General features: G+C 33.6%; 3 protein-coding genes across 3 annotated transcripts in view; 1 reads left to right on the top strand and 2 right to left on the bottom strand.

Moving 5' to 3' along the window:
* Positions 1-2,099: 2,099 nt before the first annotated feature.
* LOC133186633 (RNA-binding protein 33-like) lies at positions 2,100-5,354 on the top strand. The gene is made up of 2 exons (XM_061321867.1): positions 2,100-2,194; positions 3,298-5,354. The coding sequence occupies exons 1-2, from the start codon at positions 2,140-2,142 to the stop codon at positions 4,662-4,664; spliced, it is 1,422 nt and encodes a 473-aa protein (XP_061177851.1). The 5' UTR covers positions 2,100-2,139; the 3' UTR covers positions 4,665-5,354.
* A 10,231-nt stretch (positions 5,355-15,585) lies between these two features.
* LOC133187118 (aprataxin-like) lies at positions 15,586-25,462 on the bottom strand. The gene is made up of 6 exons (XM_061322476.1): positions 25,296-25,462; positions 22,258-22,376; positions 20,292-20,345; positions 18,978-19,081; positions 18,570-18,651; positions 15,586-17,712 (listed from the first exon to the last, which is right to left on the bottom strand). The coding sequence occupies exons 1-6, from the start codon at positions 25,458-25,460 to the stop codon at positions 17,631-17,633; spliced, it is 606 nt and encodes a 201-aa protein (XP_061178460.1). The 5' UTR covers positions 25,461-25,462; the 3' UTR covers positions 15,586-17,630.
* A 35,348-nt stretch (positions 25,463-60,810) lies between these two features.
* The window catches only part of LOC133186992 (heat shock 70 kDa protein 12A-like), a 1,035-nt gene continuing 897 nt past the window's right edge, over positions 60,811-60,948 (bottom strand). The window contains exon 1 of the mRNA XM_061322369.1: positions 60,811-60,948. This exon is cut by the window's right edge and continues 897 nt beyond it. Coding sequence (XP_061178353.1) covers positions 60,811-60,948 — 138 coding nt within the window.

Here is a 60,948-nt window from a genome sequence, read left to right as displayed (position 1 = left end):
TAACAGTAATTTAAATAACATGTATATGATACAAAACTTACCATACTTGCATTGCAATGCAAAAAAATCTATAAAAAGAAAAAATAACAAAAAAAAAAAAAAAAAAACAACAACAAAACAAAACAAAAAAAAAAAAAACAAACAAAACAAACAAACAAACAAAATCAAAAACAAATAAGAAAACGAGTCATGGATAAAAAGAAATTAGTTAAAAACAAACATATAAACAAATGGGCAGGTCAAATTATCAAAAATAATAAAATAAATAAATAAAAATGAAACAGCATTAACAAGGTTTCAATAAAGATGAAAAGAATGTAATCAATGATGCTTTCTATTTTGTTTTTTTTTTGTTTGTATGTTGTTTAACGTCCCCCTCGAGAATTTTTCACTCATATGGAGACGCCACCACTTGCCGGTGGAGAGCTGCAAATTTTGTCCTATACTCGGCACTTACGGCCATTGAGCAGTGAGGGATCTTTTTCGTGCCAGCACCTACTGCGATACGGGACCTCGGTTTATACGGTCTCATCCGAAGGACCGGTCTCCACGTCCCGCAGTGGGATTCGAACCTGCGACGTAAGGATCAACTCCTTACTTCGCGACTCTAGAGCAGACGCTCTAACCACTGCGCCACGCGGGCGACCTTTCTATTTTGTGATACACTTTTTATCATTCATTTATAACTTAAGGAGGCTGGGGGGTCAACAAATTAACCATCAGATATAACTTATTTTTTTAGATAAGATATCTTAAGCTTTCAACTATCATTTGGCAAAGAAAAAATTCATACATTTTAGTTTTAAAATTTGATCATTTTTGTATATCTTTATATGGAGCTCTTCTTCTAAAGGAGATCAATATAGTCTAAAAATGGCCACGACCACCCAGCCCTCTTAATTTAACACGTGAGGAATACGTCATTAATGGCATCAAAGTTTCAAAAAAGATGGTCTAAAGGCTATACAAGTCTCGCCTTCGTATTTGTATACATGTGTAATTAGCATATAATCCTTCATTTGCGCAAGTTACCTTTGCTTTTTTAGAAATTAATTCCATCGGCGAATTATATAATTCAGTTGCTGAGTGCCCATCAAGATAATCTTAATTACGGAACAATGAATAATTATTAAGATGTCGTCTCCATTGGAATAAAATTACAAAACTGAATCAGCTGCAGTGGAAAAAGAATACTACATTATCTTATCAATATTATTATTGTATATAATAGTTGCATGAAGACCTAGCGAAAAAAAGTGATATTCAAATTGCACGATATGTTTTTACAAACTTTTCAGTTAACATGCTTAACTTTTCAATTGTATCACGAATAAATATAAATTAATAAAATAAAATAAATAAAGAGATAGAGGAGTAAATAAGAAAAAAAGAACAGCTAGAGAAAAGAAATCATGAAATATATCTCCTTTTTGAGGAGAAGGTTTTTAGAATCCGTATCAAATCCCTCTGATAATATTATCAACAAAATATGCTTAATACATCATATGTATGTACTTTAATATAGTAGGGTCATATGTATATACAGAAGCTGACGCAGAAGCCAACAATTAATGTAGGGAAAAATATTATATAGGGTATAGTTGGTGTTCTTTTTCCTATAAATTTCACCAAAATATATTTTATTGAGTTTTAGTTGACGTTGTTTACTTATGGTTCATATGTATATGAGCTAATGGCCGTTTGTTTATCTGTGGTTGACAAGCGAAATATCGTCATATATGCAAACTAAAGGTCCTTGCCTTTCTCTAATACAAGAAAATAATTTTCAGCTTATAAGACTTGAATTAATTAATCTCAGTTGAAATAATTAACTGTGATAAGCTTACGTCACGGTGTCTTTGGAATTTAAATTCATATTGCACGCTATGATGATTTTCTAGTATAAAAAGGAGAAACTTGCAATTGCTCGGGCAATCGTGATTGTGCCTTCTGGTAAGATAAAATCTCAACAAATTGGAATGTTCGAATAGACAAATATTTTTTTTTCAAGATTGCAATTGGATTATCATGAATTTGATTTTTTTATTCATCGAGGTGTTAAATGTTTTTTAAAGGAGTACAGTTGTATTTCAGAGAAAATTACATTGGGATATTCACTATATTTCAGAAACCCTGATCATGATGGGCAGCACGAGAAGTGCCGTGCTGGGGGGCATTCTTGCCAGTTGTATTGGTAAGTACACAATTCTTAATTTATCATTTTTAACCCCCCCCCCCCCCCCGAAAAAAAGAAGAAGAAAAATCAGGTATAATTTGTATTTTTTATGTATGATTAGATGTTAAGAAATACCATGCTTACATTCTTAACTAAATACTAAATTTCCTAAATTACTAAAAGAATACCATTGAATAATGAAATAGAATAATATTGAATAAATACAACTAATTTAGTGCATTGTAAACTGTGGTATGGTTTTTTTCCGTTTATTTACATATTGTTAATCATAATTTGGCGATGAAAATTATCAGTGGGTGTACATGTATGTTTGTTATTATAATTTCAAATACACATGTGTTTCACGGAGGGAGCAAAATGCAATAAGTATATCAAGCAATCAAACATGGAATGCAATAGTTGGTATAAAAAATGATTTTATTTTTACATTCTCCTGACAGTGTCGAATGTTGTCTTAAATAAAAATAAAAACTTTTGAAAATTGAAATTATCATGATATTAATTATAACCATTTGATCTTGATACAAAATGTCATCAAAATAAATTACATAATGCTTATATGACAATCTATTTCTGAAAAACAATGTTAGTATGCTAGACTATGTCTTCGTCTGACATGCAATAAATATTAAAAGGAAATTCATTATCATAAATAAAGTCTACATTGTAGTCCTCCTTAACATATAAAAAAAACCTTATTATACATTCTGTGCACGTCGTGAACTATCGAAAAACTAGACACGAAATGCAACTCGATGTTCTTATGTGTGGTGTTTTCAAGCATATCTTTAAATTGAGGTGAAAGAATACTGTGAAAGCAATAATTTTCGTGGGAGTTTAATTTTCGTTGTTTTCAAGGTATGAAGAGACCCATGAATTTAAGTCAATCACGAAATGCATTTTTTCACATATACTTCTACTCAATTTTTCTTTATCCACGAAATCAAATCCCCACCAACCAATATATTTTCCTCAAACCTCGAAAATTTGACCCTTCGAAAATATGTGATTTTACAGTACTTACATATGTGTAATTGTACCTATATACCTTAAATAGTCTTTTTTATTATAAACATATACACATACTTCTTATATTTCAGTGACAATATTTGGATTTACTACATCTTCTCCGGAGATTCAAAATCAACGACGCAATGTTCTTACAAATTTCATGAGAGCTGTACCAAAGAAAGAGGTTCCTTTTGACATGTCTGGACCATCCATATCACAACTAACACAAGCCCATTTCGAACCATATCTAAAAGAAGCGTCCAAAAATGTAAAATCCGCTGATCCTGCTTATAATAAAGTGCATCAAAACCAGCACCCGAATGCTGTATATGAACCTGATCCAGCTGGCTCAAATATCCTGTACCAGAATGAGATTCCTATGGTTGAACCACCATTCCAGCCTGAGGTGAATATGGGACAATATCAACAGAATCCTGCAGGTCAGCTTCATGGGGGAGGCAATGCTGTGGATCCTCAATACCCACCAGAAATGAATCCGCAATATCCAACAGAACCTCCAGCCCAGTTTCCAGAGGTTGCTCAGACAAACATCCAGGGAGGTAATGCCATGGAACCACAAGTAACTCCAACTTATCCAGCTGTCAATGCCGTGGAACCACAATACCCACCAGAAGTGAATCCGCAATATCCACAAGAACCTCCGGTGCAAGCAATTAACAGTCATGGTGGAATTCCAGTGGATCCGACCACTCAGCCAGAGATTACTCCTGGATATCAACCTGATCCTCTAGGCCAGCAACAGGTGGATCCCCACCAGAATGTTCCAGGTGCTAATGTCATGCCTGAGGTACCACTTAATATGCAGGAACCACCAAATCGTCCCCCATCAGTAGTTCATTCAGTGGTTCATTCAGAACCACCTGCTGCACCATTTCAAGTAAAGCTCCAAGTATCGTCATTCACACAAGAATCAACTATTAACCCTTTCGATCAAAGAGGACAACAGCAAATCGATCAAACGTTAATTTCAGAAGTAAATCCTGCTGGTCCAGGAACAAATGGACAGTCACCAGCTTATCCAGGAACCAATGCTGAACCAGCAATGGGGAATGCAAATTTAGTTACCAGTCTCTCTAGTGGTGGAGCTGTGTCTCCGGCAGTCGGTGCTGGAACAGTACTTGAGCCAGTTCCAGAGCCAAGTCCAGAACCATTACCTGTATCAACAATGCCACCTAAGCCCTTAACAAGAGCTGAAAAAAGGCGGCTAAAAAAGCTGCAACGTAAAAAAGAACGTGAAGCCAGAAGACAGAAAAAATTAGCAGCCAGAAAGGCCAAAAAGCTCAAGGAGCAGCAAAGACGACTGGCCAAACAAAAGGCAAAGAAACTCAAAGAACAACAGAGACGATTAGCTAGGCAAAAAAAGGCTCAAGGACGCAGACGATCGAAAAATCCCAGAAGATCAAAATCAAGAAAGACCCAAACAAAGCAAGTGTAATGAAATAACGTACAATGCTAATATACAGACGGGATTTCATTAAATGGGCTTTTTTCTCAGTTCAAGGCATTGCGTGTAAAAATTTACAACTTTGCGGCGTTTGGAAAATAAAGACGGGCGATGCATGGGAGGAAATAGAAATCCTGAAATTGACGAAAAAACCTTTATCTCTTACTTAGCTTTTAATGTCGATTTGTTTAGGTAGACATTAAACAAAGATACTGCTGTTTTCCTTCAAAATTAAAATAAAAATATCAGTAGAAGTACCATGAGAATTCTCCTAGAAGTTCTAAAAAATGATTTTTTGTAATTGTTCTCCTCATTGATGTTGCCAAATGACCATTTTATATCATCCTCGAAATCATGACCAAATGTCCTTTTATAACTACTTTATCAAATAATTTATTATCATATCAAATAACCAGATTTGGTTATAATAATATTTTCTTTTACAGAAACCAAGTTCATGTATAACGTATTATTGCTATGCAAATGTTACACCAAAAGCGTGGTATATTTTTGTTATACTCGTAATGAGAAATAACTTTCAAAATCATAATATCTTGTAGAAAGAATATATTTTTAAGTAGTACATGCAATATTCTGATATATGTATTTTATTCTCCGTGCTGTATTTTTCCTGTTATGAATTAATGTACTGTTTGTGTTGAATAAATTAATTTATAATTAGGAATGGCTTGCTTGTCATTTTATCACGAAACCATTACTAGGGAATGAAGAGATACGGCAGAATGACCCCAAATTAACACATGTCATGTGTTTGTCTTATAAAAACTAAACACGCCTTAAATTTACAATTACGACTGAAAATTATAATTAATGCATTTATCTGATTTTGAGTGTCTCTGTCGTTAACATAAGTCATGTGTTGGTATTTTAAACTCCAAAATATATTTGCTTATCCCAAGAGGGTTCATTCAATTCAAAAATAGAACAGGTGCAGCGGTTCTTGGAAATAAATTGGATTAAAAATATATTTTATACAGATTTTCTTTCGCTACATTTTTTTCTAAGAATATACATACTCAGTCTGATTTGAAATTGACAAAAAATAGCAGGTCTGAGAAACTACCATCCTGCAGATAATAGTGTAGTAATGCTTTTCTGTTGGTACGTATCAAATATTTTTAGAAAGGACAAGAATTAATTTTATACTTTACTTACTTTTATATATAAAAATATATATTATCACAACGAGAAAAGGGAGCTCTTTATAATTCAAACCTTGTCAAGGTGATTTGATTTGCAATGATTTGAGGAACGGGTGTTTTTTTTTTTTTTTTTTTTTTTTTTTTTTTTGGTTCTTCCCCAGACAGATGTGTTAAAAATTCATCACATTGAATAAAAAGTACACAGGAATATTACTCATTGCTTTGGAGGGTTTTTGGGATGACAAACCATACATACTGTAGAAATATGCAAAACATGCCTCCTTTGTAAGGATTCTGCAGTAATCTTTTAATTGCTGGAAACACAATCGATTGTAATACGCTTATTCATCATACGTTAATCAAATATACATTTTTTTTCTTAAGAATTTGTTATTGAAGCATTACTACTTTAAGAATTTTCCTCACAAAAATGTGAGGTACATCATCAGTCATTTGTGCAAAATTAAAGAGGACGGCATTTCCTTTATCTAACCCTACCGAAAATCACTTGAATATCTGAAATCAAAATTTTTGGTGTATATTTTTCTGAGATATTATGCACTTTAAAGATCACAAGATAATAAGAAAACTAAATGCTTTTATAAATAACGAAGAGAAGAAATTAAATGAGAAACTTAATTATCGTGTCACCAGACCTTATAATGTCCTACACAAGAATCTTTCACTCTTGTAGAGATGTCTCCTGCTTTCTGCTTTAGGTTAATTGCCAGAACTTTTTAACTTTGCATAGCGTTAGCAGTTAAAGCTCTAAATATCTATCAACACCTACTGTATCTTGCTTTTCAAGGTCTCGTCAGGAAAAAAACCCGTGACTTTCAATTTAAATGCACGGCTCTTGGCGATTAAACTGAAGCGCTAATAAACTGACAATACCTTGTATCGGGGTATGTTGAACGTGTGCAGGAAACGGGAATCGAACATGGATATCTCAATCACAATACAGACACCCTATCAGTCATCCACTATGACCGAAATATATTCAAAATACGATTCATGTGTCGCTTAAGGAACTGTGAGCAAGCTCACAAAAATGTAACTCACTGAATTTTTTTAATGTGTCCATAAGCATTTTCATTAAAGCGACCACGAACTTGTCAAAATGATCTTGCTTAAAAAATGACACATTCTCTAATCATAAGTAATATCTATCTGAAATACGATCTTCGACTGCATCTCCTGACATCAACCTACACTTTATCTTCCAGTGAGTTTGAATTTGCTGGAATTACCTAAGGTCAAGGTAACCTCAGCTCAAGTGAAATCTTTGTTTAAAATATTAACTTTAATATTTATGAGAGTTATGACCTAGACAAAATTTTATAATGATGAAATATATGGAGATAACGAACAGTATTCAAGCTCAAAAGTCCATTAAACATTACATAATAGATGCAGAGCAAACACGGACCTCCAAAACATCAGAAGTGGGATCAGGTGCCTTGGAGCAGTGAGCATCCCCTGCCGACCGGTCACACCTGCCTTGTGCTCCTTGTCATGATCGGGAAATAACGGAAAAATCCGACGACAATTCAGTGTGTAAATAATGGCCTAACAATTAGTATGAAAAACGTCAGTCAGCATTTGACTCAATGATAAATTGTATTTCCTGACAAGGTCATTGTATCGACCATAGAACTAACGAAATGATGACTTTATACAAGACAGCTGATATTCTTGTTTCATCAACTTGTTTGTCAATAATTTACCTCGTTTTAGAAATTATACATATGTAGAGCATGCTCTTGCGTATCGAATCAACTAAGAGATGTAAACCCCGTATACAGGACTGGTGATGAAGGTATATTGCTGCATAAGTATGGGAAGTTGACGATTGAAAAGTTAAAGTCATCATGTTTATCATACAGTTTGATTGTTAGATTACCATTAATGTCTTTTTCAAGTAAAATATCCAAATACGAAACAGATGTGTCAGACTCTGTACAGTAGTATCTTTTATCTCAAGCTCACCGGGATATATCGTATCGATATAAGAATGGAAATAACCATTGTTAATTGACAATACGTCGTCGACATATCTAAATGTCGCGTTAAAGGGCACAGCAAGTGTTTTCTTCTGATCACGTATAAGATTTTGGACAAATTATACTTTTTTTACTAGTGACCTTGAACTTAACGGAATGAATCTGGTCATACCCATGATACACCTTCAAGCAAACGTGATATTTGTGTGAAGTACGAAATTCCAAAGTTTTCCAGTTAGAAAATGACCGAACTTTTCTGCCAGTGGCCTTGAACTTGCTAAAGCGACCTCTGTCAAGATCATGACACACCCTTAAATCATAAGTAGTCTTTGTATAAAGTATCAACAGTCAAAGTAGCTTGTTGGTATAGAGCCTCGTAGTCGGAAGTTCGTAGGTTTAAGCCTCGGCCGGCCGCCACAAACCTAATAAGTTGACGCAGATAAGTAATTGTTCCTTCGCCAAGCGCTAGCGATCAGAACTTGAGTGAAAGTTGCGGGTCTTTCATATGAAACCTAAAAAACTTAGACCCGAAGTCGCGGGAGTAGTTAGCACGGTAAAGGATCCTCTATGCTTGATAAACCGGAGAGACGAATAAAAGTGTGAATTTAAAGCCCTTCACATCTGGTGACATCACATTTGAGTGAAATTACCTTGCAAGGGACTTTACTCCAATCCTCCTTCATTAAAGAATTGTAAACGGACACGAACTATAGATTTTTTTTCAGTCAGTGACCTTGAACTTGAAAAAATGTATTGGGTCAAGGTTATTATACACTCGCATGCAGCAATCTTTATGATAAGAATGAGTTTCTAATTATCTCCATTAAAAGATATTGTTAGGACAGGAAAAAAAAAATTCTTCTGAGAGTGACCTTGAATTTGATAAAATTACTTTGGGTAAACGTCATGACACAACTTAAGGTCAAAAGTATTATTTGAATGATGTATAAGTTCCAATATCTCTTCAAGAAAAAGTTATAGACGAGGCAAGAATTTTATACTTTTTCTATAAGTGAACTTGAACTCGCCGTAATGACCCTGGGCCAAGCCTTCATATCAGAAACGATCTTTACCCCAAGAACTTCCAATATTTTTGCATTACAATGTAATGGCTCTGACACGACATGGACGGACAGAGACAGACAAGGTGATTCCAATATACTCCCGATCTTTGTTTGCAGGAATATACAATGTAATAAACAAATGTTCTTTGGAAGAAAACTATTCCTGAAAATCTTGTTCAAATCAACACTAGACCATTCAATCAAAGTTCGTGATCAGGAAAGAAATGTTCTGGTGTTCGCAAATTATTTTCTTTCAATGTTCTTAAATACTATGTGAGTACTAAAGGCAATTCATTTTTCAGTATTTAGATGAATTATTTTCAATACAAATTGGCATTCAATAAATAAAATGCACACAATTGTCTACTAAATAATACTCAACAATTCCTGTATACATGCATATTGCTGTTAATGCACTTTGTGTTAAGCTTGAACTGCAAAAAAATTCACGGAGAATTGAATGATAAATACAGATTATATTGATAGGCGTGACTCCATATCTACACGCTTTATATGCAAATAAAGGTCATTGAATATCACAAATGTTATGATTGTATTTACTAAATAGCCACGATTTTTCATCATACCAACATTTAAATGACAACCGCTTTGTATTATTAACTATACTTTTATTTATATTGCAAGTCTCATATAAAATCTAAATCTTATTAAAAATCAAATACTACACCTTTATTGTATTTGCACAAAACTCTCTCTCTCTCTCTTTCATGACTGATGATAGGGATGATGAACTTCATGAGTGGAAAATAAAAACCACAGCCCTGTATTACAAACGTATTGATCAAGAACCCATTTACAAGCTTTTCGTTTTAATTTAAAAAAAAATTACATTTCTATCCGATTTTTCCACAATCACAGCAGATACTGTATACGTGAAGAAAAGAGAATACAGTCAGAAAACTAACCAAAAAGTTCGAGAACAGTGGTGTTTTGTCTAATTTATACATATTTTATACCAAAATTTTTTGTTGCAAAAAACAGGTCTCGATTGTTAGAACTTATATTTTACGTAAGAATCGCTGCTGTCTTATAGGGTCCGGGAACGCGTACCAGACCCAAGCTTATAATTTTGTAAACGCTGTCAAAAAGTTTTTTTTGCATTTAAATGTTTTTTTTCCATAATACATTTCAAATCTAAGTAAAATTTACAAACGAAGTACCTAAAACAGTTAATGTCATTTTCCACAGTAGTTATTAACGGTATTACACGGATAGAGGAAATATCTAGAAAAAACCGCAAAATTGATTGATCGATTGATTGTATGTTGTTTCATGTCCCGTTCGAGAATTTTTCACTCATATAGATATCCCACCATATACCGGTGAAGGGCTTCAAATTTAGACATTTACTCGGCACTCAGGGCCATTGAGCAGTGAGGGTTCTTTATCATACCAACGCCTACCGTGACACGGGGCCTCGGTTTTTAAGGTCTCATCCGAAGGACCCGCAACTTTCACTTCAAAGTGCCGAGTCCTTGGTGAAGGAACAGTTGTTACCTATTTTTTATCGACTTAAGTCAGTCGCGGCCGTGATTCGAACACAAGACCTTCCCATCACGGAGCGAGCGCTCTACCGACTGAGCTACTGTGACGGCTAAAAAACGCGAGAAATGTGTTTCTGAAAACGCCCGAAAAAGGGACGTCGTCCATCCTATTGGTCCTGAAGGCATCATGAAATTATGTGTTGATTTGGTCAAAATGCCATTAGACACCACAAAAATAATTGAATCAGGAAATAAAAGAAATATTTTCTTGTCCATTGATTTACAAGTTGCATTAACGGTTTTCAAAGGGTTTGTACTAATTGGGAGACTTGTGAGAAGTGCAAGTTAAGATTACTGTTATGAGATGAAAATATGAAATTTCGCATTCATGACGTTAATTATTATGAATATGGCCGTGCGCCTTGTATATACAAAGTATGCTAAACTGTTGTGTATTGCTATATATGATTTTTAAAAAAAATATTTTCTCTTCATGGTATATACGTATTAAAGCGAAAACGTACCGCAGAAACAGGAAAATTGACAAAAATAGAGTTTTTATATGATACATACGCGTGACCTTGACATGGACGATAAGAACGATACGGTATATCAAATATATATATATATATATATATATATATATATATATATATATATATATAATATATATATATATATAATTATATGACAATTTCTTGCACTTGTATTTTGCAGTTTTTCTTGCTTTACAGCGCATTTGAGTTTGTCAAAGCTTAGCTTTACTCATATTTTTCATAATTTTTTTTCGCTTTATCAAACACGTCTTAAAACGAATCACTTGATTTTGACTAATTAATATGTAACTTTAAAATTGATAAAACACTTTTTGCAGTGCTCTCAGTGTAAACGCTGCAAGAAGTGGAAGACCACTGTTTTGTGATGAAAATCATGACGTTATTGTGAATTTGTGCATCTAGAATACATACAAAATATTTATACTGATAACATTCGTAATTTTTTGTGAATTGTTCTTATTTTCTAATATTCACTCAATCGTGGTCTATTTTTAGTATATATTATCGCACACACTTGACAGTTTAATTTATGTAAAAAAAAAAAAACCAATTATAGCATGTAACCACGAACTTTTTGGACAGACCTTTTACATCAAGAATTGTAAAGCTCTTCTATCATGCTGTAAATTTCACAGATCTGTGCATTTATAACTTTTCTTGACGCCTACCATATACAACTCCAAATACTTCTAGAATGCAATACAACTTACAGAAATGCAGAGCTTGCATTTAAAATCTTTACAGTAACTAAACGTAAAAATTTATTAAATATGAAATTTTTTCTCAAATGATATGCATCATAATATTTTTTCTAAGCAAGCACCTTTATTATGCGGACTATATTTTAGTGAATTTCTTTAGTTTGGACAAAAGCGTGATATTCATACTTAAACTCTTTCTATATCCATTACAATTCTTTGAATTATAAATGTCCTTTTTCCATTGGTAATTAAGTAATATGCAGATATTATGATCTGCACTGCACGAAAATTTCATTTCCCTGAAGAATAAGGGTTGTGAAATGCCAGACACTGGTAGTAAATACTGCTTAATTTAAATCAGATAATTATAATAAAACACTAACTTCATCCTTAAATAGAGACACACAAGCCAAGACGAGACAATCATTACTGCTAATAAACTGCATATACAGTGAGAAGAAGATTTAAAAAAAAAAATAACAGTAATGCTTCCGTGAAAAAAAAAAAGAAAAGAAAAGAAAATAGTTACAAAGTTAAGTTAATTAAGTGAGTCAACCCTCTAAAATATACATATATATCATTCCTATAATTTACAAGTGATGTTTGCTAATTGTAAAATGTTGTTCAAATTTAAGAATATTAGATACGTGTAATAGTACTTCAATATGCTTATCTAGAACATGTATGTGATTCAATGATTTTTTTGTGTGTGAAATTAATCTTTAATTTTATTTACAAAAACAAAAGTGGCAAATTCATTTTTCTATTGAAAAATCAAACCTGTGACAAGTGAAATTCAGTATTTTTAAAACGAATATTTCAATTAGAGGCTAGTATGTACATTCATCCTGATTTTTATCCCTGAAAGTTGGCATGTAAACATTTTGTTCTAATCTCTTTTAAAAACTTTTAATGAAATCACTAAACCAGCATTGTTTAATAAATTAATTAAGAAAATTCCACAGAGTGTTCTGATTTTGAAGATTATATAAAATTTATGTTTGATTTTGAAGATTATATTTATGTGTGATTTTGAAGATTATATTTAATATGTTTGATTTTGAAGATTATATTTATGTCTGATTTTGAAGATTATATTTATCTTTAAATTTTTCATGTATAAAGTTCTTTGACAAAGATAATGTTATTAAAAATCACATTTCACAACCATCCCAAGGTATTCATTTTATTTTATTGGCAAACATCTAATTTACAATTGAAAGACAATTTTTTTCTACAGATTAAATTTCATATTAATGACTAGTCTGCACGTTATTTTAAATGATTTTTAAAAATTACAAAATGAAACGGGTTAGGTGTATGTAAATATATAGCTTCTTGCATAAAAATGTCAAAATCTACTTTATATTAAAAAGATGAAGAATTTCACGATATGATATTTATATATCTTAAAAGTCTGTACAGGTCCCTATAGAGCAAAGCGATTAAAAGATGCTAATCCTGTCAAATAATTTCGTCTATATTCTGCAGTTTAAGCAATAATCATTTTAAGCTATTCATATCAGTTCCATATCGTGCCCGTTCGCTTGTATTCATAACATATTATAAGTGAAAGAAAATATAGTGTCAAATGTTAATGAATGTACCAAAGATTGATTGAAAGTAATTCTAAAAAGGGTTTTAACCAGTTTAAGGCCCTTCAAACAGGAATAAACCGGCAAGAAACGTCTTTATGTGGCAAAAATGTTTAATAGCTAGTCTATTTCCTTAAAATCACGTAATAATTTATACATTGAAATAAAGTAATGTAAAGGCTACTAATTCTATATTCTATTGATCATGGTATTTTCCTTTACACGAAAAGTGTAACTGGAAAAAAAAGTTAATGGAAGAAGAATAAAATATCTTCGAATCATAGAGATTGAAACAAATTAACACACTTTTGACACCTGAACAGAGGCTCATTTTATAGTTTCTACCAAAGGATGACTTTCAAATCCCTTTAAAAGGTAAAATATACCTAAGGTATATAGCAAATGCATTTTCTTTAAAGATTTCTTCATACTGATTAAAAGTTAATGGCATTAAGTAATCACGACTAAATGCAATATTAGTGACCGGTTACTATAATAGACACTCTACCTAAAAAATATATACAGATGCTTTAAACGTACAAAGAACTAAGCACGCTAACTTTCGATTCCCGCCTACATTTTACACCCATTTAATTCAATACTAATGGCAATTTGGCCATAAAATCTTTGTTGAATGCAAAGAACAGTTTAATGGTAATTGACTGATAATTTTAATACCAGTGTTAAATAGTTATTTACCCCTAATTCCAGCTCTTTAAATAAGGGGGGTAGACGATATTTTTCATTGAAATCGGGCTTTAAAGCATCACCACATTTTAAAATATTCTTGGAAATGAATAAAGGTTCCTTAAATCTTTTCTTATGTTTAACTCATATAAAATTAAACATATATTATTAATAAAATACAATGTTTTAGTTGTAAACCCCTTTGAAATTGTTGAAAAAATAAGCATTTTTGTGGTTTTTTGTCTGTAAACATATGTTCCCCCCCCCCGTAAAACACAAAAAGCTTTGGTATGAAATTGTGAAATGACAGTCCATATTACCTGTAAAAAGGAATTTTTGTTTCACGGGGGGGGGGGATGTTTTAAAAATATTTCCGTTTTCCGTTGATTTCTATAGTGAAAAACACAAGTTTTACCAAAATTATAGAGTTATCTCTCTTTGTTTTCCCAAAGAAGTAATGTTTTATGAAAATTCATATAAATATCTATGTAGATATGAAAAATCATTCAAAAGTATTAACTTCTGAAAATTGACTTTGAGGTAGGCGGGAGAACAACATTATCGTTCGCAGTTCTTATCGGAGAACATACCAGTATTAGCCAAGTAGTTTTACCTATGTCTATTTGTTTGTCTGCTTGCAAGATCCCATAAATTCATAAGTAATTCAATAAATCTGTTTAAAAAGTGACTGAAACAATTTAATATTAATCATTTCATGTGCACTCATTAAAAGAAAAGTTGAAGCTTTTCAGACTTTCTCTTTTTTTTCACAAGTCATACAACAATCGTACAAGAGATGATTTCAAAGTGGATACCTTTTCTTGTTGCTGACATTATCCTTTCAATATGTCAAACTTTGTTAGACTAATAGAGGTAGTTACCGAGTAATTTTTCATATTAAAGAGACATAATGAGTAAAATCATGTGTTTCTTTTATGATATTTGAATAATAAATCGAAAATTTTATAACAAAATATTTGCAAAGTTTCAACAAACTAAACTACATTGTTAAATGTTAAGACAATCAACGACAGTGTCAGAAAGACAAAGATTGTATCCACCGCATTGTTTTTGTTGTCCACGGCAAGTCACGCAACTTTGTAAACATTTTATCTGGAGAGTGTCAAAGTAAGGAATATGTTCTGTTTGAAGATTGTATCAAATTCCACCGACATTTCACTCTTTGGGACTCGAAAAAATGGAAACTCTTCAATTTTTCTGCGCACATGTATAGTAAGAAAGAAGAAGCTAAACAATATTCTCCTCTTGGTCCATACACATTTTTCTTTTCCATAAAAGTATATTTTTTAGTTTTTGAAACCTGTAATTTTATGAAACCTTATACCTTCAAGAATTGGTCCATGCAGAATATACACTTTGATCAAGATCAAGATTGATTTTATTACAAAATTCAGACTTCTCTGATAGAAACATTTTATCTGTGAAAAAATATAAACAAAACATACTCGAACAATAAATTACATACACAATTCTATTCTACAAAATATTATTCCTTATAAACAAGAAGCAAAAAATTATAATAACAACAAATTGAGTTGCACTCATGTTTTTTTCAGTATACTTTTGAACAAATTACCATAAGAGAAGGTATTACTATAGGCAATGAAGGCAAACGTAAAGTTAAGTAAGATTTATTTTTTGTTGTTAGCGAACGAGGCCACGGCCTTAGGGCTGCCGGATGATAAACTGGCTAGCCCTAAAATCAATTATGCATTACATTAAACATTACATTGAACAAATTACCATAAGAGAAGGTATTATAAATCAAACCATCATTAACAGATGTTACAAAAGTAACCTTTCACAATTTATAGTGTCATATTATACAAAAGAGAACATACTATTCATATATTTGCTTAACACTTTTTTTTGACATAGTCTATGTTAGATAAGTACCATGTTTGATTAACACTATGCTTCTAAGGCTCCAACAAATACTTCACTTGTCCCTATTGATTGGAATAAAATGCTAGTATATATATGGCCACAAGAAATTAGATCCTAACATAAACTAGAAATCTGACCAGTCAGCAAGGGCCCCACCGAGGGGTAGAAATATAAGGGTGCAGATTAAGGGATGAGAATTTTACTTGATTACAAAAATTTAAAAAAATATAAAGAAGAATAAGCAACAGCATTTGCTAAATATCCAACAACATGTAAATAGTTTCCTTGTACTTACATAACACAGTAAAAAACATCATATCTATAATAACTCAATAAAATGTATATTTAAAGAAGAATGAAGCATGTGTTTTCTAAAATGCCAGCCTTCAGTGAACACAAATATCACCAAGGCTTGACCTTAAATTCAAAACAAACATCAGTTGCAGATAAAGGTGTTAATCAAACTTAAAGTGACAGAGAGATAACCCTCTAAAATTTTCTGCAAGCAGCAAGAAATTCAAACTTCAGGGGATTAATTATACTGCTCTCTCAACATTTTCTTCTAAGTTAACAATAAGAACTTTTTCAGCAATGATAGAATGAGGTTATTATCTGAATACCTGTTAAAATAAGTAGTATGCTTGAATTTACATAAGGCAGAAAAAAAGAAAGAAAGAAAGATATCTTTATCTATATCTTGTTTTTAGAATTCAATAAAATCATAACTCATTGTGTATTTTACCAAAATAAAGTATGAACATTATTTAAATCCACATTTCAGAGAATGTAAATATCATTCAGAATTGACCTTAATTTCAAAACAAACTTCATTTGCAGACAGAAGTGTTAATTAATCTCAATGTGGCAGATAAAGATAAATGCTTTGGATTTTCTTCAAGAGGAAAGTTAATTCATCCCAAGAGACTCATTGCAACCTTTCCTAGTTTACAATAAGAACATTCTCAGCAGTTATCTCTCTTTGCCCATTCACTCTTATATAAAGTTAAGGAATCTACCCCACCACCCCAGCTCCAAACCGGATGAAATAGAGAACCAAACTTAGCATCAAAATATGTCTTACTGCCTTTTCAACCAACATACAAAATTTGAAGTTAATTGGTCAACCCTAAAAAAAAGTTATTAGAAAAAAAACAGAAAATTTTTGGACGGAAGATTGACAGACGGACACACAGACAGACAGACAGACAAACAGAGTGATTACTATATGGCATCCGCAAATCCTTGCGGGGCCCTAATTATTGCTGTAAAAAAATTGATGTCATTATTTAACAGATTTAAAGGACAACATATATACTTATAGTGTCCAATTATCTCAAACAGAAGTAAGCATATTATATATGGCCATGGTTACAAAATACTCTTTAGATCTTCTGTGTCAAATTGAACACTATCAGGTTTTGCATCTCAAAGTCAATAACATTTACATGGTTACAGACATTTACATGGTTTTAGGTTTTAGATTGCTATATAGACAAACTGAAGGAAGTAGATCGTTTTGCTTGTACTGAGGACAATAAATAATCATTAACCTATGTAGATAGAAAAATGGAATTCAAAACAAAAATAAATTACAGTGACCAGCCAGCACAACCCTGGTTTGCAGATATTGGACATAAACGCACAAATTTAATGGTGTCATTTGTTCAACATTCCATCTCATGCATCAGGAATACTGTATAATGTTACTTCCAATCATCAAGCTGTTGTATAATATGAAGGGTTTCTCATGCTAGATGTGATTCAAGATTATCTGTCAGCTTTTCTTGTAACTGTGTTCTTTGATGTGTGTTTTCAGTGCTGGAATTGTTTTCATCTCTTTTTTACACACATGGCATCTAAAAAAAATCAAAAATACATTCTACTAGAAGCATGGAAAGTATATGTACATCTGGTGACATACGTTTTTTATTATATAATTTTTTAATAATTGAATAATATGATGGCTTTATTTTCTTCAAGGTCAGAATCATTTTGAAGCATCAAATTAGATGACATTCTGTTTTGGAACTTGAAAGATGAAATGTTGGGTTGGGGACAGTTGCTAAAAAATAGACAGTTTTCTGATAATACTGGTAACAAGTAAAGGATGGCCTTTTAGGAATGAGGTCTAAAATGCTGTTTTTTTAATTTTTATATTAACTTTTAATATTTTTTATGACATTATTTTGTATCTGTTAGTAACGTGCTACCCTGGGACTAGATATTAATGTGCATATATTTAATCAAAAGATGAATTAATCATATATATATATATATATTAAAAAACATGCAACATAATTTTATCATAAAGATAACAAGATAATATAGAAATGTTGGCTGGGTTGGGGGTAACATTGATTATGTAAGCCCCCAAGGGATGAAATATTGCCCAACATGGAGCAAAGGGCAATATTTTCATTCTGAGGGGGCTAATTTAAACAAATTTTCCTGAAAACCCTGTCAATAATTGTTTTGTCGTATGAAAATATACATAATATGACATATATGAACTGAATTACATGTACATGTGTGTAAACTAGACATAATGTTGGTATTTAATTATGGAAACTTATGAAACAACAATACATTGTACAATACTTAACAATTTATCATGATTCAACCTAAAACATTAAGTCCCTCTGAGAAGTTCTTGAATCACCTCTGACCATAATCAAGTCATTAATTGCTTCATCTTCCTACTATTGCACTATACCTGAGATCTTTCTTTAACAGTTCCTGTGAAGAGGCAACATCTTTAACAACCTTCCCATTCTTCTCAAGTTCTTTTATAATTTCTAAAATTTACAATAAACAAATAAATCTAGCTATTAAACCATTCTTTTTTTGTATTTTTGTTTATGTAAAGTCAAACCTTGTTATCTTGAATTCAATGGGAACAAAAAGAAACCTCAAGGTATTCAAGAATTCACAATATCTAGGTTCAAATACATTAAAAAAAGTTGTGGGATTTCCAAATCACTACAACATATCTATGGTAATCAAGCTATCAGTGTGTTCGAGATATCGAAGTTCAACCATAAACTTGTATCATACAGAAATGTTCAAACCATTATATACACGTATGTATGTTTGAAAAAGTATGGTATTTTAATATGAATACCTTCTGAGTCAACAAAATATTCTGTGGTGAAGGAATTCCAGTGTTTCTTGTTCTTCAGGCAGGGACTATCAAAATCTTGGCTGATCACATGCAAATGAAGCTGGCTAAGAGAAGTAAAGACTATAAATAATTTAAGAATTGGATTCCCTATTGTGGCCCCGCCCTACCCCCGGGGGTCATGATTTTAACAAATTAAAATCTACACTATCCCAGGATGCTTCCACATAAGTTTCAGCTTTTTTGGCCCAGTGGTTCTTGAGAATAAGATTTTTTAATGACCCCACCCTATTTTTGTCTTTTCTTAATTATCTCCCCTTGTAAGGGGACTTGGCCCTTCATTTTAACAATTTAAACTCCCTTTCATCCAAGGATACTTTATACTAAGTTTGGTTAAAATTGGCCCAGTGGTTCTTGAGAAGAAGTTGAAAATGTGAAAAGTTTACAGACGGACGGACGACGGACAACGGGTGATCAGAAAAGCTCACTTAAGCTTTCAGCTCAGGTGAGCTAAAAAAAAACGTCAAGAATTTACAAAAACATTGCATGGAGAATAAATGATCAAGAATAATTTCAGGATTTAGACAAAATTCACCCATTAAATATGAAAATAGTTTGTAAACAGCAGGCATTAATGTCATAGTCTCTTCACAGGTCATAGTACATGTATTGAATTACATTAAAATTCAGTATTTCACAATGAATATATTATAAAGATAATTTACATTTATCCCATGTTTACCCCTTTATCCCGTGGATATGACTCATTGGATAAATTTTTCATAATCCACAGTTAAGTGCAGTTGTGACGTCACAATGGTTTTTGCGTTAGCGTATTGAAGTAAAATAAAGTGGAGTCCTATATAAAACAGTGTAAAACATTGGTTGTGAAGTATTAAACAAGGGATAAAAAGAATCTCCCATGATTTGTAGTTGGTTATGACTTTTATCCAACTCGTTGTGTGTTTTTATCCCCTCGCCAAGGCTCGGGGATAAAAAACACACAACTCGTTGGATAAAAATCATATCCAACTACAAATCATGGGAGATCCTATATGTATATCACTAGTTCATATAAAATAATGATAAAGAGATTAAGACATATGAATATGTTTAATTTTTGAATTGATCATTATTAGTACCATAAAATTAATGCATTTCAAATACACTAACATATAAAAGAATACTCTGACAGTGACACATATTTCAGCTGTAGACCTGAAGCTCTCTGGGAGAGTAAATTCAGACAGACATGTCTGTCCTTATTTTTTGTTCCAGAGAGCTACAGTTCTGCTGCTAATTTATTTTATAACTTACCTCATACTTGGAACAGCATGGTATCCTAAACGAAACTTCAAATCTGCGTCTGACCTACAACCAATCAGTAATATAAATCATTATTTTTAGTATAACAGATAAAACTGGCAATTCACATCTGATTCAGTAATTTAGAAGATATTTTGGGTTTTTTTTTTTACAGTATCTATATTATACAAAATGCGGCTTTAACTTCATTTTCACAAATTCATAAAATCAGTAAATTACTATTATTACAAATAAAATTAGGTCTACCCAGCCTTTCTAACTGTTTGTATGTGTATGTTTAATTTGCTGAATGATCTGAAAGTGAGAACCTGGATACAGTGACAGTTTAATGCATTCATTTGTTGCAGCTGCGAATAAAACCTGCATATTCAATTCTGTATATTTCTGTAGACTTAGGAAATCAATTAACCGAAGTTTTGACCATTGCTGTATACACATGCTGTAATAATTCATAAATCAGAAAACATGGAACATCTTAAGATTACATATACAGTGGAAGGATATTACACAAACATTGCATAAGCTTGATATGTTCCTGTTAAACAAACGTCCTTGTTACTTAAACAAACTTTATTATTTCAGAGCTATTTCAGAATAGCAGTGACAACTGAAGTGCCCCTTCATGACATATCAGAGTATTTAAGTGCATGACAACACAGGATAAAGATAGAACATATTTTTAACATTCCAAGCTGCAAAAAAATCTGATAATGTCACATTTAAAAGAGTCCCCTCACATATCTGTTAAAGGTATTTACTCTTAAAGTTCGCACAATTTAGTAACATTTAAATGAATCAGATATTCCCTACATAATTGAAAAAAAATTAGGTTTTATTTTGATGAGTTCGTAATAAACTTTTTCCGCAATTTGTACAGGGGATTAGAATCTTTTTAAAATACATTCTTTAAAAATGGACATTGTTTCTTTTAACAATATACAAAATATCTGTTTCTTATAAGTAGCTCTAGAGAAGTTATGTCCTTAAGTTGTATCCAGTAAATACATATAGGATCTCCAATGGGCTTTCTTTGGATAAGATTTTTTATCCAACAAGTTAGGCATTTTTGTCCCCAAGCCTTGGCGAGGGGAATAAAACACACAATGAGGGAGATATTTTTTATCACATTTTACATCTAGCTATTTCATGTGTAACACTGTTTTATATATGTAAATCTACAATATCTGACAGTAAATTCATGCAAAAACCACTGTGATGTCACAACCATGCATGGATATGAAAAAGATATTCTTTGAGCTATATCCTGTGAACAAAGGAGTAAACGTGTGAAAAATATGGTTTATATAATTCATTTACAGCTTGAGTAGCAATAAATAGAATAATGATCCTTGGTTTAGACTCTTCTGTCACAAGTTTCATTGCAATTGGATAACAACTATAGGAGGAGTAGCCTTTTGAAAAAATTTCAAAGAAATTTCTATTATTTAGTCAACTCTGGCAAAATCGTATGTTGAAATAAAAAATTAATAAATAGAATAATGTATCTTAGAGTAATCTACATGTACTTGTGTACATCATGTCTTCCTAAAATTCTACCAAAAGTATACAATGAGTATGTTTTATAAGAAATTCACTGAAATTTATAATTTTTTTAGTAACCATGGCAACACCATTCATCAAAATCAATATGCAGGATTATGTATGTGAATGTAATCCATTTGTGTATTAGTTTTATTGAAATCAGACCAAACCTGTAAAGGAGTAGCACTTTGAAAAAAAAAAATCATAGAAATTCATATTTTAGTACCCATGGCAATACCATCCTTACATCCCCATAAACAATTGCTTTGTCAACCTATCATTTAAGTGAATCTCCCTTATATAACTTACCAAAGAAATTGTGTCCTCACAAACCAGTAAAATTTTGATTACCCATGAACATTGACAACCACAAATTAAAATGATATCGATTCCAGTATATCAATTTTAAACTCACTTTTCAGCCATTTCCTTTCCTTTCTCATGCATGTGCTTTAGCAGATCAATATTTTCTTTCTTTAAACTTTTCAAGTTAGGAATGTTTTCTTTTGGCATCACCAAAAAATGGTATTTTGCCTGTGAACAAAACAAAATTGGTATACATAAAGTGCAAAAATTTATGAAAAAGAAAGAATAAAAGCAAAAACTACAGAACAAGATATAAGCAGAGGTGATAGGAATTTTTCCTTTTTCAAACAATAATCAATTAATATACTTTTAGTTACTTGATAAAACAGAAATTCATCACTTATAATAAAATGAGTTGATAGGAAAATAAAACAAAAATACCCATTTCAACTAATCTCAACATTTTTTCATTTGCTTATTTTCAATAAAACTTAAATGTTAACTTTCACTCACATGCATTATATCCGATCAAAATATAATATTACATTACAAAGCCTTATATATAACATTACATGTTAGCAGGAATTAATCTAGGGCATAGTTACTACCAACATTCTGTATTTTTCCATAGGAGAAAGTTTCCCCTGAATATCCCATTTCCCATTTTTGATGAGTAAAAAATTCCCCTTACAGTAATAATAAGCTCAAATTTTTTTTCCTTGAAATAAACTGGAAAAATTAAAATAAAATTTTTTTTCGGAAGGTGTGAAATATGGCTTTACTTTATTTTTTTCACTCTAAATGGGCATGAAAATGCTAAAAATTCAATTGGGCTCCCCAGCAAGGCTTGCCCTGCACCCGCTGAGGGTTTGGAGTGGACCCCAGACCCCAGGCTGATATTCCCAATTTCTCCAGAAAGTGCAGCTTCCCCCAAAACCTAGTAGATTAATACCTGGTTAGTTAAATGACATGGTAACAAATTTTTGATTTAATAATAATAAAAGTGTCATTTTCATACTAATATTTAGCTGATCGAGGTTTGATGGCTGACGCAAAATTATTCTGAATCTCCCCTCTAATTTGGGCATTTCTGCATTAGACTGGGACTTTATACATTAACTTAATGGTTTTACCAGATTCATCAAAATTTTGAAAACCCCTCGTAAAATTTAAAAGCACAGGCCCACTACTTGAACAACAGAAGTTTTAATTTATATTTCGGAACAAGCCCTTGTTTTTAGATTCTCTATCCAGAGTTGTCATTCCAGCTATGCTTCCACATACACCTCAGACTGTCAAAGCTTGGTAATCTACACATAAATATTCTTGGAAAAATTGTAAATTGTTGAAAATTTTATTAAGAATTGTTTTCAATCAAATTATTCTAAAAAGGACTTATTTTAATTTACTCTCCCTTAACGGATTTAAATTATACAAGGTTTTAATTTTTACTCCATTAAATAGGCTCTTTAAATAAACAAGAAAATAAATCCTTTTAGAGGAGGATAGTTTTGAAATAGATGGTTTTCCATCAAGGTGCCAAAGCAAGTTATTTCCCATGGCTGCCATATTGTAGGTCAACATCCCCAGATCCCTTCATTATTCAACCAAGTTCAATTTGTCATACTGGGCACTTAGGTGAAGATAACACAGTTTTTCTTCTGAATATATGTTTGTTGAAGCTTCTTTTAATTCATAATTTTAATATTGTAAATATTTTTTCCTATATATTTTTGGCATAGATTTTTAAAATTGGTTGCTCAAAGAGGAAAATTCACTAGTTTGACCTACAAGATGGCGGCCAAGGGGAATAACACCGAGGAAAAATACGGCATAGGAAAACCATCTATAAATTATCATCTTAAGTTTTTTAAGAATTACAGTAATTTATTATGATTTCTACTTAATATTTTCACCGTTTAAAACTATCACAAGAATCACAGGGGCTTGCTCCCGGCGTGTAATAATTATTTATTAAAAAATCATACACGGTAATACTAAAACAACACAAGGGAGGACGCCATTTTGGACCCCTTCCTCGCTTCAACCTCTGTTTTCATTATAGTTTCCCGTATTTTACTGACTCATCGCCCTGGGTCTGTCAAGTAATGATTCTTCTAGGACATAATGCTTGAATTTTCCCCTTGGAGCCTCTACAATACACATTTCAGACTAATAATAATCCAAACTCGCTCTTTAGTTGATAGGGACAGAAAACGAAAACACATTCGAAAATCTCGGGGTTTTTCTATTAGTTAAAACAGCTGCTAATTATAAATTTGAAAAAACCGCATTCTAATTCCATATTCGAATGTAAAACAACAAGGTTACTTTCGTTTTCTGTCCTTATTAACTGTCCTAAAGAGCGCGTTTGGATTATTATTAGTCTGAAATGTTTATTGTAGACACTCCAAGGGGAAAATTCGAGCATTATGTCCTTGAAGAATCATTACTTGACAGACCCGAGGCGGTGAGTCAGTAAAATACGGGAAAATATAACGAAAACAGAGGTTGAAGCGAGGAAGGGGTCCAAAATGGCGTCCTCCCTTGTGTTGTTTTAGTATTACCGTCTATGATTTTTTAGTAAATAATTATTACATGCCAGGAGCAGGCCCCTGTGCAAAAATTGTGTAAAACGAGCTTTGACAGAGAGGTTGGGTTCAAAGAACAACTTCGGATAGATAGATAGATAGATAATATGTTGACGGTGCAACCGTTAGAGCGAGCGCAGATACCTTTCAGTTTTAATTTAGATCGGGCTCGTCAAACTGCACGTGACATTTGCTACGTCTAGACTCTGACGTCATATGACGTCGTATGTTTGCTGCATTATCAAAACGAAGTCTGAACAGTGCTAATTTTAATCAAGAACGTTAGATCTACTATTTGTCTGCTATATAGTCATTAAATCGAGGTGAGTTTATTTTTTGTCGAATTTTTGTTGCTACCGCGAGAACGTAGTTTGCGGCGAGATGCAATTCGCTAAGCATTATGGGACCACAGGTAACTGCGGAAAAAAATTCATTTGGATCAATGTGTAAAGTCCGAATTTTCTCTTCGCCCAGGCGTTGCTTTAAGAGCTCGCAGTGACGAGCGGCGCTTCGCGCCGCTCGCTATTAATGAGATTTTACATGGATGTGCACACACCTTGGGATATTTATCTTTAATAATTATCAGTTTGTCATCCTTGTAAACCTGTAGTTCTGGATCATGCATTGAAGAAAGAAGACCCGTCTTCCAAAATGGCACAGACTTTTTCGATGACACTTTGTTGCCATCTAAGTTTTCTTCCAACTTTCTTTTCGAAGTCATCGTGTTCACAGCGTGAGGTCGTCTACGGCATTCATTTCATACAGGAAACAAATCACGCTACATAGATTTACGAAATTGGTTGGCTGGAAATTATTTTCCCGAATTATTTAAAAGTGGCAGACACTAAATTCTGATCTAGCTCCAGTAGGCATATATGATGTACAACAATTATTTATGGAAAAATCGTATACTTACACCTAAAACGTATGGTGTAGGAATATGAATATCAGTTATTGTGTGTTTATATCAGAGACATATAAATAGAGAATATTGCACATAATTACATGCTAAAATCCAAATCATACATGTATGTCATATCAGCCCAAGTGGCTCCATATCAGCCCGAGGGCCGAGGGCTGATATGACATATGATATGGATTTCAGTATGTAGTATTCTATTTATCATATATTTAAAATACTTAACATGCGAGTTCACATAAAAATCATTGAAGAATGTTTCGTGCATGTTTATGACCTTTTTCTTTAAAATCTAATAAAGCAAATTTTAAGTCTTTAAAAACAAATTAAGTCCACAGATGTTAGTAAAGAATTATTTTACATGTATATTATATTTAAATAAAATCAAGTTAATTAACTTTAAAACTTTAAACAAACGTTACTTCCTGTTTGATATGGATTTTTGCCCGCCGGTCCGAAACGTAATATGGATTTTCGGACGCATCCTTGATATGGGGTATAGTGACGTCATCGGTATCGCACAGTGCAGAATCGCTGTGTTTACTACTAAGTATATGATAAAACCGGTTTTATTATCGGCCACAGTTCTGTGGCCGATAATAAATGCTATTTGTGGTTGTGTTAGAAAGTGATCATGGGTAAATGAGGTATTATTTCTTTTTTAGCTCGGTAAATTAATTCGATGATAACATGTATGAAAATTAGAGTAAAATATATTTTAAAAACTTACTCTAAATAAAAGTCTAAAATATTGTTATTATGTATTATTTCAATTTTCATTCTCCTTCAGATAATTATTAATTTTTGATTTCATAAAAAAGGTTTACAATAGGTACTCCCCGTCCTGGGAGAGTGTAAGATATGAACAAATCCTTAAGATTTTCCGAATAAAAATTACAGTCACTGTGGTAAAACTGATGAATAAAAAACGAAAATTTGCAAAACTACTAAAAAATAATTTTATATATGCTACAGCTGCGAATGAAACAAGGCTATTTTTTTCCCCACATTTCGCATTTCGCTTGTGTAAGTTTTCGTGTGATATCACAGTTGTTTTTCCCGTACTCGGAAAATGTAATCTTGAAGCGTTTTTACCACGATTATGTCTTGTTCAACTATGTCCTCTGTGAAATGTGTGATAATGAGATAAGCTTCACCTTACGATAATGCTCCAGTTGATTACTACGAGAAAGGACTTCAGTTCAATCGTAAATTTGTTTGACAGAAGTATAAGGGCAAAAATCTTTAAAAATACTAAAATTATATGAATGAAAGGAAGCTTGTGTTAACATAAATTCGTAAGAAGAAATGTTTATCTTCAGCCATTTGCCCAGTTTGACAAGTTTAAATTGGTTGAATAATAATGGAATTCGGGCTCGTATACTCCATTATGGCGACCAACGGGAAATAACTCTTGCCAAAATCATGACTATTGCTTCCGTAGCAAACTGACCCTCACAATCAACGTTCATATATATGTATATATAAATTTGAACCATAGTTTGATGTGATTTCTTTTGTTAAAAGTGTGGGTTATCTGTACATAACTAACACTTTTCTATGAACTCCGTCCATCAAGCCAGGACAAAAGAGCAAAGACCTAATATAAGTCACATTTTTTAAAACGATCAATCATCAGATCATCCGGACTATAGATACACCAAATTCAAGAGCAAAAAATAAATAAATAAATAGATTATTTTTTTATCTTTCTTTAAAAATTTTCTCATGGCCAGTCAGCCATTACCTTAGTATTGCAATTGGTATAGATATCGTTCGTATTTCTTACTAAATGATTTCAATACCGTTTTATTTATAACCAACCAAGAACATTTGGTATATAAAATTAAAAGCGTACATGTTGAATAATTGAGTTTCATTGCATCTTTTCTAAAAATACAAATTCCTTTATATTTTTATTTTTTTAAATCATTATAAAAAAGATGACCCTATATGTGCCAGTGCCACCATGCACGAAGAGCATAGGTAAAAAATAACAGGAAAATAAAGAAATTCAGTTTTTTAAAAAAAAATGTACAGATACTCGATGGTCATGGTCATAATGAAAAATCGGGAGCTAGGCTCCCTTGTTTCATTATGACCACGCCCATCGGGTATCTGCACATAACCAACAATATTACGTGGGGTAAATACTACATAAACTATATATTATACAAAGGTTTAAAGGAATATTTGAAGATCCATAGTAGTCTAGCATGCACTGTCTAAAAGTTTGTTTTTTTTTGGTTTTGTTTTGACATTCACAAAATTATATTAAATAAATATTGAGCTTTAATCTATAATTAAAATTGGATACCTGGCATTTACCCCCCTAGAAAAATCCTCAAAGACGACAATTAAAGTATTGCACGAGGAACATAAATCACCGTTTTTACTTACTGAAAGTGGGGCAATGCATTCAGATAAGGCGCTCAATTTATTTATCTTGACCCATAAAAATGCTATAAAGGAATAAGTTGATTAAAAATTGAGTAATAAGTTTTCAATTTATTTTAAATAAAAGAACTACATGGAAATACCATGTCCACTATCATGACTATGGAGGGTAATCGTGTTCAAAAATCCAGACTTGTAAGTTTGGAAATCCAGACTTGTAAGTTTGTAAATCCAAACTTGTAATCGTATCAGTTTCATAGTCTACATATGTAAGTAGGTAATTCAGACATCCTAGCATGTAGTTTCGAACATACAACTGTGTTGACTTTGAGTTTATACTATGAATGTGTGTAAACTTGGTTTTCCGGAATTTATATTTCCGTGCTCTAAATAAAACACAAAGACAATTAAAGTCTACATGATTATGAGAAATTATGGAGGGGCATCAGTGCCACATTTCCCCCTTTTTTTTCTAACTTCTTTTTCCAACTGAAATTAATTATCTAGATTTATTTCTTTTTTTATTCTAAATTTTCATTTGAATTTCTTATTTAATTTTAATAATTCTAACTTTTTGTTTATATGTTTTAAGTTTATTTTATCTTCTTAATCTTATTTTATTTGACGATGTGACATGAATCATTACCCGCTTATTCACGGCTTGCGCGGATCTAGAGGGGCTTCGGTTTTTAAGGTCTCAACCGAAAAATCGTTCGACTTTCAATGCCGAAGGAATAGTCATTACCAACACGTATGTTAAACGTCTTACATTTTGCCGGCCGGCACTAGGAACTTAGGACAAGCGAACTCTTACCTTCCCATGGCCCACGAAGCTAGAGCCCTAGGCTACTGTGATCATTGCCTCAGTTTATTAAGAACTAATGTAACTGCAATAATATCATATTATTAAAAAAAACAACAACCACTCAGTAGATGTTGATCCGTATCAATGTTTATCGAAAAGGGGGGGGGGTCCAAAAAATTGACAATGGAAAAATAAATAAACTGCCAAAACTCCTCCTTCGTGGGAGGCAATGTTTAGGATATCTTTCTTTAATTTTTCAGTAACTTTTTTTTCAACGCAAGAATTTGCTAGAGTTCGATGATACTGCATGATAAAAGGGGGGGGGGGGGGAGAGAGGGGGACATAGAGCCTATAAATGAATTTTCATATTAAAACAGCTGCAAAAGATTATTCTCCACACAAAAAAGTTGGGAGCCCAACCTTTCGCTCCCTCCTACTTCGGCCCTGAGATTTGTTAGTGAAAAAAATTTCTCTGTCCTACTGTAAAAAATAATGTGATAACAATATCAATTTAAAGATACCTGATATTTGTGTACCATAAGCGGGCAATCAAAAATGGCGGTCATATTTATCATATTTGAAACATCTTGCACCAGGGCCATAAAACTTAAACGAGTTCACTTTTGATCACAGTCTCACGTTTACCAAAGGAATTAATATATAGTATGTAGAAAAGAGAGACTGGGATCAAAAGTGAGCTCATCTAAGTTTTATGGCCCCGAACCAGGTCCGTAGGTAGCAAGTGGGGTGAGGGTGCCAGTATATACTATACCAATAAAAAAAGCAATTTCCGATTGTGCCCCCAAAATAATTTTGTCGGTAAATACATAAGAAATAAGGCAAATTTAACGTTGTGTCCTCTCAACAGGAATGTCTCGTTTTTTTTGTTTTTTTTTCGGGGGGGGGGGGGGCTTATCAAGAAATTTTTGTTTTGTGCCCACTGCTCCACCCCCACCCCCACCCCACCCAATTAAAATGCTTCTACGGGCCTAAAAACGAGAGAAAACACGCAAGAATATCATATGGTTTTTAAAATGAAAAAAAAAATGTTCCAGGGAAATGTTTCTACGTTTCATAGCTAGACTGTTCGCCAAGATCTCTGTGTACCTGTACATAAAAGGCCGTAGCGCCCCTTTTCGTTTAAATTTTATTCGGATTTCTTAGTTTAACTCTGTTAGTTCTACTTCTAAAACAAACTTTCAATTTTGCTTATAGTTGTTACCAAAAAAGTATTAAGTTAGCTAAAGTGAAACATAATTGAAATTTTAAGATAGAATCAAAATGCGAAAGGAAGCAAAATTGCCATAATAGAATAAAGAAAATAAAATAAAACTTGAAAATTATAAACAAGAACAGACACGGATCCAGGATTTTTTTCCGGGGGGGGGGGGGGATCCATCTCAGTCCCCCAAAAAAATCCAACCCAGAAATTTCTTGACAAACAAAAAAAAGTAAACTTGAAAGCATAAAAAAACCTATTTCGTGTGTGTGTGTGTGTGTGAGGGTGTGTGTGTGTGTGAGAGTGTGAATATGTGTGTGTGTGTGTTGAGGGGGGGGGGGGGTCAACTTAACACAGATCAGCGTTTTCGAAGGGGGGGGGGTTCCAAAGTCACTTTTAGTTCGTTTAGTATATACATTTAATAAGTCTGCAAATTCCAGGGGGGGGGGGGGGGTTCCGGACCCCCGACCCCCATCTAGCTCCGCGCATTCTAGGAGTAAGAATTAAAATAAGAAATATAAAATGAAGAATTTAATTTGGAAAACAAAAAGTTATAATAAAAAAAAGAAAATAAGAACATTTAAAAATAATTGTGGCACTGATGCTCCTCCATAGTTTCTCATTATCAAAATTCGACCAACGTGTAGACTTGACATTTGTAGACTTGCCAATTGTCTTTGTGTTTTAATCAGAGCACGGAAATATAAATTCCGGAAAAACAAGTTTACAACATCAAAAATACACACATTCATGGTATAAATTCAAAGTCAACACAGTTGTATGTTCGGAACTACATCCTCGGATGTCAGAATTACCTACTTACAAAATAATGTAGACTATGAAACTGATACGATTACAAGTTTGGATTTACAAACTTACAAGTCTGGATTTCCAAACTTACAAGTCTGGATTTTTGAACACGATTACCCTCCATAGTCCACAGATTCAGAATTAAGTGTATCTGGAGGATATTTTTTAAACATCAAGTAAGACCTTACGATGCATATCATTTACTTTAAATCTCATAAAAGAAGCTCGAGGTATTAACATGTATTTCTGTTTTTTTTTTTAAGTTCAAAATTATGCAATCATAATAATTACAATTCTCAGTTTCAGCGAAATTAACGTTCAATCATTTTTGAAAAGAAGATGATAATCGTAGTCATAGTAAAAGAAGATACCACTGAAAATTGATCTCACCTCTTCATCATTTTTTTTAATTTATATATATAATGTATATGCCTGTAAAGTGTACCATACTTTATTTGGAAAATACATCATTGAATTATGTAACTCTGTATATATGTGATTTTTTTTATTTGGAAAATATATCATTAAATTATATAACACTGTATTTATGTGAATTTTATAAAGTTGCTTTTAGGATTAATGACCCTCACTCTAAATTTCACAATTTTTTTTAAACTTCCCAACATCAATTTTCATCAAGAGCTATAGCATCAGCTTCAAATGGAAAACAGTATGAGGTATGAAGCGCTGCTTATTTTTTAAGAAATGATTTTTTTTTTTTGGTCAGATCATGATATAAAGAAATTTTAACACAGAGGATAGAAAGAGTAATGATTTAATATCACAACATAAAATTAAAAATATGAGGTGTATAAGAAAATAATATTTGGTATTATACCTATTAAATTCATATTAGAAAACATAATTAAGCGCTGCTTCCTAAATCAGAATATCACAATGTATGTAGTTGTAAGAAAAAAAAATGTATCTGTTAGCAAGAGTTATCTCTCTTATAAATATTTTTTTTAGTGGAAAAAAAATGTAATATTAATAAAAATTCTTCATTTGGTACTTGAAACATTAAACCATTTTTTAAAATGGTTCTTAAAAAAGATACAACTTGTTCAAATATATAAGGCTTTTAATACTGAATTCAAATGTTTTTGTTATTAAATATAATAAAATAATTTGAAAAGTATAGGCAAAGGAAATAGAAGGTAATGTTTCCATCATACGTAAGTTCGATCAAAATGACTACTCTGAGGTCTTGATAATGAAACTCTGATAATGAAAATTATGAGTAGTGTTCGTAATTTTTTACTTGGTAAGTTATCTCTCTTGTCAGAGGGTTGGTCCCCCTTAATTATTTTTTTCAGCATACGTGTACTGATCATGCATATATAGGTGAGTGGACACTGTGCATAAGATGCTATGTAGTGCATATAGACCTACATATATACAGGTATGCCACATTTGGAAAATTTATTTTAAAAAGATAACTACGGTACTTGCATTTTTTTTATTCTTTACGCAATCTATGCTAGAAAATGTAATTGCGAATAACAAGTAATTTTTTTAGACACAATGATTTATCTGTGAAGAAGATTTCTAACGTGAGCTTCTCTCTCTGCTTTTCTAAACTGCACTTTTAATGCAATTTTAAACAACCCGCAATCCACTCCGTTAATTCAATATCCCAGTCAACAAGGTAAAACGTGCCACAAAAAAAAAATCAAAATACAAAATGGCGTTCTCTTTGGATACGTGTACAGCAGATGAAAAATTCACAAATTACATCACTCTTGTGGTTGCCTTGAAGTACACTCAAGAAGGATTAAAAGATCTTGTGAAAAAGGCAATGGATGATATGTATGTGAAGCTATCTACGAAGTGTTCGGGATATTTACCGTGCAATAACGACTGTCCCAAACAGAAAAAATCAAGGTTTAATGAATGGTGCCCCACTTGTTCAAAATGGAGAGAAGAACTTTGTCAGTATATGAGATATCCAGGCCATGTCAATCGCATTCAATGGAAGTATTTTGAATCGAGTTCCTGGGGTAGAGACAGCAAACCATCTACAATAAATCAAATTGCAAACGTCTTTGTGCATAATTGTAAAAATCCAACTATTCCTTGTACAAGTGAAATATCGAAGATCGTGTCGCTATTCGAGAACTGCCGTTATTTTGAAATAGGACAGAATACAGACTTAATGAACAGAATTCGTGCTGTGCGAAACATTCATTTTGCCCACAACACGTCATTTATTGTAAATGAAGAAGATTTGATATCATGTTTAGACACGTTATTGGACTGTCTTGATCACAGATCCATTCGTACCAATCAAATTTGCAAGGAATCTGTAATGACTATATTAAATTTAAAACTTAAAAGCCAAAGACTACAATGTTCAGTAGTTACAAAATTATTAAGCGTTTTTAATAATTATCCCAGTAATTCCAATAATACTGTGGAAGTGAAAACAAAAATCCAGAAGTTCATGGAAAATACCTTGCAAACAGAGTGCGGAAGTAGTCCAGAACAACGCAGTAAACAAAAGAGATATTGCATTTTTATGTTAGGAGTTATTTTAGTGATGTTTTTCATATTTATGATAACATTAAAATTGAGCAACAGTAATGAGACAGACAACCAAAATACAGACAACTTTGAACTTCAAGGAGGTAATTTTGAAAATTACATGAGAGAGAGAGAGAGAGAGAGAGAGAGAGAGAGAGAGTCAGAGAGAGGTTTGAAGCTGATTATTTTTAGACCATCATGGAGAGCCATACCTTGTAAATAATCTTAAATTCTAACACAAACATATATATATTTGAAACAAAATTTATGCATTTATCGTTCAACTGAGAGAGAGAGAGAGATAGAGAGAGATTTAAAACTTAATGTAGTTTTCTATATTTCTTTGTAGAATGCAAAACCATGGATTTCACCTTTCATTGGAAGAGTGACATACACTTTGATTACTTTATAAAGGCTCACAAGCACTTTGTTGGAAGGGAATGGCTCATCGAAGATATAGCTTACAAACTTCTGAATACGGATGACAGAGGCGTGCTGCTTGCTGCAGAGATAGGTTTTGGTAAAACTGCACTTGTTTCACATATTTCTTGTAGCAGTACTAAGCTTTCCCCAGCCTTTCCTATCTACGAAAACTTGATAGGCATTCATTTATGTAGGTATGATTTTGAATCAACAATGATACCAGGTATATTTGTTCGCAATATGACTGTTAGTCTTGCTCAGGTACTTCCTGAATTTGGAAACATTATACAAACAGATAACATGGCAAACGAGTATCTCTTTAGTAAGAAATGCATTAAGGAGCCATATGGTTGTTTTGATTTTGGTATTTTGAATCCACTTCGCAGAACAAAAGTGGAGTTCAAAAAGTTAATTTTCATTATAGATGCTTTAGATGAGTGCATTGAAATTGGCTCAGGAAATATTTTTTCATTATTAAGTGAAAGAGTTCATTTATTGCCAGCTAACTTTAAGTTTTTATTCACTTCTAGAAATATCTCACATATACTCGATAATCTTCCTCCAGGAATGCTTGTTTACCATAATCCTCTTTTCTGGAAAAAAAATTTAGAGGATATTAAGAAATTCATAAAGAGAAGGTTAGTTAATACTACTGTGAATGAACAAATTGAAAATCTTTTATCAAGTTCATATCTTGATAAGAATGTTAGAAAACTTGCAGACCATGTAAATGGAAATTTTTTATTTTTGATTCATGCTTTTGATTTTTGGATTAAAGTTAGAGATGTGGAAGAATTTCCCGAAAATGCAGAACACATATATCGATTGAACTTAAAAAGAGTGTTTGGAAAAACTGATAACATGTTTGCAAAAGTACGCTCAATTTTTGAAATTTTATGTGCCTCGCATGGATCTATAAAAGAAGAGAGTCTTTATAAAATTTTAGACATCAATGATATACATACGAAATTAGTATTTTCTCGCTTTATTTCCAATGAGTTGTCACACTTTCTCAAGAAAATGTCTGACAATATTGCGTTTTCTAACAAAAGGATTGCTGATTTCTTTTCCAAACAGGACAAAATGGAAAATGAATTTTATGTTTCAAAACAAAATGGCCATCAACTCATATCTCAGTACTGGCTTAGCCATTTAAATGAACATAATTTAGTCCTGAATCGATCGGATTTGATTGATATATTTAGACACGTGGCCAGTTCAATGAATGTAACACTCAAGAAGCAATTGATAGATGCTGTTCGTCAAAGAATAAACAAAAATTGAATCGAAATTTCTAACGCATTACACAGCAGCATCAATAGATTCATATCACACTATGAAACTTGTTATACAGTTTATATCTGGATCTGATATTGACGAGAGAGATTCTGGAAATTTAACGGCATCTTATGTTGCTGCTGCATATGGCAATGAAAATTCCCTTCGTGCATTAATTGAAAGTGGCGCAAATGTTAATTTCAAACGACCACAGCCTCCTTTCAGTCAATTTCCACTTAAACAAGACCTCATAGCTCTTAGCAAGTATGATACACACTGGGGTTACAGTCTCTTAAACATTGCCTCTCAAAATGGAAATACAGGTGTCGTAAAACTTCTTATGAAATATAAAGTAAATCTCTGCCACGAAAATGGCATAGGTCTTAATTCTTTTCATTTGGCATCAGAACAAGGGCATGTTCCCATACTTATTCTTCTTATGTCATCGAAAGATTGTGACTGGACGTCCAGCTTTAATCACTCATTGTATCTTGCTGCTAAAAATGGACACGTATTTGTTGTAAAATATCTTCTCTTTCATAATGCTATTGACCACTGTTTACCATGTGACGATACCATTTACTGGGTACCAAAAGGAAAAGAAAGATTACAAAGCAGAGACCCCAGACTACTTTCCGAACTTGATGATATGTATTACGTTTTAAAGGACGATCAACGTTTACTATTTTGTGAGACTGCCTTGGACATTGCAGTTCAAAACAATCATTTAGACGTTGTCAAGGTCTTAATAAAAAAGAAGATAAATGCATTGAAATGCACAAATGCACGAGGAATGACTCCTATGATCACTGCAGTAGCATTCAATCAAAAAGATGTTCTTCTTTATTTTATAAAGACTGGGCTACCTCTTAATGATACATGCAGAGCTGCATGTCGCAGGCAATATATAAAGGACTCTAAATTGTGTTCTAAAGGTGTTACATTTTTGCATATAGTGGCAATTTATGCAGAGTTTGAAATATTGAAATCTCTAACCAAGAAGCAAATTAACGACTCATTATGGAATGCAACTGATTTGGATGGTGCGACTCCTATGCATTATGCCTGCTGCAACCACAATTTTATCTTATCTGATTTTGACTTTGGTTTGCATTTAGCAGATAGAACTATTAATGGATCAACTCCTGCTCACTATGCAATACTTTGTGGTAATGTTTTTATCTTACTGCAAATCTTAGCAAAAAATCGGACAATGGTTTTGAATGTAAGAGATAACAGTAATAAGAATATTTTACATTACTTATTATTTACTACAACGGGAATGACGACTTTGAGTATTTTGTACCAGGAAATTATAAGAAGTTATGAAAGGCTAATCACTGAAAGAGATATTGACGGAAGAACACCTTTACATTATGCTGCTATGATAGGACAACACTTTTTAATAACTGGTAAAAAGATTAATTCATATAATTATCTTGCAAAAGATAAGTTTAACATGTCAGTTTTAGACGTTCTCTTCGAGAACATGCCAGCATTTCAGCCAAAACATGAATATTATTTCTCACATTTGCCTTACAACTGTAGCATGACAGATTTATTCGGAAGACCAGGATGTTTGAATCTCCGTTTGCAAATACTGGATCCGTTTGAACAGTTTGCTTTTGAGGCCTTTTCTGCATTAAATAATACTAACCTTATCAAGGAAGGAGATGTTTTATCCTTCTTGTACAAGGCATTGGGCAAAAATCGATTTTATTTGCTTTATATGATAAAACTATTTTATCCAAGATTTTATGAGACCATAACTACAAGTAATAAAAAGATCAAGCTGTTTCTAAGACTTCTTTTTCGAAAGTCCACGTATCCAAATCTTTTGCTCTCTTCATTATTTTTAAATGATCTTATAGGAAACTCCTGCAAAAATAATCAAGATGGATCATTTTGGTATATCTTGTATGACAGCCAAAGGAAATTTTGGCCCATTTATGAAATGTTTAATGACACAAGGTTTACTGATAAAATTGAAACATTTTTAGAAAATTGCAAACAACTTAGACCGCTCAATGCCATAATGAAAGGAGGGAATGTACATGTCCTTAATTTCGTTGATAAAAGAAAACTTCCTGCATTCGATATAGAAGGTGTTGTTCATCTTGCTCCATGTATTATTGCAAAGTTAAAGTATTTATTCCCAAAGACAGTATATGTAATTAATAAGATGTTTTATGTAAGTAACCCAAATTTTGTACCCTATTCACATCCTGAAATAGTCGAAATTACGTTACGTCGTTATTCTTTTTCTTTCGGTTGTTGTACTCTAAGCTGTTTTCGCAAACTGGATACACTAAGCTTTGTTCATATTGCTGCTGCAAAGGGATTTTCAAATCTTATTTATATACTTATTGACAATGCAAAGACAGATGTTTTAGAATGCCGAAACAAATATCACATTAAACCTAGCCAATTGGCTTTCTTTTTCAACCACAGTATTCCATATCAAAGAACAATTGACACTAACATTTTTTATCAAAAGGACTTTGTCTCACTTTCATTTAAGGTGATAATGGACTTCCATACTTTTGTTTTTCCAGATCAGTCTGCAGCGTGGTCATGTTATCACTACCTACACAAAATTAATAGAAGGTCTGTGAAAAAACTTTCATGTTTAACAATTTTAGAAAATGAAATATGTCAACTGATAACTGAACTCTATGCAAATGACATTTCCACAATCTACCAAATATACACGTTTAGGAAAGTATTTGAATATATAAATCATGGGTATCGATATCCATTTAATATCATAGATTATATTCAGAGGGTTTGTACCTTTTGCCTAAGAAAAAAAGTAGTGCCTTATGCACATGCTGAAAAATTCCATAGATTTTATGAACAAATTCAAAGGCATCAATGCTTAAAAATGTCAGCTTCGACAAAGAATAGCAAATATTGTTTGAAACAAATTTCAGTCTTTAATAAAATAAGAAAGAATTCAAATTTTAAAATTCTATCATGTTTACAAATGTTGTTTCCATTGTCTTACTTGATATATGACAAATTCATTATACATCTCCCCGACCTCGCTCAGAAAGATACCATTGAATTGATACAAATAATGCATGCATATGCGTCAGCGCCCGCCTTCCATAATACACCTAGATACGATTATTGGAATAGGTTAAACTCCCCATTTAACAACCCTTTTAGAGTTATGACACAAACCATACTCAGATCTAATATTACAGAAATTCTTTCTTGGATAAGTAAATTTGAGATTAAAGAAAATGAAGACCCACACAATTCTAAATTTCAAAGCAAAAACTTTCTTATAAACCCTTTAACCGTATATGAAAATATGACCAATACTATTCTGCGTACAAGTATCAAGAATACCCATAAAATGAATTGATACGGAAAAAAATATCTGCCCTATAATTATGTGTTTTAAAGGCATTTTAACGTCTTGTGATCAAACATCAATGAACATTTCAAAGTAATGATTGAAGCACAATGTAATCATTTATCACAAGCGTACAAAATCTGCATTTGATCTTAATCAATTTAAAGGTCACCTGAGTCAGTCAATTTTAATCGAATTTTCTATGAAGCATCTATGAATGAAGTTGAGCGAAAATTTCCATGTTCCAAGGCACTTTAGGCCCAAAGGGTTGAGCTGAGCCATGAAATCCATTCTCATAAAATGTTCTGTTTTCAACAAAATCAAGCAAACCAACTGCTTGCGTGATTTTGAAGAAATAATGTCTTGTACCAAAACTGTAAAATGAATGCCCCCTGGGTCAAGTGTTAAGGCCCACGATAGGGCAAATTAATAATATGTGTATATTAAAAGTGCATATCTTATTTAAAGTCGCCTTCATTTCCTTAGTTTGTAGATTTCTAGCAGAAAAACTTCTAATTAATATATTGACATATTGTAGAGGGCCCTGGTGACTGAGTTAGGGCTCATTGGACTTGCATGATTATAATAGGAGACTAACTTTTAAAATAAAGTTTGAAATCCACGTCCCCGGGGTTCAGGACTTAGGCTTCACGGTAGGGGTAAATTTGACATAATAATATTGAAATCACTTACACCTTTGAAGATCTTTTTTTTCATTAATATCTAGCTGGCAAACTTTTGGCAGGGTTCTATTGAGCAGTAAGCCTCCTTCAGATATAGATTGTGAAATTTGTGTTCCTACGCCTTAAGGTCCAGTTCCTGGGTATGACTACGTTGGTGTTACATTATGAATACACAACACCTGAGGAAATCTTTTCCATGGCTCATTACATCTAGCAGATAAACGTTCATGAATGATATAAGCAGCTACCACTCTGACAAAATTTTTTTTTCACTTGTTACAATGAATTTTAACTTTATTTTTTATACATCTGCGGTTCTGTGAGAAAATTTCATGATTTTGATAATGAACGTAGAGTCCTCCCTCTCCTACTTGTAAAATTCATGAAATATGAGTTCATAATTAAAGTTTTAGATTGGGATGAGCTATATCTCATGATACCATGGCAACAGCCAAGGCCAGTAGCATATTGTTCATTGTTTGAATCATCTATTTATGTAAATCTACAGGTTTAACATTTAGTATTAAACAATGCAAAACTGTTAGTATTTTTAATAGTTTAAATGAATGGACTTATGTTATTTTAATGAATCGATATTTGGTAATTTTTATTCAGCTGTTCATTTATATATTAAGACTGCTTTTCTGTTTAGCTGTACATGAATAATTGTAAATACAAATAAACATACTTGAACAAATGTTCATTTGTTGTTTTTGTACTTTAATGTAAAATCTGACAATCTGAAATACTTATAACACTGTTACTATGACAGTAGCATGGACCAAAGAAAAAAAAATAATCACGTAATGAATCACATTAATATTTTCCATTGAAAATCATAACACACCTTCAGAAAAAGAACGTGTTGGATTAAATTTGATTTCATTCAGGTCATGGTCTCAATAGCTTTCGCACGGACACTGTTTTATAAAAAAAAGAGTCGGGATGAAAGACAAAAAACCATGACAAAACCTATGTCTTTTTCTATTAGGGGAGACACGCAGGTATGTTAATGTCACCGGGTCTTTTGTAGGAAAAATCCAACACTGGATTCGGCACAACTATATTTATTACTGTGCTTATAACAAAAAACCTACAAAGTATAAATTAAACACACTCTCACAACACAATACACACACAAAACGAATACTTTACATTTAACATCAGACATTAACAACACATAAATTATATGATTGTTCGCTGTCGGGATTAATTAATAAAAGTAAATTATAAAATACATTTATATAATAATTATAATAAAGGTAAACAGAAAGCTTACCAGGAATCCAGTTAAATTAATTCCAAGTAATACTTGAAAGAATACTTCTATGTTTCAAATATATGTAAGACTTCTACCGTAAAGGCAAAAAGCGTGGGGGTAAAGAATTGGCGGGTACTGTGCTTAAATACTCGGTGCAGAAATTTAAACATGCATATTAATAAGATAAAACAGTCGGTTATTGGTCAGCTGTAAGGTCACATTAGGTCACCTAACCGGAAACACGTGGAAATACAAAAATAAACAATGTCACATGATCTCCCAAAACATTCACACTAAACACACAACACAAACAAACGCAGCGAACGCATTCGATTGGCAATGCGCGCCAATTTTATGTACAAATTAAAACACAACATCTGTGACATTCTCCCCTGCTTGGGAAAATGGCTCCTGACATTTTATAAATATCAGATTAATGTTAATAAAACACAAAAATATACAAATTCCTATATACAAAAGAATTGTCATAAAAACCAAAATGAAGACCATCATCCTATATACTCAAGAAACGTCATAAAAACCAAAATGAAGAACATCATTTCATGTGACATTCTCCCCTGAACAATGGAAAAGTTACTCACACAAAATAGACCACTGGATTAATCTGATGTGAAACCCACTCACCATACTTGTCTGGGGGTCTTACCTGTCTGGTTGATCTACGAGGGGGTACATTAGAAGCTGGACTATTTACAAAGGAACTAGTATCACTAAATGTTGCATTACGATTCAAAGTTGAATTACCTGTAAATGCAGCACTGGGATCAGATGCAGACATAGTGTCCTGAAAATCATGAGAACCCTTTATTGTACTAGGAGTTTTCAAACGAACAATGCCAGGCCTTACCCTCCTCTGAGGAATCACATATACCTGGGAACTATCTGATGATTCTGAATCAGAAGTTGACGAGTCAGACAATGTACCGGTATCAACCATATCTGAAGTGGGACTCTCCTTGGGGAGTGTCATATCATGGGTAGTCTTAAGACCTTGATCAGGAATAATCTGATTAGGGGTGGTCTGCTCAGGGGCAGGGGTAGTCCTATTACTACTCTTAGGAATGGTTTGCTCAGGGGCAGGGGTAGTCCTACTCTTAGGATTGGTTTGCTCTGTATCAGCTACCCTGGGGAGATATGAAATCGGTAATAACATATTTCTATGCAATGTTTTCACCTTTTCTGACCCAAACTCTTTTTTAACTCTGTAAACTGGAATATCAATGTTGGGTTGACCTACTACAATGTAAGTGTCTTTGGCCCACTTATCTGCCAATTTGTTCTTTCCTTTCAACCCAACATTTCTTACCAAAATACGGTCACCGACCTGTATTTTTGAATGTCTTACTCTTGTATCATAGTTAGATTTATATCGTGCACTACTCTTTTCAGCTTCCTGAGAAGCAATTTTGTATGCATATTCTAATCGTTTCTGAAGCTTCTTAGAGTAATTGTCATGACTATTAGGCTTCTCGGTAGAATCGGTATCTAAGCCTAAATATGCATCAATAGACAGGCGCGGATGTCGCCCAAACATGAGGAAAAATGGCGAAAAACCCGTACTGTCATGTTTGGTTACATTGTACGCGTGAACTAAGGTACTTACATATGACTTCCAGTCCTCTTTTTGTTTGTCGTTCAGCGTACCGAGCATTTTAAGTAGGGTTTGGTTGAACCGTTCTACCATCCCATTACCCATAGGGTGGTAGGGCGTGGTACGTGACTGTTGTACTCCAGCTAGTTTACAGAGCTCCCTGATGACATGGCTGGTAAAATTCCGACCCTGGTCGCTGTGAAGTCTGTTGGGAAAGCCATAGTGTACAATAAAATTTTCAAACAGAATTCTAGCAGTGGTCTTAGCAGTTTGATTACGAGTGGGAAAAGCTTGGGCATATCTGGTAAAATGATCAGTGACTACTAGGACGTTTTCATAACCACCTTTGCTTTTTTCCAGAGCTAAGTAATCAATGCATAATAGATCTAAAGGTTGGTATGATTTGATGTTGACAAGTTCTGTTGAGACTTTCTCTGGGGTTTTAAATTTTATACACCTGTCACAGGTTTTGATGCTTTCCGTAATGTCGTGCTCGAGACCAGGCCAGTAAAATCTTTCTCTCATCAGTTGCAGAGTTCTGTCTCGGCCATGGTGCCCTAAATTGCTATGTAGTAGATGGAATGCTATTTCTCTGAAAGAAGCTGGTAATACTAGTTGTTTTCTATTTTCATTATTCAGTATAGTGTTTCTGTATAAAATACCATTAATTAGACACAATTTTCTTGATTCTCTCATAAATTTACTCACTTCTGGAGATTCTGCTTTTAAGGTGGTACTTGATGGAACAAAGTCACCTTGCAATAATTCTATAACTCTTTTAATGACCTTGTCACATGATTGTTCTTTTGCCCAATCAACATTACTGAATACACATGAATCTTCTATCTGAATGGAGTCAGGGATAGGGGTGAGGGGTTCTGATATATTTGAAATGTTACCTGCTTCCCCAATGTCTTGTAAACTCACTGACATACATGTTGGAATGTTGACGGGTAGAAGTACATTTTCCACCAGTGGACAATTGTCTCTCTGAATAGTGTAGGAATTACAAATTGTCTTCACCATTTCTGGAACTATTTCTTCAGTGTCCTGGGGTCTTCTCGATAAACCATCTGCATCACTGTTATTGGCTCCTTTTCGATAGTGTAAAGAAAAGTTGTAGTTGTTCAATGCAGCTAGCCATCTATGACCTGTTGCATCCAGCTTTGCAGAGGTAAGAATATAAGTAAGGGGGTTATTGTCCGTTACAACCTGGAAGGTATTTCCATAAAGGTAATCGTGGAACTTTTCTGTAACTGCCCACTTCAAGGAGAGAAATTCCAACTTGTGGGCTGGGTAATGTCTTTCGCTGTTTTTGAGTCCCCTGCTGGCGTATGCAATCACTCTCTTCTGTCCATTCTGGTCTTGATAGAGGACAGCTCCAAGTCCTGTTGTTGATGCGTCGGTGTGCAAAATGAATGGTGACTCAAAATCTGCAAATGCAAGGATCGGCGGGGATGTTAACTTACCTTTAATGTCCTGAAAAGCTCTCTCTTCCTGGTCTTCCCATTTCCATGGAGATGGTTTGTTCTTTGTCTTACCTTTAATCTGTTTATTTGTAGGATGTCCTTTCAGTAAGTCGTTTAATGGTTTCACCACTTTGGAATAGTTCTGGACATATCTCCTGTAGTAACCTGCAAAACCGAGGAATGTCCTGAGTGTCTTGATGTTGTGAGGTCTCGGCCAGGTTGAAATTGCCTTGGTCTTCTCAGGATCGGTGGCTACACCTTCCTCACTTACCACATGGCCTAAATATGTCACGCTGTGCTTAAAGAACTCACACTTCTTAGCCTTAAGTTTTAAACAATTTTTTTCCAGTCTTTTGAACACTGCAGTCAGTCTGTCAAGATGTTCGTCAAAAGTTTGTGAGAATATTAAGATGTCGTCCAAAAACACTAAACAGTCTCTTAAATTTAACTCACCCATACAGCGTTCCATCAGCCGTTGGAATGTGGCTGGTGCATTCGTTAGTCCAAATCCCATTCTGTTGCATTCGAAATGGCCTATTCCACTAACTGAAAATGCTGTCTTTTCCTTGTCTTTTTCTTCAATTTCCACTTGCCAATAGGAACTTGTTAAGTCTAATTTTGAGAAGTATTTGGATCCGATAAGTCTGTCTATGGTGTCATCTATTCTTGGTAGGTTGTAAGCATCTTTGATGGTACGTGCGTTGAGCTTCCGATAATCAATACAAAATCTAAGACTGCCATCTTTCTTCCTGACCAGGACAATGTTAGATGAGAACGGACTCTGGGATGGTCTTATGGCACCAATATCCAACATCTCCTTGATGTGTTGTCGAACTTCTTCCAACATTCCTGGCGGTATGCGTCTGTAGGCATCTTTAAATGGGGTTTCATCAGTCAACTTGATCTCATGCTTTAATAGGTTGGTCTTGCCAATGTCTGTCGGGCCATCAGAAAATAAGTGTGTCCATTTTCCTAGAAAGTCTTTGGCTACACTTACCTGATCTAGAGTAAGGTTTTCCTCAGTAATCTGTAAATTCAAATCCTCCAAAGATTTTCTGGGCTTCTTACCTGAGTTCTGAGATTCAGGAGACCAAGAATCTACTACCTTTACACCATGAATAGAACATAAAAGTGATTTGGGAGGTATCTGAACAGATGTAACAGAAAGATTACACACCCTAGCAGGAATGGTAACTGTGTGCTTACCCTTGGTAAGGGGAATAACTCTAGGACATATGACAAGATCTCCAGACAGACTAGTATTAGTTTGCTCTGTCAATGCAGAGTCAATATTATTTACATTTTTTACAATACCTCTAATGACTTTGGTCTCATTTGGAGCAACTGTTATGGTATGCTTATTTGTTGTCTTGACCGGCATCTCATCGTTCATGCTCTCGAAAGCCAACTGCCACTCGTCTGGTATGTCCGACGACTGTGCCATCATCTCACAGTTTTGTCTGCAAAGACGAATAAAGTTAGTACCTATAATAACTGGGACATTCTTCGAATAATTTGTTTCAGGTACAACAAGGGCAGGGATGTGACATGAAAAGTTACTTATAGAAGGAACACTGATTTGTAACTCTATATAACCTTTGTAAGGTAATTCGCTGCCATTGGCACTTCGAACACTAAGTCCAAAATTTGTTAAACTTAACAGTTCAGGCATAGGTTTCAGAGATTCATAGAAAGATTCTGAAATACATGTGACCATAGACCCCGAGTCAATAAGTGCCTTGGTCTTGGTACCAAACACAGTAATGTCTGCTTCATTAGGAGTACCTACAAGTCTGGTCAATAGATCTTGATTAGGAGGTAAAGTAAGGCTTTTAGTAAACTGATCTTCTGTTCGCCCTGCAACAGAAGATGCTGCTAGTTTAAATCATTACCTCTCTGTGCTTTACCATAACCTCTATTACCATATTGCTGTGAGAAATTTCCTCTTCCTCTTGAATTCTGGTACCGGTAGTTTCCTCTGTTGCCTTGGTAACTGTTTCTGAAGTTGCCTTTGGAATTGTCTTGAGGCGTATGTCTCTGAAAAGATTCTGCATTAGTTAAATTCTTTTGATCTTGTTCTATTTTACTCATTCGAGCATCAAGCTTTTTCATTTGACTGAGTAGTTCACTGAGCTGTTTTTGCAAATCAGAGTTTGATACATTTAATGTTTCGACATTTGTTGATACAACACTATTCTGAACTGGCTTAGCAACAGTTAAGTTCAATTCTTCTTGCTCTATCTGTCTAACTTCCCTTAACAGTGTCTGAAATTCTTTGACAGTTTCATATTTATTTCTAGTAGCATTTCTCAACTGGGGATTTCTCAATCCAGACCAAAATTTTGATCTTAACATTGAATCTTTTGCTACTACATCTACATGTCCAAGTCTAACAGCTTTTGAAACAGTTTGTTCTAATCTTGAACCATAAGCAACAATGCTCTCACCTTCTTTTTGATGATCACTGTAGAAGTTTTGCATGATGTTCTCTGCAGTGCTGACATTTCCGTAAAAGTCTTCCAGCTTCATTAGGATGTTGTCGACACTAGCAAACTCTCCGAGAGGAATTAACATCTCTCTGGCTAACCCTTTTAAAGAACTTCAAACAGAATGTAACAAAACATGTTCAGGTAATTGATTTTTCAAACACCTAACTTCATAAGACCATACATCAAAACTTACTTCACCTTTTTGCAGTGGTTCACTTCCACTAAATGTGGGAAGTTTAACAGAGTTAGGGTTGGGAATTTGACACAGAGTAGAATTTGGGTTCTGATACAGAGCAGATGGGCTAAAATACCTTGGTGAAAGTAAAGATTCTTTGGATCTAAATTTAGGAATAGCTCCTTCACCAAAGTTGAGCTGAACCTTAGGTGTACTAGTGGGGAGATGTTGAAATGTAACACCTGTAGGGGGTTCCTTATTGAGTAATCTGTCATACTCTTCTTTTGTCAAAACTCTCAAATGTTGTTCACTGTTAATTTGATCAATGATATCTTGCAATTCCTTCTTACCCTTATCATCTTTTGCTCCTGCAGTATTTGACATTTTGATTTCAAATTGTAAATAATGAAAACTAATTTCCAGCAAAATAAAAGCAAATAACGCGTTGCGCATTTATCAACAAGATGCACATACACACTATCACCCACATGCAGACTCAAAATATATACACAGTGACATTGATAACTGAGAACACAAATACCTGATTGTCAGTCCAAGCTGTCCAAGAGTCCATGTCGTGCAGTTGATGGGTTAGTAATACCTGTAAAGTGATTGTCGCTATGCGCAGGGGAAAATGGGATAAGGAGAGGGAGGCACGTTGAACACAAACATGTACAACATTCAACAAAAAATCGGAAAATACATTGACAGTAGACAACACATAGTAATGAACACCACAATGCACGATGAAATCGACAGCGCGTTCAAAATGACAGCCAATAAATAAACAAAAAAAAAAAATAAATTGGATCAAACAGAAACACCTGACAAAACACGTTTTTCTGTATTACGAAAGTACAAAACGAAACAAACCGTGACGTCACAATTACAGGAATATCGAGCCCGATCTCTTTCACACTTCAATTCTCGCACCTTGCGCACTAGTTAGCACCGGCCGGTATACTCACACACATTACAAAACAGAGAACAAATACAAATACATAAAGACAAACATATGAACAAAAACATAGACAAACACAAAACAATGATGTGCACACTTGACTTTGTTTTTATTAAATGTTGATGTTGATGAGCTCAAATGACAATCGATCTGCAGAGATAATGGTCCACCGCACTAACGTCTACTTAGGTATACATGAGCTGCGCTTCACGGTATAGGTCAAAACAATGGACAGGCGGTATTGTTCGGTTAGCTGACTGAGTACAGTTCACCACACACGCATATTACGGTTCCCACCAATTTAGTGAATGGTTTTCTCCGCACTGTTTAACAAGCGGTATTCACTTCTAATAATAAAGTACTCTAGTGAAGAGCGAGAAAAAAAATATGTAGGCCTACTTGAATCGGACGGAATTCCATTCTTGAAGATTGTAGCTGTTTCAAAACGTCACAGAAACACTGGCTTGGTCCTGGGCGTTCGCAGCTAGTCCTGGATCCTGGTTTTCAGCACAAACCAACGTTGGGCGCCATTGTCAACGGGTCTTTTGTAGGAAAAATCCAACACTGGATTCGGCACAACTATATTTATTACTGTGCTTATAACAAAAAACCTACAAAGTATAAATTAAACACACTCTCACAACACAATACACACACAAAACGAATACTTTACATTTAACATCAGACATTAACAACACATAAATTATATGATTGTTCGCTGTCGGGATTAATTAATAAAAGTAAATTATAAAATACATTTATATAATAATTATAATAAAGGTAAACAGAAAGCTTACCAGGAATCCAGTTAAATTAATTCCAAGTAATACTTGAAAGAATACTTCTATGTTTCAAATATATGTAAGACTTCTACCGTAAAGGCAAAAAGCGTGGGGGTAAAGAATTGGCGGGTACTGTGCTTAAATACTCGGTGCAGAAATTTAAACATGCATATTAATAAGATAAAACAGTCGGTTATTGGTCAGCTGTAAGGTCACATTAGGTCACCTAACCGGAAACACGTGGAAATACAAAAATAAACAATGTCACATGATCTCCCAAAACATACACTAAACACACAACACAAACAAACGCAGCGAACACATTCGATTGGCAATGCGCGCCAATTTTATGTACAAATTAAAACACAACATCTGTGACATTAAGGCAGTACCCAGATCATATTTCGGCGAATTTAGACTTTTTTCGTAAAATGTAACATTGATAAATCGGAAAAACCATAGATAAAACATTTACTATTATTGTCCATTATATAGACGTCATTGAGTCTTCGGCTAAAAGAAGCACTCCACTACGACGTCATCACGTGACGTCTATAAATAGAAAAACTGCCTTAATGAAAAAGTGAAAAGTTCAACACTACCCCGGAGATAATTCATTTCTTTTAGTGAAAATAATTATGTAAAAACACTGGGCCATGAAAAGTGCTGCTAGAATCCTACTCTCCTGACACAGAAAAAAATATTCCAAAGTTTCGCATGAAACCTTACCAAAATTTTTACATTTTATACATACGATCAAGGAATTTTTATCAATTCATGTTAACCGCACGATTCTAGCAGCACTTTCCAAGTACTATAGAATACAAGCTTTCGATACAAACAAAAATTATATTTCAAAGTATGCGGCGTAGTGTTGAACTTTTGCATCTTTGTTGTTATAGAACGACAGAGGAACGGCTGATCGGGATTTCAAAGCACTGACTGTGTTCATTATAAGAAAACATGATAAGAATACATCAGCGTACCTGATTTTTAATCTTTAATTCCTTATGAATCACACATAACATTCACGGTATATGCCTTAAAACTCCCATTTCATATATTTGTTTATATGAATTCTCGTCACCTTTAATTTCACTCGGCAGATATTTGATCAATAGTTATGACGTCATGGGTTTGGTATTTAACCCCCGTGCTAAATAATTAGCTATTTATACCACCCAAAAACGACAAGATTTAGTTTATATTAAGATTTGAATGATTCCATTCTTTTCTTGGACCTGAAATTAAACTTTAAAGATAGATACAAGTTGCTGTCCTTTAAAAAAGGACTGCAATACGTGGACCATATGCATGTGTTTCGAAACGAAATTTAAAGAAAATTTCTAGATTTAGTGAGTTTACAAAGTTGCAATTAAGTTTAATCTTTTTTTTCTTCTAATTTTCATCGTTATTTAAGTCTGCTTAATTAGGCTGTAATGATAGGAAAAAATCATGACCTTGAAATGATATGAATATGAAATGTTGATCTAGGTATCTATCACAATTGTAATTTAGCCTTTAAAATTAACAACAGAATTAAAAGAGGCTTAAGCGTGCAGGTATCGTAATCTCCATTGGCGTATCCAGGGAGGGGGGTTCGGGTATTGGAACCCCCTTTATTTTTGCAGAAAGAGGAAGAGAGAGAGAATGTTTATTCTGTAATATATATATTTTTTTACATCTAGTATTTTCAATAAAATATGAAGTACTTCAATCTCTGCCCTTTCTGCTCTCTAGATAGAGTTTTGCTTATTGCTTACTCCGTGTACCTTCACAATACCGGTCCCGGGCCTCGACCACCCACTTGTAACATGAAATATTTCACTTTGATATCATCGGAAGATTCCAGCGAACGAACGTACGGTTATGCCATTTTTGGACCATCTTTTAAAGTAACTAACTTTAAGAAGTATGCATAAAAAGTCATGAAAGGGAGTATCCATAAGAGAATATTATCCTTTACAAAAATTTTGATATTTCTTATGCAAAATTTGTACATGACAATTAATTGTCATGTACAAATTTTTTGTAAAGGACAATATTTATATCCTTATATTATGGGGATATTTTAATCATTGAAGAGAAAGGTTCAAAATGTCCCGTAGTATGTGGGGGAGGGGGGGGCTCACTTTTTCTTTAAAAAAAATCTTTTTTTAGAATTTGAATGTATAAGTTTTAATTTGCATTGGAAGCTCCCCCGCACTTTTTGTTGCGGAAAGGTTCAAAATACAGAAAATCAAACATTTAAAAGAAATCAAAATGTACCGAAAAGTTAGATGAAGTCCCCCCCCCCCCCCAATAGGATTTTACAGGGTGGTGCACAGGTTGTTAATTTATTTATTTATTTCTGGTTGTCAACTCTCTTTGGAGGTTGCCCCCTTTGAAAACCGTTGCTACGGGCTTGAATGTAAGTGCCTGTGGTGTGACTTAGACCCCCCCCCCCCTTTACTAAAGTGTCTCGAGTTATCTTAAACAGTGCTAAGTTATCGATTAACTCATCAATTTAAAAACACAAAAAAGATTAATTTTGTGTGTGTTTTTTTTCTCTGTCTCTTTTAAATAACGGAATGGTTAATATACAACACCTGCAATCGTAACTTCTCGGCAGAAGGTCTGAGAAGATGCGATTGACAATCTTATCGCACGTGTGTAGACCTAGGCTATTTGATCTTGCAAGCACAGGTGTGTGTACTGTTTGCTAGTGACGCTTAGACTGGTGACGGTATTTGCTACAGACATGAAGAACTATACACCAGTTTCATAACATGTACAGTTTTTTTCTAGTGAAAATTGGAGTAAATTAAAAGTCGAATATTTTGGATATGGGGTAACCCATATCTATTCTTGTTACAACGACAGTCAATGCATCCATGGACGAGTTCATTGGTTACTCTGAAAGGTGGCACAGGTTTACCTTTCGTTAACATTTTCTACAATGATCTGCCTACTTTGAGTGATTGTACTTTCATAGCAAAGTTGTTAAATTTTATTCCCGATTGGCCTATAGTTTTGTCATTTAACTGAAAAACAAGTTGCTGTCCTTTAAAAAAGGACTGCAATACGTGTACCATATGCATGTGTTTCGAAACGAAATTCAAAGAAAATTTCTAGATTTAGTGAGTTTACAAAGGTGTAATTAAGTTTAATCTTTTTTTCCTAATTTTCATCGTTATTTAAGTCTGTTTAATTGGGCTGTAATGATAAGAAAAATCATGACCTTGAAATGATGTGAATATGAAATGTCGACCTAGGTATCTATCACATTTGTAATTTAGCCTTTAAAATTAACAACAGAATTGAAAGAGGCTTAAGCGTGCAGGTATCGTAATCTCCATTGGCGTATCCAGGGAGGGGGGGGGGCGGGTATTGGAACCTCCTTTATTTTTGCAGAAAGAGGAAGAGAGAGAAAATGTTTATTCTGTAATATATATATTTTTTACATCTAGTATTTTCAATAAAATATGAAGTACTTCAATCTCTGCCCTTTCTGCTCTCTAGATAGAGTTTTGCTTATTGCTTCTCCGTGTACCTTCACAATACCGGTCCCGGGCCTCGACCACCCACATGTAACTTGAAATATTTCACTTTGATATCATCGGAAGATTCCAGCGAACGAACGTACGGCTATACCATTTTTGGACCATCTTTTAAAGTAACTAACTTTAAGAAGTATGCATAAAAAGTCATGAAAGGGAGTATCCATAAGAGAATATTATCCTTTACAAAAATTTTGATATTTCTTATGCAAAATTTGTACATGACAATTAATTGTCATGTACAAATTTTGCCTAAGAAATATCAAAATTTTTGTAAAGGACAATATTTATCTCCTTATACTATAGGGATATTTTAATCATTGAAGAGAAAGGTTCAAAATGTCCCGTAGTATGTGGGGGAGGGGGGCTCACTTTTTTCTTTAAAAAATCTTTTGTTAGAATTTGAATATATAAGTTTTAATTTGCATTGGAAGCTCCCCCGCACTTTTTGTTGCGGAAAGGTTCAAAATACAGAAAATCAAACATTTAAAAGAAATCAAAATGTACCCGAAAAGTTAGACGAAGTCCCCCCCCCCCCCCCTAAATAGGATTTTTAGAGGGTGGTGCACAGGTTGTTAATTTATTTATTTCTGCTTGTCAACTCTTTTTGGAGGTTGCCCCCTTTGAAAACCGTTGCTACGGGCTTGAATGTAAGTGCCTGTGGTGTGACTTAGGACCCCCCCCCCTTTACTAAAGGGTCTCGAGTTATCTTAAACAATGCTAAGTTATCGATTAACTCGATCAATTTAAAAACACAAAAAAGAGATTTAATTTTTTGTGTGTTTTTTTTTTTTTGTCTGTCTCTTTTAAATAACGGAATGGTTAATATACAACACCTGCAATCGTAACTTCTCGGCAGAAGGTCTGAGAATCTTATCGCACGTGTGTAGACCTAGGCTATTTGGTCTTGCAAGCACAGGTGTGTGTAATGTTTGCTAGTGACGCTTAGACTGGTGACGGTATTTGCTACAAACATGAAGAACTATACACCAGTTTCATAACATGTACAGTTTTTTTCTAGTGAAAATTGGAGTAAATTAAAAGTCGAATATTTTGGATACGGGGTTACCCATATCTATTCTTGTTACAACGACAGTCAATGCATCCATGGGCGAGTTCATTAGTTACTCTGAAAGGTGGCACAGGTTTACCTTTCGTTAACATTTTCTACAATGATCTGCTTACTTTGAGTGATTGTACTTTCATAGCAAAGTTGTTAAATTTTATTCCCGATTGGCCTATAAGTTTTGTCATTTAACTGAAAAAAAATAGGGTTATTTCGATACCTGTAATGCTTAACGGCTGGGACTTGACATCTGTACTAGATTTATACGGAAGTATCCTATCATTGGAAAGATAGATGGTACACGTGTAGCACAGATCTGTAGTACGCGGAATTTTTTTTTTTGGATGTTTCTCCCTCTCCCCCACATGGAAAAACATTGCTACAGGCCTTTATCAAGCTATATTTGGATTGCTGTCTATCAAATTATTTTGCAAACCTTGATGCACAAAACTAATGCCGGTAAACATGGCAAAGACTATCTTTTAACACCTAGTGGTTTGAATTCAACATGTTCAAGCTGTTAAGCTATCTCTATAAGTTCTTCCTACTTATTTAAAATGCTCGTACCATAGAATTTAGTTTGTATATAAGGATATATGTATTAAAGAGAAATTCAGATCTTGGTTACGCCAAAGAATACATAAATACGATGTGCAGGTTTTAGAGCGAGGTTTGCCAATGATTGGCATATTCTAATTCGAAGAGGGCGAATTGTTCTACGGGCAAGTTGTCTTAGAGGCGAACTCTCTAACATCCTCGCGCATGCGTAGCCTGACGTAAGCCCATGGCATCCGGTTTAACTCCGCTAATATATTTTCTGCGTGGACCTCAGGGTCCACGCAATTAAGGAAACATTATTTCTAAAGTTCACGTCATACAGCTTACTATGACGTCATATTGTAAAGACAAGTAGGATATCTCTGGGTGTAGCCTTAACATACTCGCACAATTTTTTTTATACTTAGACACATTGCAATCAGCTCAAATCGTCAGTTCCACATTACGAAGACACAGCAGAGCTTTTAAACGGTCAGTCAAAAGATTCATCGTGTGTATCATGCTAGCAAAAATAAAATACATTTGGATAAAATACATTTGTAAAACAAATCATGTATAAAATAAATCATCGTTGATTGTTTTTAATCAAATATTTCAACATTTCATAATTCTTTAAATAATAAATACGCTATTGTATATTAACAACTATATTTAAATTTATATTCATTTCATGTTCTTAATTAACGTTCTGTTTTGAGATACTCGCAAAATTTATCAATGCAGATAAAAATAAGTATTACTTGGCTTGATTTTTTATGTTATTCCACTGATTTAGGTAAAAACTATGTAATGATAGATAATATCATTTTCAACATTTTAAGGATTCCTACAAAGAGGGTCAATGATACGAAAAAACAACTTTCAAAACAGCTGAAGAAAAGAAAAAAAATATATAGAAGGAATGTTCTAAGATATGATAACTAAAAAGCTTATTAAGAACAAGAAAATTTTCAAAATTTCAGTATATCTCTATCACTTTTTGCTGAGGCAGTTAACAAGGATTAAAACATTTTTAATAATTTTGTGTTTTGACTAAAGCAAAACGTATTCTAGTATCCAGAGGAAATGTGGAGTTTGTCATATTTTGTGTTATTGCATTCTGCGTCGAGAGTAAAGCAAAATGTGCTAACAAAAAAAAGTAATAATCTTTCTTTATATTTACCAAACGAGTTTTGAAGTGAAGATTAAATGACTGATTAACATTTTTAAACATTTAATCCACCCTTAAACTTGATGACTTTTTGTGATGTTCTTAGTTTATCCCGATCCCGAAGAAGAGAGAGAGAGAGAGTGTGTGTGTGTGTATTGTAGATACAAGTAGATAAATAAACAAGCAATAGTGTAGAGAGAATTTTTTTTTTTAACTAATATTGTGTCCAGGATCGATGTGCACCAGTATGATATGCCAAAATACAGGAATTCCGGATTTATCTGATATTCGAGCCTATATTTTTCTCTCATATATATTTGGAGACTGAATGTTAATTTTTGTGTTCAGAAGTAATAATTATTTGTTATATATTTTGTGTGATTCTCATACTGTACCGATATATTATAGGGACTGCATTAGGGAGATATTCCTAGTCTTTTTTCAAATATAATTTATTAATTTTATTTGCACTTTTTTCCTCTTTACAGTATTTCTTGTACACATTTATATTGAATACAACCTTCATTGCAGCTTTCTTAACTGGTGTTGAAAGAATGACTAATAAGCGAAATTGAACGTATAATTTTCGGTATCATCATTAACATTTTCATCACCATCCACATTATCATCCATATTACCGAAACTCTAACTGTCACTAACCCTGTATACAGTAGTCTACGAGAAACTTCCGTATGATTTACACACCACTTTTGTATTTACATGTACATATGTCGCTGAGAATATACTACTACAGAGTGCACCTTCAGATTTTGCTCTGATACATTTTGATATATATATATATATATATATATATATATATATATATATATATATATATATATATATATATATATATATATATTGAGATCGTGGGGCAACTGATGGTTTGTTCCCATTTCGCCTTAACTGTAAAGTTTAGCATTCCCATTTCGCCTTCGTAAGCTCTCAGGTGAATTAAGGCGAGATGGGAACTTGTATAAATATCTAATTAAATCTAAATACTGTTTGTATAGCAGTATCGTTATAAATTTTAAATTATCTATGAGTAAAACTGTTGTGGAAATAAAATTGATAAAGATGTATAATGTTTTATTTTAAATACTTTTTTATTTTCTTGATGTGCAAACAATATTAAATAATGATATAATACACATATTACAATAAAAGTCAAGGAGCACATTGATGGATAGCACATTGATATAGTTCATTATCACAGAAGATATAAGCACTGAAGTTTCCACAAGCACTGAAGAGTTTATAAGCACTATCAGATTATTTGTCCAGCTTCAATATATAGGATGCTGAATCTCCATACTGGATAAAGTTCGATCTTCTCCCCGGATGCCAGTTGGGTTTTCAGGCGCTGGAGTCGTTCTTCTACCTCGCGATATTTCTTTACTGTTTTTCTCCTCTTGCCACCAGCTGCACGCTGTATCATCTTGACTTCATTTGCTGCTTGCTCTTTCTTGAACTTTTCAATGATCACATAGATTGAAGGATGTGCAATCTTCACTCTCTTCTTTAGTTTGTTGTGCCAGCCCTCTAGATGGTTGTTAGTTCTGGGGCCCTCGGTCTGGTAGTGATTCCAAGTAGGGGGTGCGAAGCTGTAAGTGTGGCACAGTCTTCTCTGTCTGGTGCATTTTCTAAGGTGTGTAGCCAGTAGTCCTCAACTTTGTCAAGGGGTAGAAGTGATCCAACGAAGGCATGTATGGTGAAGATACTGTCAAACATCTGTGGTGCTGTATAGAATATTCCGTCACAGTAGACTGTGTCTGCATTGCACAGGTGATGGATGTTTTCTGAAGTAGAAAAGATGATCATTTTGTTGACGTCTCCATCATCAGCTTGTAGGAAAGGCTCTCCACTGGTGGTCTGGCCAAATTTCATCTCTAGCTGAATGTCGGGTCTAGTAGTTGGAACTGGTGGTGACATCTTCTGTCTGGATCTGTACAATGAGGACTTTGCTGTGTCACATGTTGGTAACTTTGATGCTGTCTCTCTGCTCTGGGCATCCCATGCTGCGTCCCTGAGTTTGGTTATCTCCTTATCGTAAATGGAGGGTAGTGGTGTGAGTTCCTCTTTGGCTCTACTTCGTATGGTGCTGAATATGCGCCTTCCATCTACAGCTGCTCGGTTAGGTGGATGATTGTATGATTGACCAATCTTGCTTGGTGTATCATCCCTGGTACAAACTGTAGCTTTGCAGTTTCGTTGAGTACATTTCCAAGATATCCATGTTTCTATCTTGTTGTTCTGACTATATGTAAAGCCATTCCAAACAAGGTGTCTGCCTCCTCTGCTAGTCTCTTTGAAGTCAACATGTAGTAGTACACCAGCCATTGCTTGTACGTGCATGCATGTGGATGTTGACCATATTATCTTGTCTACTCGATTAATATATCTCTATATTGAATTCTGAGTATCAAAGCATTTTATAAAAAAAGAGAGTAAAACTGACGGCTATATCAAATATATCGGTCATTTCAGCATTGCACGCGCGTGCATGTGCATGCATATGCATGATGATAATACCCTCTTGCCTACACTTCTAATACATTTCTATTTTTTGAGTTTCAAAGCATTTCATGAAAAAGTTTTAAAGTTACGACTATATCAAGCACATTGGTCATTTAACACATTGTGCGCGCTCGCACGTGCATGCATGTTCTTGCATTCAATTCTGATAGTAGCATAATGTAGGAATCCATTATACCTATTTATATTCTAAATTTCATCCTGTTTTGTTGAGAACCAAGAAAGTTATAGCCATTTAAAGTTTAAGCCAATCAGATTGCAGAACACGTGCAACGTATTTTGTCAAAAAACAAGATATTGAGACTTTTATTTGAGCCAATCAGAGCGAAGGGCACGTGCATGTGCGTGAGTTCTTGCTAATTTGACCATGCCATCTTGTCTACACTACTAATATATCCTTATGTTATGAGTTTCAAACCATTTCATCAAAAAATATAAAAATTACAGCTATGTGAAGTATATCCGTCATTTTACTCATTGCACGCTCCCGCACGTGCATGCATGTGCGCGCAAAATGACCTTCGTTCCGCACATCTACACAACATACCTATTAACACTAAAAAGGCTTTAACTCAATTGGATGAACAGTTTCCAAGAACACTCGCGGACAAGAAAGTACCCGAGAAGAAATGAGAATAAAAAAGAATAATATCTAGAGCAAGTTTGTTGAAAAGCAACGAGTAGGTCTTCCGTCCTGTTTTGACTAGAAGTGACGTCAACAAAAGAAAGGAATGAGTTAAGACGTCTCCAGTGAATTTAAAATTTCAATTTTGCATCAAAACCTGCAAAATAGACTATTTCTGGTTACTTCGGGTTTGACCGGAAGTGATGTCGAGGGATGAAAAATTTGGTTGGATGCTTCTCTTTACATAAATTAACCAATAACATGTCGAAAACGGCAAAAATATGCATTTTCTGACTACTTCCGTTATGGCCGGGAGTGACGTCATTTGACGACTTTTGACAAGCTTATACTTGTCATTTTGAACAATTTTGCTTCTTTAATGTATCACAAATTCTCAATAGTTTTTATATTAAGAAACCAGTTTCAGCCCTTGTAGATCCCTCTTTTTAGGGGTCAGTCCCTATTTGTTGATATCAAATGAAAGAGCTTGTCATTCTGCACAACTTTTGTTCTGTATGTTTTAACAAAATATTGACGTAAAGAGATATTTTTGAAAAAAATGCTAAAATTGTTGAAAATCTCAATATGACTTTTTTCGGAGCATACCGAGCGTCAACGCGCGGCGCTTCCGGGAAAAATGAACTCCTTAGTACACATTTATGAACATTGCTCTATCATCACTGAAAATATCAAGTTCCTATTGTAAGTGTTTTTTTTAGAAAACGAGCGGACAATGTGACCTCTAAAAATCACTTAATCGCAGAAATCTTCGGACGGAAGGTGACGTCATCAAAATAAAAAAAAAATATATCTAGATTTTTTTGATGTTCTACCAGACCTGAAAGTTTCATGAAAATCAAACAAGCCATTTTCGAGAACTCGCGTGCACAAAATCGGTGGGAAAAAAACCCAATAATAATAATATTATATATATATATATATATATATATATATATATATATATATATATATATATATATATATATATATATATATATATATATATATATATATATATATATATATATATATATATATCTCCCATGATTTGTGGTTTGATATGATTTTTTTCAACGAGTTGAGTGTTTTTATCCCCGAGCCTTGGCTCGGGGATAAAAAACACACAACGAGAGTTCGATAAATTATCATTTCTAACCACAAATCATGGGAGATTTTTTTATCACATGTTTTGTACATTACTATCAATGTTTTACATTGATTTTATATATGAATCCACATTATTTTTACTTCGTCACTTTCATGCAAAACCCATTGTCACGTCACAGCAGTGGGATATGAAAAAAATATCAATTGAGTTATGTCCAAGGGATAAAAGAGTAAACATGTGATAAATATATTATTCATCAGGTCATAAAACGGTTAATGATACAACGATGACGAAGAAAGAACGGATGATGTTGAACCCTTTTCTACACATTTATCCTGTTTACAGACATGCCCAAAATGTCCAACTGAATATAATGAGATCTGTAAGCCAATAACAAAGTTTATAAGTTTTTTTAAGTTTATTAAACTACCGTGATCGTATACATTGTAGATTTTTAAATGCCTGTTTCTGAAATTTCATCAGAATAGACCAATATACTGGTTGTAGCAAAAGTTTTAAAGATCCGTCCTAAATATTTAAGAAGAGCGTAGAACTAAAATTCCAAAGTAATAACTAAGATAAGGTTCGAAAAATTAGAGTCCAAAGTGTAAAGTATTTCAAAAGAGAGTCAATAGATGCCAAAGAATGATCGAGAGAAAGAAGAACAGAATGCCGTTTTTCGGCAAAACAGGGTATTTTGTTGCTCAGGTATTCATGGTCACGGATATAAAAGTACTTTTCATTGGCTGACTTAACATTGCCATACCACCTACGCTTAGTCCGTAGGTCTATCCGTTGACCTATGTACCCCAACATGACACTACCCTCCAATCCAGATATACCTTCATTAATAATATTTATGGACTCAGTCCCCATCTATGTACCACAGGAGTTCTAGCCCTAGGCTCTTTTACTTATCTGCTTCAAAGTTCCCAATTCCATTACTCTTAATCAGGAATCTTAATAGTAACTTTACATTTCCGTTCAAAGTTTATTACTTAGTATCGATGGGCTTGATTGGTCTATTCTGATCAATTCCATTACAAATGAGTTTACAAAATTTTAGTTCATTGTATCAATAACAACATCCAATTTGATCTAACAATATAATTATAGTTCATGATGTTAAAGTTTCTTTTCCAATTATAAAATCACTGCATGTGGTACACAAACAATGTACACCTCTGTTTAACAAACTTTTATTTCATTATACTGTCACTATTAAGTTCACTATTAATAACTAAAATAATTATGTTATGAATATAATCCAAGTTTAAAATGTTAGATAAAATATCCATTCTGAATCCTATAGGTTTACAGATCCGACTTATGTTAATAAATAGAGAATATTACATACTAAAATCCATATCATATGTCATATCAGCCCGAGTGGCCCCATATCAGCCCGAGGGCTGATATGACATATGATATGGATTTTAGTATGTAATATTCTCTATTCATATAACACTGCGTTGCTTTCTACAGTTACATTTTATTCGTGTTAAAATTTTACGTAACCGCACTAGTACGTCTTTGAAAAATTCTGTTAATGCTTTTCTACCCATTTGCATTTTTTGCAGTTTACTAGGTTCACGTTTTTGTACATTAAGTGCAATTATTTTTTCCCGTAGACATTGAAAACCTGTGTCTCAAGCTGCATGTATCCAGTTTAACAAATGATAAAAATTCTATCATGTTGAATAGTGATAGCAAATATCGCAACTTCTGATGTCTGTCATCCTTATTGAATATCTCGTGAATCTTTATACTTTCACATGACAAAATATCCAGGTCAAATTGTATGTGGCAATGTCGTTAATCATAAAATGTTGTCTCTGCCTATGAAGCAGGCCAGCGATCATTCTTCGATGAGAAGTACGTCGAAATGTCTACCCAACTTTCTCCCAGCCAATTACTGACTATATATTTATTGCAAGATAAACCTTTATCTGGAGACACGGTGGGATATTCTCCATGATAGGCGACAAAATACACAAAAAATGTACAATGTAAATTTTTCTAAAATCATCATTTGGAACAAAATATGGTGCATACATAATGTATTTTTCTTTTATATATGTCGAGAGTTTACTTGAGTTGTATTAGCTTTATTGCATTTTCTCTGATTACTACAAGACTTTTTCTTATCTTTTAAAAAATAATGTTAGATTTTCTGCCTTAGAATCTGGATAAATCCGTTAAGAATATACAAAAAGGGGCTTAAAAAAATAATGTTTAAGTTTTTTTGCGCTAATAGGATTTCAGCCAATCAGAGCTTATAAAAATTATGTTCAGTTCTAATATGTCTTATAATTCGTCTTTAGAGGAAATCAAACGTGGCGCTGACTTCTTCTCCAGTATTCATTTTTGAGGTAACCTTTATTTCGGTCCCGGCGATTTCCATTTTTGTTTTAATTTGAACCCTTTCAGGCCAGACACCTTTGTCACACATAACCTC

This window comes from Saccostrea echinata, unplaced genomic scaffold, assembly GCF_033153115.1.
Source record: "Saccostrea echinata isolate AGI-Se365-2 ecotype Australia unplaced genomic scaffold, CSIRO_AGI_Sech_v1 ptg000014l, whole genome shotgun sequence".
NCBI lineage: Eukaryota > Metazoa > Mollusca > Bivalvia > Ostreida > Ostreidae > Saccostrea > Saccostrea echinata.
Note: the sequence above shows the minus strand (reverse complement) of the source record. Positions and strands in the feature narration are given on the sequence as shown.

Bases quoted from the DNA above. Each gene is read 5' to 3' on its own strand.
- LOC133187118 (XM_061322476.1), bottom strand. From the start codon at position 25,460: ATGACTTCGAAAAGAAAGTTGGAAGAAAACTTAGATGGCAACAAAGTG. The intron at 22,377-25,295 runs GTGTGTGCACAT...TTTTGTTCACAG, and splicing joins TTAAAGATAAATATCCCAAG to GCAAAATACCATTTTTTGGT. The intron at 18,652-18,977 runs GTATTCATATTA...TGTAAATTTTAG, and splicing joins ATATTTTGTTGACTCAGAAG to AAATTATAAAAGAACTTGAG.
- LOC133186633 (XM_061321867.1), top strand. From the start codon at position 2,140: ATGATGGGCAGCACGAGAAGTGCCGTGCTGGGGGGCATTCTTGCCAGT. The intron at 2,195-3,297 runs GTAAGTACACAA...CTTATATTTCAG, and splicing joins CATTCTTGCCAGTTGTATTG to TGACAATATTTGGATTTACT.